The sequence below is a fragment of the Elephas maximus genome, chromosome 15, assembly GCF_024166365.1.
Source record: "Elephas maximus indicus isolate mEleMax1 chromosome 15, mEleMax1 primary haplotype, whole genome shotgun sequence".
Classification (NCBI taxonomy): domain Eukaryota; kingdom Metazoa; phylum Chordata; class Mammalia; order Proboscidea; family Elephantidae; genus Elephas; species Elephas maximus.
Window position 1 is genome coordinate 60,201,215 of NC_064833.1, and position 72,089 is coordinate 60,273,303.

The window sequence follows — 72,089 nt, forward strand, 5'->3', positions numbered from 1 at the left end:
ATAAGGTCACCTAGGGGGCCAGGAGTTGAATTTATGAACCCTCACCCATAATGCCCTCCCACATCAATATATCAGGTCTTCCCCACCTCTGCCTCCACACAGAAGTTACTTGGCATACTTCTGCTAATTGGATTGATAAAAAAAAAAAAAATGATAGCTAGATAAAATTAAACTCTTCTACCTGGACAGGCCAGGAGCTATGATAACGAACACTGCACAGGACTTGTAAGCCCTAAAACCATCTCAAGCGGTCTTCCTTGCATAGCATGAAATTGAATAAAAGGTCATGATCTAGACACATAAGCACTTTTAAACATTATGTCTTAAGTTATTTGCTTAGTTCTAATGAATGTTAATCTTCCTCTCTGTTTTATCTGGAGGTGTGGGAGGTTGTGCCCAGAGCCAACAGTGAGGCTTTGTGAGAACTCCTCCGTCAGCAATGCAGGCAGTGTTCTGCCTCATGGCCAGAGCTTGGGAGGCAGAGCTGGAGCGCAATCAGGACTGGCTTCTGTTTGGATCAGCCCATTTCTCAGCCTTGCTATCGGCCTACAGAGCAACTTTCCGCTGCTGTGGAGCCAGCCTGTACCCTGTTGGCTGGCTTATACCTGGTGTTGGGAATCCTCCATTCACCATCCAACTCTGTCATCATCACACCACTTTTACTATCCGACATGGCAAGCAGCCTTGGCCACCTCAGCACATTCCTGGAAGCAAAGAATAAGTATAAAAGATCATAAGGGATTTGTTTTTATAGCTCTCCAGCCCATCAAAAAACTGCTAGAGGCGCATTTGCACACAGGAAGAAAGAGATATAAAGTAAATGACCTTCTCTTTGGAATATAATGCGTTTGCGGTGTTGCAAAGATGATTAAGAAAGTAGCCAGACCCCTTGAAAGCTGATGCTTTTTGAAATAAAGAAGCTCCAAATGCAAAGTGTGCTGATGGCAGGATTAAGTTCTTCTTGCACTCCCGTGTGTAAATGATGCGGCATGTTTCCAGGGTAAGGCCTGAGCCGTACTCAGAAGCTGACAATACTGCCTGCCCATGATAATGTAATATATCCCGCCTCACCTCTTCCAACTCTCTCCAGACTTTGGAAAGAAAAGGATGCAGTTCTTTTCATCCATTAAGGATTATAGAAGCTGAAAGCTTGTTAACGGTGACAGTCATGCTGTATCCCCTCCCTCCTTTAAATCAGTAAAAGTCTAATCCAATGCCGAGGTGGGATGCAGACATTGTTAAAGGTATAAATTCATCTCTCAACACGGAAAGCCTTGCATGAAGTAACCCAGGGAATACCAACACGCATCCTAGGAAAAAGTAATTCTTTTAATAACAAAGTAATTACAGCTGAAGTGTGTCTCTCCAGTGTAATACCTAGACTCTCCCACAAATGTTAACTGTTCTGGCCTCTCCTAGCCAGCTTTCAGGTTCAGCCTCAGGCACTGGGCCTGGCTTCTCTGGCTCCCTTTCTCAAGGGAGGGTTCCTTCCATCCCACCTACCTAGTTGCCGAAATGCAGAGGGCAGAGGGAGAGCAGGCATGAGTATGCCGAAAAACTTCACAAATGATCCTGATACATACCTTCCTCCCTTCTTTTTCCTCATCCTTCTGTCTTCCACCTCCTCCTTCTCACTTATCCTCTTCCTTTCTGCCTCCTCCTGCTAACTCCTCCTCTTCCTCCTGCCTCTTCCTGCTAACTCCTCCTCTTCCTCCTGCCTCCTCCTGCTAACTCCTTCTCCCACTGGCATTTCCCTCAAAACTTATGCAGAATATTGATTACAATATTGGTGTTACAAAAATATTTCAGATAATTTTCGAGTTATTAATAAAAAGATACTGGCTTGTGAGCAAGGAGTAATCTTAATTTATTGATCCAGTTTCATAAGCAATCCTGTATGCTGGCTTCGGAATCAGCCTGAGTCCAAATTCTTCCCTCACTATTGCTAGTCACTGACCTTGGAACCTTCTATACGAGTTTACTCATGTATAAAATGAGAATAATTTGAGAATTAAGTGAAATAATGTGCTTAAATATCTTATTATGTATGGTACATAATAATTATTTGATAAATATTAGCTTTTTTTTATTATTAAAGAATTCCTGGGTGGTCAAATGGTTAACGCCCTCAGCTGCTAAACAAAAGGTTGGAAGTTCAAGTCCACCCAGAGGCACCAGAAAGCAAGCCCTGACCATCTACTTCCAAAATATCAGCCATTGAAAACCCTATGGAACATAGTTCTACTCTGACACACATGAGGGATGCTTGTTGGTGGGCTGCTGGGCTTTGGTTTTTTTAACTGGCTTATTATTACTAAATTCTAAACCAGTAATACTCTCCTACCAGCAATATCATAGGGCCAAAAAATTATTAATGATCACGAAATGCTCAACAAATTTTGAAAAGCTAACATTGAAATACAAGAAATGACCTCTCTAAAATAAATGTGTTAGGTAGCATATAACACAGCCTGACACAACAAAAACTTTTCTATGGCAGGATTTTATCCTTTGTATTAAACATGAAACTACCTAGTTAGCAGAATTAACAAAGGTCAGATTCAGGATATAACATCTGCAGCCTTGGCACTGTTACTTGAGACTCGTCCTAACAAACCAAGCTGTTCCTGTTTATGAAGCAGGGCTGAACCTGTTTTCTAGACCCTGGAAAAAAGTTGCTACAAACTGCAAAGTATTATTATTGACTAATAACAAGCATCCTCCCTTAAAATTCTGCTTGTTTTCCTAAACTACCCTGGCTACACAGACAGAAGCAGCCACTGCCTTTGTTGCCACTGCATAATTGATTGCTGCTTGAGATACTCTGAGATGTCTGTTGGGTTTTCTATTGTCTTTGTTGTTCTCATTCTTTTTTCACCCTGTTGAATCTTTAAAATGATTGACATGCAACCTTATTTTGTATTTCACTGTCTTAAGACCGAGAATCAACTCAGTTTGGAAAGCAAGTGTTGAGCTCAGCTTAAAGCAACACAGTGAGTGCCATGTAACCATTAGAGATGCAAAACTCAAGGAACCACCAGGTTGCTTCTACCACGAAGTTCTGTGGAGTGTAAGATTAATTATAGCCTCCTGTCCTTCCTACAGCATCCCTCCCTTCCTTCACCTTGACCGTGATTCCAGTTGCTAACACAAATCATTGATTTGGTCATTCTTCAGTATGAGGAAGAGTATCACAGAAGGCCTTTTTTTTTACCCTCTAGCATCCAAAACTCATTCCAATTAATATGTGAATATTTCTTTAGGACAGCCTCCTAACTCTTATGTCCCTTTTAGGTAACTCCCAACCCTGACTTCTTGCAGGAACAAAATTAACCAATTCCTTTCTGACCCTTTAGTATAGTTAGGGAGTCCCTGGGTCATATAAATGGTTAACATACTTGGCTGCTAACCAAAAGTTCGGCAGTTCCAGTCCATCCAGAGACACCTCGGAAGAAAGGGCTGGCAATCTACTTCTGAAAAATCAGCCACTGAAAACTCTAGGGACCCTAATTCTACTCTGACACACATGGGATCGTCATGAGTGGAAATACAGCAACTAATATTTATCCCATTGTGTAAATATTCAAAAATTTGTTTATTCATTTGACTCTTTGCAGAAGTTTGAAATATTTCAGGTTTGGGGCTGTTACAATGATATTGTTTTGAACATTCTTGAACGTCCTTTAGTATACATGTGCATTTATTTTTAGTATTTGCCTAGGAATATAATTGCTGCTAATAGAGTATGAATATGTTCAAATTTTGAAGATAATAGAGAATAGTTTTATAAAGAGGTTGCAGTGCACTAGCAATGCTCTGCATCCTTGTAACACTCCGTATAGTCAGCTATTTTGAATTCTAGCTAGATTTATATAAACGAAGATCATAGACAGGCACTCCAGGACTGGAGTGATCACCCTGTAATGATCGGGGACCCAGGTAAGTTTGACTAAGTTCTATTATTCTAAAACCTCTTTCACCTCATCGTCCAAGATGGCATCTAGAGCCTCAGCTGTCATGTCCACATTCCAGAAAATAGGAAGGAGGAAGGAGCCAAGGAGTTCATGTTTCAGACCATGAAATGTGACCTCTCAGAAGTTCTATTCCATATAACTTTTTTTTGAAATATAGATCATTAGCTAGAACTTAGCCACATTACCTCACTTATCTGCAAGGGAGGCTGAAAAATACAGTCTCTGTTCTGGGCATCTGTGTTTCTGGCTTAAAAAATACGTATATGTTTCCATTACGAAGTAAGAGGGAACAAACAGTCATTTGGGGCCCAGTAGCAGTGTCTGCCACACCCTCTAAGTTTTGTGTTTGGTAAGCATGAACACATTCTTCTTATAATTTCCTTCATGTCATTGATGCAAATGTTGAAGAGGACCTAAGCACAGGCACATTCAGGAAGTGAAAGGTCCTCCCGCGTCCAGTGGTGAAAAATGCCTTAACCGTATCACTCATTCAACAAGAATCACCTAAATATAGTAAGGCTGAGAGCGGGGGATTTAGGGTGTGGTTGGTAATATCAAAGCTTGCAACACAGCCTCCATAATTGAGGAAACTGAAGATCAAGAGAAATTCAGGTCCGTAGAATACTCATGCCCTTTCTTTTTTGGTCATTCTTTCCTCTTTAATACTTTGTACAATAGGTCTTATCTGATTTCTTTCTGTTAGATTAAGGTGGTTGGAATGAAACTCTTTCTAGCTTGTTATCTCTAACTTGTGTGTTCTGTATTTCAGATTTACAACTCTCTTTAAAACAAGAATATTCCTAGGAAAGCTTTAGGTACCAAATGGTGTAAAATGTTATCGACTTCACCTAAGGTTTGCTTGAGTCAGTGCTTCTCAAACATTAACGTGCATAAAGAATCACCTGTAGGGTCTTGTTAAAATGCTGATTTCTGATTTAGTAGGTATGAGGTGGGACCCGAGGGTCTGTGTTTCTAACAAGCTTCCAGGTGATGGCAATGTTGCTAGTCTTCAGATGACACTTTGAATACAAGACAATTAGACTACAAGCTCCATGAGATGATAGATTTTGTCTGTTGACTAACCACTGTCTTCCCCATCATTTAGCCTAGTACCTAGCACCATAAATAGTATCACAAATAACTGCTGAATAAATGAATAAATAAATAATATTATGTATGGCTCCATAAGATGACATAAGCAATGTATGTAAAGTTCAACTTAATTTATTTCTACTCATAATTACCATGTAATAAGCATCTACTTCATTCTAGGTATTATACTTTAATGCTATTGATCATTTAGTGCTCACAAAAATTCCATGAGTTATGTATCATTTCCATGTTGAAGATGAGGAAACTGAGAATCAGAGAAATTAATTTCCCCAAAATCCCAAAGTCAGAAAATAAAAAAGCAATAGAGCAGGGGGTTTAACATATCTGTGTAATTCTAAAGTCCACTATGGTCTACTGCCCATTGCATCAAGCTCCGTTGACAGACTATTTCCCATCCTCCTGCTTAAATTTGCAGATACAGCACCCCTTTATACAGCTCTCTAAAAGAGGGGAAAGGTGGCTGTAGCAAATCTGCCAGCCCCATGGCTTCCCCACCCCCACCCCCACCCCCGCCCCTAGAAGTTGTCCGCTTTCAAGTCAGCCTACCACACTAAGAAAAACAATGTATTAGGAAGCGTCTTAAATAACAAATACCCACTCTTAATGAGAAAAGATATAGGCAAAACATTGCCTTAGAACTGTGTTCTGGTTATCAAACTATCAGTTTTGTACAAAAGACAGAACTAACTTATATCTTCTCAGCCTCGACAGAAGGATTTGAGAATTGAAAATGACTTATAGATCTCATTATAGTAGAGAAAACGTTGTGTCCAGAACCAGAAGACCTCGTTTCTAATGAGGCTCCACCACTTACCAGCCCAATGGAGCAAGGTGCTTAGATTCTCCCTTGGATAAAATTATTTTAACAACAACAATAGTAGTTTACCAGCCAGTCTTACACATTAATTATAAAAATCAAACAAGTCAATGAATATAATAGTGTTTTGAAACACTCATTGAAAGCAGTAGTAAAAAGAACATGGACTTTGGAATTGGAAAAACCTGGATTCAAATCTCACTTCTGCTATTCCATTGCTACCTGTGAGAATTTATACATGTTATGTAAGCCCTCTGAGTCTCGGGTTGCTCATCTGTAAATGCGTTTGTAGTAGATTAGAAGTGGTCACATCACAAATTTTTTGCAGCTCCTCCAATCTAGAAATGGAATCTATTTCCACACTCCTTGAATACGGGCTAGGCTTGTGACTGGCTTTGACCAACTGAATGCAGAAAATGATGTGCAAGTTTTGAGTCTTTGTATCATGAAGCCATGCAACTTCCAGTCTTGTCCTCTTGGGGCGCTGCAGCCATGAGAATGAGCTCCAGCTAACTTGCTCAAGAAAAGAGACCATGTGGAGGGAGAAAAACCCTTCTACATCAACTAGCCCCAGTCTACCCTCCCATGGATGGCTACTATATGAGTGACCCCAAATCTGATCCGCAGAAGAAATGGCCAGCTGAGCTCAGAGCAAATTGCTGACCCGAAGAATTGGGAGTAAATAAAATGGTTTTGTTACAATCAATAACTGATAGAGTGTGCAATATTGACTCTGCAAGTTGTTATAAGGATTGGAAACAATGACTACAACACACCTAGTCCAGTGCCTGGCATACACTATGTACTCAATAAATGCTAAATGTATTAGTAGTTTTCAAAAAAATGTGTATTTTAGAAGTTGTGGGCAGTTAAAAGATAAATGCATTTTTATTTAGTCCAACATATATAGAAACTTCACTTAATAGAAGTTCACATTTAAATCTTAGATTGCCTAAAAATAATCAAATTCTTCATAGAAAAGCGACAAGTTAAATATTAGAATGCTTTGCAATCCCCTAGTCCAGTTCTTCATTCCAAATAATTTACTGTTGTCAAGAAATTATTGATACTGTTTTCAGAGTTTTCAAGGGAAATACTACAATATTTCCCTTTGTGGCCTTTTCCTCCATTAAGTTTAAGTTCTCTTTCTTTATGCCTAGACAAAGTCTGCACTAAAGAACATAGCTATCTGGCTGCCTGCTCAACCGAGACACAGAGCTTATTTCCACATTCCTATCACTACAGTGCAAACGCTTGAGCCCTTTCTGTGTGACTTGTGAATAAAGAGCTGATAGGCAAGTGTGATGAGTTGTGTCTTATCTCAGAGAAAGTTGCTCTCACAACTCTACGATATAGGCAAATGAGATATTTATAGACCTGTTTGGTTTTTATTTATTTTAACCTTACCTGTTACCTGTTGCCGTCGAGTTGATTCCGACTCATAGCGACCCTGAAGGACAGAGTAGAACTGCCCCATAGAGTTTCCAAGGAGTGCCTGGTGTATTTGAACTGCTGACCTTTTGGTTAGTAGCCGTAGCACTTAACCACTATGCCACCAGGGTTTCCTTAGCCCATTTTATACATGAGAAAATCGAGATCCAAAGAAATTAAATGATTTTTCTAAACACAGTAAGGGGTAGAGTTGGTATCCTAATTCTCCATAGGCAAATAACTATAAATTATTCTTTTGATTATTCCACACTAATTGTGATGAAGCAGAAGTATTAACTTGACCCAGACATTGTCAGCGAGGGTGTTATTAATCTAAGGGACAAAAATTGCTCCTTAGGGGCTGAAAAAGAAAAAAAAACTTAGATATTACAAGATTTTTTGTGGCCCTTCAAAGGACCATAGAACTTAAACAGGTATACAAAGTATGCTATCGTTAGGTGCCGTTGAGCCGATTTTTTGACTCATCACGACCCCGTGTGACAGGGTAGAACTGGCCTATAGGGTTTTCTAGGCTGTAATATCTATGAGAGCAGATCACCGGGTCTTTCTCCCATGGAGCAGGTAGATGGGTTTGAACTGCCAACCTTTCGGTTAGCAGGTGAGAGTTTAACCATTCTGCACCAAGGTTCCTTATACAGGCAATATTAAAATTTCATAGGGAGGGGGAAGATTATGGGAGGAAAAAGTGTCTAAAAAGACTCATAGCTCTTAGTTGTTGTCGGAGTCAATTCCAACTTATGGTGACTCCATTTGTGCAGGCTAGAGCTGCTCCATGGGGTTTTCAAGGCTGTGACCTTTTGGAAGCACACTGCCAGGCCTATCTTACCAGATGCCTCTGAGTGGGTTGGAATCACCAACATTTTGGCCAGGAGTTGAGCACTTAACCATTTATGCCACCCAGGGGGTCCCAAAAAGACTCCTTGGGGACTGATACTTAAAAGAAGTTGAGGAATACTGACAACCATTTCTGTCTCTCTCTCTCTTTCTCTCTCTCTCTCTCTGCCTGTCTTTCTTACGAAAATCTGCCTGTTAATGTCTTTAACCCCTTTGAAGATTCTCTGGTTCTTAGAAAAATTTTCATATTTGTCCAGATTAAGAAAAAAAACTAAGAATAAGTGATGTGAGGAACAAAGGAAAAGAATGTTTTCTAGACACAGAACTGGGAGAAGCGAGAAGTGCCAGGAGGCAGATCCTGAGTGAAACGCCAATAAAGCAAATGGCCTTTCTTCTGTCCTGGGTACTTGAAGTCCATCTCCTATATTGTAGCAGTTGTTTTCACCGTCTACCCCCATCTCTTCTCTCTCTTCCTTACTATTCTCCCAGAAAATCCCTACAATTCATTAAGATACAAGGTATTAAAATTCATGGACCTGAAGTTCCCAAACAAGGCTAATGGGCTCATTTAGAACCAAACAGCCTAAATCAAAGTGGACAACACGAAAAGCTGAGACAATAGGTAATCATGGTGGCATTGTGTCTTCAGATTCCATATCTAAAGTTCTCCAGGGTTACTCGATCCTAGCAGCTCTTCCTTGTCTTCTTGGAATGACTCCAGAATGACTTCCATTAAAACTTTTTTTTTGGTTGTTCAAGCTTTTTTTTAACTTGGGGCTATGTCCTTTGCAAACATAGGAATACTAAGAGAGGTAGAGACAGCTAACTGTTCTCTTAAAATTGTGTGCCGGTTCTTCCACAGTATACGTTGTCACCAGGAAACTGCAGCTCAGTCGGAAACTACATATCCAAAACTCAACACATCAAGACTGGGCCATTCTTACTCATGGAAATGAGTTGTCGAAGTAGCAGGTAGACACCAGATTGTAAAGGCCTTGAACTAAAACAAATTCTACGAATCTCAGGATTCCTGGTACCATACTCATTATATCACCTTTGAGGACAGAAAGAGCAGATCATTCTTTCTGAAAATTTTTCCTACTACTCATGACATGGGCACCAGGAGAAGCAAATGGCGGAACTCTACACATAATTGATGTTTGATATTGGGCTAGTTCCAAAGACAGTCAAATGGAACCTGAACTCATGGTTGATCAATGGCCTTTGCAGTAGCTTGACACAAAACTCTGCTTTTTGAGTTCTTCGAATGGGATAGTGGCTGACTAATCAAAACGAATCATCTCTCTTGGGATGGATGAATGAATAGAAAATGCTCACAGGGAAGGCAGATAACTTAAGTTATGGTTATATACAAAATACGGAGCCGTGGATGCACAATGGTTAAGCATTCAGTTGTTAACTGAAAGGTTGGCAGTTCCAACCCACCCAGCAGCTCAGCAGGAGAAAGACCTGGCGCTTTACTTCTGTAAAAATTACAGCCAAGAAAACTATGTCACATGGGGTCGCTATGAGTTGGAATCAACTCAAAGGCACCTAAGAGCAACATATCCAAAATAATGCAAAGTTATTGTTACAATTCTTTTCTTTTCTTTAATTGTTGCTTTAAGTGACAGTTTACAGTTGAAGTTAGTTTCTCATACAAAAATTTATACACACATTGTTATGTGACCCTAGTTGTTCTCCTTATAATGTGACAGCACACTTCTCCTTTCCACCCCGGAATTCTCATGTCCATTCATCCAGCTCCTGTCCCTTTTTGCCTTCTCATCTCCCCTAGGGACACCAACTGCCCATTGAGTCTCATGTATCTACTTGACCTAAGAAGCACTCTCTTCACAAGTATCATTTGATGTGTTATAGTCCAGCCTAATTTTTGTCTGAAGAGTTGGTTTGGGGAATGGTTTCAGTTCTGGGCTAACAGAAAGCCTAGGGGCCATGTCTTCTGGGGTTGCTTTAGTCTCAGTCAGACTGTTAAGTCTGGTCTTTTTACTAGAATTTGAGTTCCGCACCCCAATTTTGTCCTGCTCCATCAGGGATTCTTTGTTGTGTTCCCTGTCACAGCAGTCATTGGTGGTAGCCAGGCACCACCTAGTTCTTCTGGTCCCAGGCTGATGGAGTCTCTGGTTCATGTGGCCCTTTCTGTCTCTTGGGCTAATATTTTCCTTGTGTCTTTGGTGTTCTTCATTCTCCTTTGCTCCAGGTAGGTTGGGACCAATTGATGCTTCTTAGATGGCTGCCTGCTAGCTTTTAAGACCCCAGACACCACTCACCAAAGTGAGATGCAGAACATTTTCTTAATAAACTTGGTTATGCCAGTTGACGAAGAAGTCTTCTAAAACCATGGTCCACAGACCCCCACCCCTGCTACTCAGTCCCTTGAAGTATTTGGTTGTATTCAGGAAACTTCTTAGCTTTTGATTTAGTCCAGTTGTGCTGACTTCCCCTGTACTGTGTGTTGTCCTTCCCTTCACCTAAGATATTTCTTGTCTACTATCTAGTTAGTGAATACCATTCTCCATCCTTCCCCACCCTCGTAACCATCAAAGAATGTTTTCTTTTGTGTTTGAAGCTTTTTTTGAGTTCTTATAATAGTGATCGCATGCAATATTTGTCCTTTTGTGACTAATCTCACTCAGCATAATGCCTTCGAGGTTCATTCATGTTATGAGATGTTTCACAGATTCATCGTTATTCATCATTGCGTAGTATTCCATTGTGTGAATATACCATAATTTGTTTATCCATTCGCCCATTGATGGGCACCTAGGTTGTCTCCATCTTTTTGCTACTGCAAACAGTGTTGCAATGAACATGGATGTGTATATATCTACTCATGTGACAGTTCTTATTTCTCTAGGATGTATTCCAAGGAGTGGGATTGTTGGATCTTATGGTACTTCTATTTCTGGCTTTTTAATTAAGCACTAAATTGATTTCCAAAGTGGTTGTACCATTTTACATTCCTACCAGCAGTGTATAAGTATTCTAGTCTCTCCACAACCTCTCCAACATTTATTACTTTGTGTTTTTTTTAATTAATGCTAGCCTTTTGGGGATGAGATGATATTGCAGTTTTGATTTGCATTTCTCTAATGGCTAATGATCGTGAGCATTTCTTCACGTATCTGTTAGCCGCTGGAAAGTCTTCTTTGGTGAAGTGGCTATTCATATTCTTTGCCCACTTTTTAATTGGGGTATTTGCCTTTTTGTTGTTGAGATTTTGCTTTTTTTTTTTTTGTAGATTTTAGAGATCAGGTGCTGATCAGAATTATCGTAACCAAAAAATTTTTCCCAGTCTATAGGTTGTCTTTTTACTCTTTTGGCGAAGTCTTTTGTTGAGCATACGTGTTTGATTTGCAGGAGCTCCCAGTTGTCTAGTTTCTCTTCTGGTGTTTGTGCATCATTAGCAATGTTTGTATTCTGTTTATGCCACATATTATGGCTCCTAGCATTGTCCCTATTTTTTCTCCCATCATCTTTATCATTTTAGATTTTATATTTAAGTCTTTGATCCATTTGGAGTTAGTTTTTGTGCATGGAGTGAGATATGGATCTTGTTTCATTTTTTTTTTGCATATGGATATCAGTTATGGCAGCAGCATTTGTTAAAGAGACTGTCTTTTCCCCATTTAACGGACTTTGGGCCTTTGTCAAATGTCAGCTGCTCATAGGTGGATAAACTTACGTCTGAGTTCTCGATTCTGCTCCATTGGTCTATGTATCTGTTGTTGTACCAGTACCAGCCTGTTTTAACTACCGTGGCAGTACAATAGGTTCTAAAATCAAGTAGTGTGAGCCTCCCACTTTGTTCTTCTTTCTCAGTAATGTTTTACTTATCTGAGGCCTTTTCCCTCTCCAAATGAAGTCGGTGATTTGTTTTTCCGTATCGCTAAAAATGCCATTGGAATTTGAATCCAGATTGCAATGTATCTGTAGGTTGCTTTGTTGAGTCTTCCTATTCGTTAGGAAGGTATGTTTTGCCGCTTACTTAGGTCTTTTTTGGCTTCTTGCAACACTGTCTTTTAGTTTTCTTTGTATAGGTCTTTTACATCTCTGGTTAGATTTATTCCTAAGTATTTTATCTTTTTGGTGCCTATTGTAAATGGTATTGATTTGGTGAGTTCCTCTTTGAAGTTCTATTTGTTGGTGTAGAGGAATCCAGCTGATTTTTGTATGTTTATCTTGTATCCTGACACTTCGCTGAAATCTTTTATTAGTTCCAGTAGTTTTCTACTGTGTATAAGGTTTTCAGTGTATAAGATCATACCATCTGCAAACAGAGACACTTCGCTTCTTCCTTGCCAATTTGGATGCCCTTTATTTCTTTTTCTACCCTAACTGCTCTGGCTAGGACCTCCAGCACAATGTTGAATAAGAGTGGTAATAAAGGGCATTCTTGACTGGTTCTCATTACCAAGAGGAATGCTTTCAGACTCTCTCCATGTAGGGCAATGTTGGCTGTTGGCTTTATATAAATGCCCTTTATTATGTTGAGGAATTTCCCTTTTATTCCTATTTTGCTGAGAGTTTTTATTATGAATGGGTGTTAGACTTTGTTAGACTTTTCTGAATCAATTGATAAGATCATGCGGTTCTTATCTTTTGTTTTACTTATGAGATGAATTACGTTAATTTTTTTTCTAGTGTTGTACCATCCCTGCATACCTGGTATGAATCCTACTTGGTCATGGTGAATTATTTTTTTGATATGTTGTTGAATTATATTGGCTAGAATTTTGTTGAGGATTTTTGCGCCTGTGTTCATGAGGGATATTGGTCTGTAAGTTTCTTTTTTTGTGGTGCCTTTACCTGGTTTTGGTATCAGGGATATGCTAGCTTCATAGAATGAGTTTGGGAGTATTCTGTCCTTTTCTATGCTCTGAAATACCTTTAGTAGTAGTGGGGTTAACTTTTCTTTAAAAGTTTTGTAGAACTCTGCAGTGAAGCCATCTGGGCCAGGGCTTTTTTTTGTTGTTGGGAGTTTTTTTTTATTACCTTTTCAATTTCTTCTTTTGCTATGGGTTTATTTAGTTGTTCTACCTCTGTTTTTGTTAATTTAGGTAGGTAGTGTGTGTCTAGAAATTTGTCCATTTTCTCTAGGTTTTCCCATTTGTTAGAGTACAATTTTTCATAGTATTCTGTTATGTTTTTTTTTTTTAATTTCAGTTAGGTCTGTTTTGATATCTCCCATCTCATTTCTTATTTGGGTTATTTGCTTCCTCTCCTGTTTTTCTTTTGTTGGTTTGGTCAGTGGTTTATCAATTTTGTTGACCTTTCCAAAGAACCAGGTTTTGGTCTTGTTAACTCTTTCAATTGTTTTTCTATTTCATTTAATTCTGCTCTAATTTTTACTATGTGGTTTCTTCTGGTGCCTGAGGGCTTCTTTTACTGCTCTCTTTCTATTTGTTTGAGTTGTAGAGTTAATGTTTTGATTTTGGCCCTTTCTTCTTTTTGGATGTGTGTGTTTATTGCTATAAATTGACCTCTGAGCACTGCTTTTGCTGTGTCCCAAAGGTTCTGGTAGGATGTGTTTTCATTCTCATTTGATTCTGTGAATTTCTTTATTCTGTCCTTGATTTCTTCTATAACCCAGTAGTTTTTGAGCAAGGTCTGGTGCTCCAATCATTCGTAGGTTATCCCTTTTCTTCAGTTTCCATGTGTTTGATTTTTTTCCTTGCTTTTTCTGTTATTGATTTCTACTTTTATGGCTTTATGGTCAGAAAAGATGCTTTGTAATATTTTGATGCTTCGAATTCTGTTAAGGCTTGCTTTATGGCCTAATACATTGTCTATTCTAGAGACTGTTCCATGTGTGTTGGAAAAGAAAGTATATTTGGCTGCTGTTGGATGGAGTGTTCTATATATGTGTATGAGATCAAGTTGGTTGATTGTCCCCTTTAGATCCTCTGTGTCTTTATTGAGCTTCTTTCTGGACGTTCTGTCCTTCACCGAAAGTGGTGTGTTGAAGTCTCCTACTATTTTTGTGGAGCTATCTATCTCTCTTTTCAATGCTTAATCTATCTCTCTTTTCAGTGCTGTTAGAATTTGTTTTATGTATTTTGAAGCCCTGTCCTTGGGTGCATAAATATTTATTATGGTTATGTCCTCTTGGTGTATTGACCCTTTAATCATTATATAGCGTCCTTCCTTATCATTTGTGGTGGATTTTACTTTAAAGTTTATTTTGTCAGGGATTAATATTGCTCTTTTTTGATTGTTGTTTCCTCGATATATTTTTTTCCCTCCTTCAAGTTTTAGTTTGTTTGTGTCTTTGAGTCTAAGGTGTGTCTCTGGTAGGCAGCATATAGATGGATCATGTTTTTTTTAACCCATTCTGCCACTCTCTGTCTCTTTATTGGTGCATTTAATCCATTTACATTCAGCATAATTATTGATAGGTATGAGTTTAGTGCTGTCATTTTGATGTCTTTTTTTGTGTGTTGTTGAGAGTTTCTTTGTTCCACTGAATTTTCTTTGCTGAGTTTTTTTTTCTTTGTGTATTTTCTTTTCATCTTTTTCAGTGTTTTTGATTTTGTATTTGGTGAGTCTGTTTTTCCTTTTTTATTTTGATGTGTAGGGTTGTTAGTTTCCTCTGTGGTTACCTTAATATATTTCTAAGTTTAAGCCAAACTTTTATTTCTTCATATTGCCTTGACTTCCTCTCCATATGAAAGATCTATGACTACATTTTTTCAGTCCCTCTTTTTTGTTTTAATGTCATCTTTTACTTATTGACATCTCTGTTTTCCTATTTTCAGCATTTTAGCTTTGATTTATTTTTGTGACTTCCCTATCTGGGTTTATATCTGGTTGCTCTGTCCTGTGTTTTAGTCTTGGGTTGTTATCTGATGTTATTGATTTTGTAACCGGAGGATTCTCTTCAGTATTTCTTGTAATTTTTGGTTTGGTTTTTGCAAATCCCTAAACTTCTATTTATCTGGAAATGCCCTGACTTTGCCATCATATTTGAGAGACAGTTTTGTTGGATATATAATTCTTGGCTGGAAGTTTTTTTTTTTTTTTTTTTTCCTTCAAGGCTTTATATATGTCATTCCATTGCTTTCTTGCCTGTATGGTTTCTGCTGAGTAGTCTGAGCCTAGTCTTATTGACTCTCCTTTGTAGATGACTTTTCATTTATCCCTAGCTGCTCTTAAAATTCTCTATTTTTGCTTTTGGCAAGATTGATTATAATATGTCTTGTTCATTTTCTTTTGGGATCTACCTTGTGTAGGATTCGATGAGATTCTTGGATAGATGTCTTCTCATCTTTCATGATATCATGGAAGTTTTCTGCCAACAATTCTTCAACAGTTCTCTCTGTATATTCTGTTATGGAAACCCTGGAGGCATAGTGGTTAAGTGCTATGACTGCTTATCAAAAGGTTGGCAGTTCAGTTCCACCAGGTGCTTCTTGGAAATTCTATGGAGCAGTTCTACTCTGTCCTATTGGGTCACTATGATTTGGAAGCTACTTGATGGCAATGTGTTGTTTTTTTTTTTTTTTTTTTAATTCTGTTATCCCCCCGTTCTGTTTCCAATCACTCATAGATTATTCCTTTTGATAGAGTCACACATAATTCTTAGGGTTTCTTCATTTTTTAAAGTTCTTTTATCTGGTTTTTGCTCAAATAAGTTGGTGTCAAATGGTTTATCTTCAGTCCCACTAATTCTGCCTTCCATTGCCTCAATTCTGCTTCTATGACTTTCTATTAGGTTGTCTAACTCTGAAATTTTATTGTTAATCTTCTGAATTTCAGTTTGCTGCCTCCCTATAGATTCTTGCATCCTGTTAAATTTGTCATCGGACTCTTCTATAATCTTCTTAAGTTCCTCTATTGCTTCGTCTTTGTGTTCCTTGGCTTGTTCTGCATTTTGCCTGATCTCTTTCCTGATCTCTTGAAGAGTTCTGCATATTAATCTTTTGAATTCTACCTCCAGTACTTCCAGGAAGTTATCTTACTCTGGAAGATTTATTGATTCTTTGTCTTGGGAGCTTCCTGAAGCTATCATGGTCTGCTTCTTTATGTGATTTGATATTGACTTTGTCTCTGAGCCATCAATAAATCACATTTATTCATTTTATGTTTTTGCTTACTGTATCCTAGCTTCTTGTTTGGTTTTGATATGCCCATATAGACTGCTCGAGTGAGCTAGTTTGATTATTTTTGACTTTGAAGCTCTAACATTCTGTCACCAGGTGGTTAGAGCAGTTGCTAGGTATATGAGCCCAGGAGTCCATTAACTTTTCTTGTATGGATTCAGCTCAGGTGTCCAGATAGATGGTCACCAAGTGTGTGGTGCAGGCTTTTACTTACAGTCCTAGATGGGCAGGGGTGATTGGAGTAGGCACAGGTATCTGGCTGCAGTAGGGTTCACGTGCTGAGCAAGGCAAGGGGCTGATGGCTGCCCCTGAGTGTCTGGGAGGAAAATGTGTCCCTGTTCCCTAGAGCGTGCAGGTGGGTGGGTTTTGCATCCAGAGTATGGGCACCCAGTGCTGTTGGCTGTAAGGACTAGGAGGCACCATTTGTTCATGGACACACTGCTGCAGGTGGGTAGGTGGCAAGAGTGGAGCCACCAGTCCTGAGGTCCCTGATGTGGGTAGGTGAGGACCCTTCTTAATGGACAGAGCAGTGTCAAATGTCACAAAACTGCCACTCCACCATATAGCTGATATACTGATGTTAGGCTTCAGGTATATCCAAAAAAACCAAACCCACTGCCATCGAGTCAATTCTGACTCATAGCAACCCTATAGGACAGAGTAGAACTGCCCCATTCAGTTTCCAAGGAGCCCCTGGCAGATTTGAACTGCCAGCCTCTGGGTTACCAGCCATAGCACTTAACCACTGTGCCACCAGGGTTTCCCTCAGGTATATACCCTGTTTTGTTGTGCTAACAAGGGTCTAAAGTGTTAATATGAGCCCGCACAGGTCTAGGCAGGGGTGAAAGGCATTCAAAGTCCTTGGACCCCTTATACCTATGCCTAGGCAAAGCAACTATACCTCCCCTGAGTTCCTGGCTTAGAAGAGCTGACAAATTATTTTTTCCCATTTGTTAATTTGTTCCCTATCAAATGTGGGAGAATGCCTCAGGACACGTGAAGGGCTCTACTTCCGGCCCAGGGGAAGCAGCAATCAGCAATCATTGAAGCCAGCTCAGGACCTGGTGCAGAGCAGGGGGAAAGCAGGGAGAGAAGTTCTTCCTTAATGGGGTATATTTTGATCTGTGTCGTAGGCTAGATGCATGTACTTATGTTTTGCCGATTGAGGGCCGCTTCTTGCTGGTTCTGGACGGTTGAGCAGACTCTCCACATCTCAGTCTCTCCCAACATGGAAAATGTGTCCCAAACACCACTGCTTGCCTCACCGCTCTCATCATCCAATCTGGCCTGCAGGGTGCCGATTCCCACTGAGTCAGGTCTGGTAACTCCTCACTGCTTCTGAACTGTCTCTCCCTCCCTCTGCCACTCAGTCTGATTCCTCAACTTTGCCTTTGATGTTCAGGGCTCCTAGATTGTCATATATAATTGATTCACTTGTTTTTTCAGGTCTTTGTTGTAAGAGGGATGACTGGAAGTGTCTGACTATTCTGCCGTCTTGGCCTTGCCTCCTATTGTTACAATTCTTCATGAAATTTATGGAAGAGCCCAATTTTGGAAGCAACAGGATCTGAAGCAAATTTACAACAGCAGACGCAGGCAGCATCCCAGATTACCTTGTTTTATCTTGATTTTTTATGCTGAGTCTGCATTATCAGTGGTGATCTCAGTGTACCACTTCCATGCAAGCTTAGAAACAGACACATTGAACTTTTTATGCCATATTAAAAATTTAGTATTTTATCCTGAAAGTGCTGTTCCTACCACCAGGTAATAATCATATTATCAACTTCTAGGAAATATGAACAATATACTTTCAGTCCAGGCTTACTCAACCCCTAGTAAAGAGCCTTGAACTCAGTAACACTGAACAATTTTGCATTAAGTAAAAGGGAAGAAAAAATAGGTTAAAGGAAACTGAAAAGACTGTTTTATAACATATATAAAAGTAGTGTTATAAAATAGTACATCTTTCGACAGAACATTGATACTTGAGAAATTCTGTGGATAAACTTGATAAGGCTTGTGCCTTTGGTATTGCAACTCTGATTCCTGCTGTTGGCTAGCAAGTGGTTGTGGAGGTAGAGTAGATACCGTTAAGCTACTGCCAGTAAATGAGATAAAAATCAGATGGAAGAGTTGTGCACTGCAAGACACGAGTAGTTTTATTTATCAAGTAAATGCCTTATATCAACTTGGCAATCAAGATTTCACTGCCTGTTTTTCACAAGGTGCTATTTAGTATTTTACAACAAAAGTTCTATAGTCAATTATCCTTGGAAAATGTTAGTTTAAACTCAGTTGTTCAGGGTTATTAATTGCAGAATTTTTTTAGAATTTGCATTATGAATGTCTTAAGAAAGTGTCTTAAGCATACAGCATTATTTCCCTAACTTATTTGACCTTGTAACTTTATTTGAAGGAACATCTCAAATATAGCTCAGAATCACTAGTTTACTAGTTTTTGTGCTCTGGCACTGACCAAAGAACTCATTTTTAATTAAGTGTCTCAAAAATTTCTAAGAAAATTTAGCAAAAGCAATTATTTAGCAATTATTATAATTAGGTAGAAATTCTTTGCTGTTATTGTTGGTTGCCATGGAGTTGATTCCAATTCATGGTGACCCCGTGCGTGCAAAGGAGAACTGTGCTCCATAGGGCTTTTAAAGCTGTGACCTTATAGAAACAGGCTGCCAGGATTTATGTGCAAATTCTTGCTGAAAAGAAATTCTGCATCTGAATTTATCATGGAAACCTCAGCCAGAATGAAGAAAAGAACCATATTTACCAGAAGGAGCTGCATACCCCTCTCCTTGGGAATAGAGAGAGTTCCAAGGAACGTGGACTTCCCAGGCCTCCTGGTCATTCAAAAAAAAAGAACTGTTCATCTCAAGAAACAGACAAAAATTAGTTATTTTATGGCACAGCTACTTTGAAAATATATTTTCACTGCTTTTATATCCAAATAACTAAGCTACTTGTCTTAGGCTGGGTTCTCTAGAGAAGTAAAACCACTGAAGTGTTTAAATATATATACAGAGAGAGATTTATAATACGGAGGAGACCTGGTGGTGCAGTGGTTAAGTGTATGGCTGCTAACCAAAAGGTTGGCAGTTCAAATCCATTAGCTGCTCCTTGGAAACCCTATGGGGCAGTTTTACTCTGTCCTATAGGGTTGCTATGAGTCGGAATCAACTTGATGGCAATGGGTTTCGTTTTGGTTTTTGGTATATTCAGAAAATAGCTCACGCGGTTGTAGAGGCTGAAATGTCCCAATTCCATGGGTCAGACGGAAAGCTTTTCCTGATCCACATAGCCACAGGGGCTGATGATCCCAAGACTGGCAAGTTGAACATCAGGTCTCTGGCTCACAGATCCCAAGATCGGCAAACAAGATGGCAGGTAAGCTGCTAGCTCAAGTCCAGACAACCAGAGGTCAGACGAACAGGTACAAGCTGTGGGATCCAGAGCCAGCCAAAGCCCAAGAGCCTTGCCAGAAAGTTCAGCTATATAAGATGCAGGTTAGACTCCCAAGGAAACTCCCTTCCAACTGATTGGCTATTCACAGCAGATCCCACCATGGAGGTGATCGCATCATTATACGACTGCCAAACTGCGTTATAACTGTCAAAGCACTGAGAATTATGGCCCAGCCAAGATGACACACAACCTTAATGATCACACTGATGTTCCTTTTCATCTTGATGAGAATAACAATAACATTCTGTTTGAATTAGAATACCAGTGGATAGACGGCATTTTTTCTTCAAACATGGTCATTTTCTTTTAAAGAAAGACTTCATTAAAAGATGTGTATGGATCTGGTTGACTTGAAATACCAATTAAAAACTAAAAAGAACAGGTATTCTATCTATCTGCATAAAGATGTAACCTGCAAAATCTGCATAATGAGAGTATTAAAATGTGTTTCTTGTCATTGCTCCAACAACTCATAGCCTATTTTTAAAAAATTAAATCTCCACTAATGAACCTTACTGAGCTGGAGGATGTTCAATGCTAGCTGCTGCTGAGAACATGGAAGACCATACAGTCCGTCCTTTCACAGAGAGTCCAGGAGTTACAGTTTCTTGTAATTTTTGCTTGTTGGAAGAACTTGAAGAAGGACAAAAAGGAGTAAGTGATGTATGGTTAGCCTTGAAGATGATGAAGATATGACACTTACAAGGTAGACAGACATGATAATTGGGCCACCAAGGACAAATTATGAAAACAGAATATATAGCCTGAAAGTCGTATGTGGGTCTAAATACCCAGAAGCTCCTCCATCATATAGATTTATAACAAAAACTAAATATGAATGGAATAAATAATTCCAGGGGAATGGTGGATGCATGGAGCATATCAATGTCAGCAAAATGGCAAATTCATATAGCATTAAAGTTGCACTTCAAAAGCTAGGACCTCTAATGCTATCCAAAGAAAATATGAAGCTTCCACAACCACCAGAAAGCCAAACATACAACAATTAATATTAGTGAATCCTAAACTTGTCTTGAATTAAAAACCTTCTACTGATGTTACTGTCTTGATTAAGTATGCCAATGCAAAATACCTACACATTAAGTCAAAGAATTCCAGCTGCTAAACATGACCTGGACATTTGTAAGAATACACTCAATATTTGTACACCCGTTACGTTTTCAGGTCACAGGAGGAAAAATGCAGCACTTCTCTCTTCTCAAGGCACTGTCATTTAAACATCAACTTGAAGTACTGGAAATAGAATTCAAGTTTACAAAATGAAAGCTTGCTGGAGAAGTGTCAGGTTGCTGTGAAAGGATGTATGTTTCTGAAAACCAGTCTCCAGGAGGGAACCATCAAGGCCATGCTGTATCCATTTTGCTCAGTGAAAAAGCTGCAGTTTAAATTATTTTAAGTAGCAAGTACAATGAATATTTTGGCAGTTATGTTAATTTTTGAAGCGCTGTGGGTTCTGACTACTAGTAGTATGAAAAATATGTTCAGAGTTGTTTTTGATATCTTATTTATTAAAAAAAAAAGTAGGGGGAGTTGATGAAAATGAAAAAATAAATAAATAAAACTATGCATTACATTGGGCAAATCTGCTGCAAAACACCTCTTTAGCGTGTTGAAAAGCACAGATGTCACTTTGAGGACAAAGGTGCGCCTGACCCAAACTATGGCATTTTCATTGCCTTGAATGCAAGCAAAAGCTGAACAATGAATATGGAAGACTGAAGAAGAATTGCTGACTTTGAATTACAGTGTTGGTGAAGAAAATTGAATATACTATAGATTGCCAAAAGGATGAACGAATCTGTCTTGGAAGAAGTACAGCCAGGATGCTCCTCAGAAGCAAGGATGGCGAGACTTCATCACATACTTTGGACATGTTATCAGGAGGGACCAGTCCCTGGAATAGGATATCGTGTTGGGTAGACCCAACCCAGTGCTGTCGAGTCGATTCCGACTCATAGCAACCCCACAGGACAAAGTAGAACTGCCCCATAGAGTTTCCAAGGAGCGCCTGGTGGATTCGAACGGCTGACCCTTTGGTTAGCAGCTGTAGCTCTTAACCGCTGCACCACCAGGGTTTCCTATGTTGGGTAGAGGGTCAGCAAAAGAGAGAAAGACCCTCAAGAAAATGGATTGATACAGTGGTGCAACAATGGGCTCAAACATAGCAACAATTATGAGGATGCACAGGACCAGGCAGTGTTTCGTTCTGTTGTACGTAGGGTTGCTGTGAGTTGGAACTGACTCAATGGCACCTAAAAACAGCAAGAAATATTATGGTTTATATTTTCTTCAAAATCCCAGAGTTGATACATGAATTTATCCTAAGAAAAATAATAAGTACAAAGAGGAAGTAGGATACCTAGGAGTCAGGGGTGTGTGTCCAGGGTCTAGTTCTGCTACCAACCACTTCAGGCATCATTTCCTTAACATAAAATGAAAAGGTTAGAATTGATCATTCTAAGAATCCTTGAAGCTCTAAGAGGCCCTGATTTTAAAATAAATTTGTAATGTGTCAGCCCCTTCAGTTGAAACATAAATAAGTACAATTAGAGCGGGTTCTGATGGCTCACATGTTTTCCTATTCCAAGGCAACGCAAAGATTTCTGAAGGATTTTTCAAGGTGCTATTGCGCAGACCATCACTAAAAGCAGAAGCTGCCTGTTAATCTCATGTTGTAAGACTAGAGGAATCCCACGATGGTGCAAAGGGTTAAAGCACACACTGCTAACCAAAATGTTGCAGGTTCAAGTCCATCAAGAGGTGCCTTGGAAGAAAGGACTAGCCATCTACTTCTGAAAAACCAGCCATTGAAAACTTTTTAGAACTTCACAGTTCTACTCTGACACGTGTGGGGTCTCCGTGAGTCCGAATTGACTCCATAGCAACTGCTGGTAAGAATAAAGGTCCCTCGGGAGGCAAAGCAGGGGACAGAATCTGGAAGGAATGAGTTCTGCAGAGTTCAAAGTTGTGCGGATTTACTCCTGTGATGAACTATGAAAACGGTGTGGTGGGGGCCTCTGACCTCCTCTCACTTCACAGTGGGGAGACGGAATCAGCATCTGTATCAGCACAAAGCTTATTCCTGTGAAGCAGGGGTCAACATACCTCCGCTCTCCAACCTTTTTCCCGATTCTGACACCAGTCTTTCCTCCCATGGCACTCTACTTCGTTGCCGAGTTTGATAATTCATTGCAATGGCTACACAGAATTCACAAACAATACGATTATGGGGTTTATTAAGGAAGTAACAGGTTACAATTCAGGATCAGGAACAACTCAGGATACAACCCTTTGGTCAGGACAGCTTCTTGGCTGTGCCTACAGGCAGATCCGTCCCTGGCCCTCGGCCTCTCAGCCCTCGGCCCCTTGGCCCCTTGGACCTCTTGGCCTGGCCCAGATACTGCCCTGCTTGGGTAAGTGTTGCAAAACTTTTTAGCTCCACCAACAAGTGCTCAGAGCACCCCATTCCACCAGCAAACCTCCTGCCTGAAAACACTGAGCTTTCTTGTTCTGTGGCCTGAGAAGCCCACCACACCATCTCCTGGTTCTGCTACTGCCAGTTTTCTGCTGTGCTTGCCACAGCTTCTTGCTGTCTTGTGCCATGTCTGCTGTTACAGCTCTTTGTCTCCTGAATCTAAGACTTTCTCAGTGTGGGGGCCCTGGGTCCAAAGGATGCGCTCTGCTCCCTGCTCTTCTGCTTGGTAGTAGTGAGGTCCCCCCTTTCCACCTCTGGAATGGCTCATTTTAAGTCTAGTGGGATGACAAAACCGTCCAATTCCTTCATTGGGGTTCCATACACCTTACTTGCATGGTGCCATCCCCACAAGGTGCCACTCACCTTGTTTGCATTATCAGCAAGCTGTCCAATCCCCTTGGTGGGCCACAAGCATCTTATTTGTATAGACCCACCCAATCATTTGGTGGGATTTACAAGACCACAGTGAAAATGTAAAAGTGATCCATTGTACTGCACAAACCATTCACGCCCATCAAAGGTTTCCATTTTTGCTTTTCCTTTAGTTTATGACTTTTTCAGAAATTTCTATTCTGAGTTTGAATTACACATAAATGTGAGATAATCTGTGGGCTCAAGTAACATAAAATTTTGCATGGAAAGTCAAGATATTCAAGGACTTTTGTGGTATTTGTGTGAATGCTTATGACACCTAGTGGCCAAAAATTGGAAACAGAATATTCAAGGTTGAAGTAGGATGGGTTGAAGGAGTAAAGACTGTAGATAAAGAAGAACTGCTTTTTAGCAAAAACTGTATCCACAAAGGTATCTAGTTCTGGAATTCTTTATTTAAGAAGAAATAATTTGAAAAAATATGTATACAAGGGGTAACATAATTCTTAAAAAGAGAAAAAACTCTAAAAGATCTGGACATATGCCATCTGCAGAGAATGAGAAAGAGCTTTATCCATGAATAGTCTTCCCATCCAGCAGTAAGAAAAATAATCATGAGAGCAATTCTCTGATCTACCACAGCTCATTCCCAGCATGCGTGGATCCACACTGGTCGCTACGATGAGTGACCCGAGAAGACCAGCTGTGCCGACATCTCTTGATTCCCCATGTACAGGCATAGTTTTAGAGAACGCTCTCTGCAGTGGTGCCAGTACAACTAAGAAAGTACTGAAACTGTACGTGGGGTTTAATTTTAAAAGTGAACTCTCAATTATTCGTCATAAATCTAGTTTGCAAAATGTCCATCTCAGAAGGTATAGATATAGAACGTATAGATATAGATCTAGAGCTCCAGAGCTCCTTGTAAATAAAAAGTTGATTGCCTCATCCCTTAAAAATGATGAGTATCAAAAAGCTATATCTGCTTTGAACATTATGCTCTTTTAAGAATTAGCTTTATGGGATCAAACTGATAACAGCAAATTGGAAGATGAGGTAGGAAACTTAGAGAGCAGTGAGTTTATGTTCATGAGGAGGAACAACTCAGAAAAGGAGGGTGAGAATGGTTGCACAACTTGAAGAATGTAACCAATGTTCACTAAATGGTAAATATAGAAATTGTTGAAATGTAGAAACTGTTGAAATGTTGCATGTTTTGAGATCTGTATTCTCAGAAACAACAAAAAAATAATAAAATTTGGGGGAAAGAAAAGAAAAAATCTACTAAGATAAAAAGGGAAGAGGTGCGTATAGTTCAAATGGAATTGAAAGAATAATTAACTTGGAATGTATTGAAGTGGGTGGATGAGCACCATTGTGGTTACAAGTGATGATTCCTTTTGATTCTTCCCACAACTATTCAGGATATTAGGTCCATCCTAGGAACTCTATACAGAATCTATATCAGCTTTATCATCCACTTCCTTGCACATACTGAATATTCCGTCTTTTGAAGCAAAGCATAACCTACTGCTTAGACCTCTCCAATCTGAGGTATATTCCAGAACATCTGAGGTTCTTATCAACACTTCTCTTATAAGCAGGGCCCTAAAATTTCTGACTGCCAGGTCCTCCTTCCTACTCTGTCTTAGTCCAGAAGCTCGGCTCAAACCTGTTCTCCATGGATGACCCTGCTGGTATTTGAATACCGGTGGCATAGCTTCCAGCATCACAGCAACACACAAGCCCCCACAGTACGACAAACTGACAGACATGTGGGGATTTCCTTTTACTTGGATCCACAATCAACACCGATGGAAGCAGCAGTCAAGAAATCAAAAGATGCATTGCATTGGGTAAATCTGCTGCAAAGGACCTCTTCAAAGTGTTGAAGAGCAAAGATATCACATTGAAGACTAAGGTGTACCTGACCCAAGCCATGGTATTTTTAATCACATCATATGCATGTGAAAACTGGACAATGCATAAGGAAGACCGAAGAAGAATTGACACCTTTGAATTGTGCTGCTGGTGAAGAATATTGAATATACCATGGACTGCCAAAAGAACAAACAAATCTGTCTTAGAAGAAGTACTGCCAGAATGCACCTTAGAGTCAAGGATGGCAAAACTGTGTCTCACACACTTTGGACATGTTGTCAGGGGGGATCAGTCCCTGGAGAAGGACATCATGCTTGGCAGAGTACAGGGTCAGCGGAAAAGAGGAAGACCCTCAGTGAGGTGGATTGACACAGTGGCTGCAACAATGAGCTCAAGCATAACAATGATTGTAAGGATGACTCAGAACCGGGCATTGTTTCATTCTGTTGGGCATGGGGTCACTATGAGTCGGAACCAACTCGACAGCACCTAACAACAACAACAACAAAATTTCTGACATATAGGTCTTGCCTAAGAAGGTTGATTCCATTAATATATTCCGCTAGTTACTAATGTGTACATTTTAATTAGGTTGAAATTACTGGAGTTATTTATTATTCTGAATTACCTGTATCACTGTTCCTTTTCGTTATTGTAGATAGCCAAGAACTAGGAGGCTGTGTAATCCTTTCCAAACACTTAAAATGATCTGGAAATTGAACTGGCTCATTAAGAGTACATATATAACACATATTTCTATAACTTTGGGGCTGAAATAGTTTAAATTAGGTTAGCTGCTGTGCCAAAAAAGAAAAAAAGTAAAGAAAGAAATTAAGTTCTCAGACTCCAAATGCTTAGTAAAGAAGCTTTCAGGAACCAAGAGAGCCAAGAGAAGCCAAAATATTCTTTATACGTTAGTTTCTCTTGAGATCTTTCATGTTCTGAAAGTCAAAAGAAGGGGGCCTAGCAAAGGCTACACCATTAGCCATTTGTGTATCCGTGGAAACCCTGTGGAGCAGTTCTACTTAGTCCTATAAGGTTGCTATGAGTCAGAAACGACTTGATGGCAACGAGTTTGGTTTTGGGTAAGTCACGTAAACTTTGTAGGTCTTCCTTTGTTCATCTTACAAAATAAAAATATTGTACTAGATTTTTTCTGAGGTCCATTCCAGCTTTAGAATTTTATTTTTTAAATAGTTTATTGTGTTTACTTTTTCTTGTTTTATTTTCTCTTTAATTATGCTTAAGTTCCCAGTTCAATACCCTTTGAGATTTGAACCAAAAAGAGAATAGGAAAGTAGAGATGATTTCTGTTTTTCTGTTTTTTCTCTGCTATCAAAAAACAGACTGGAAGATTATCATAGGAGGGAAAGAATTACTGTTTTAAACAAAAATAAACAAATCATGAACTTAATTTAAACAAATAAACAAAAAACCCAAACCCATTGCCATCGAGTCGATTTCAACTCATAGCAACCCTATAAGACAGAGTAGAACTGTTCCATAAGGTTTCCAAGAAGAGGTCGGTGGATTCAAACTGCCAGCCTTTTGATTAGCTCTCAACCACTGTGCTACCAGGGCCCCAAACTTAATTTAGGCATGACAGATAGCATTAGTTTTATATGATGTGTACAGTAATTATTTTATGACAGTTTGAAGCATTATTGGTGTAGAAGTCCAAATTGATAATTTAGTGTTTTAAAAAGTGGGAAGGAGGTAGACTTAAGGATTTAAGAATTTTAAATTGTCTTTCAGCAATTTCTGTGTATTTCAGAGGGAATTCAAATATGGGGTTGAATTCTTTTTAAGATTCACTCCAGCTTTGAAAAATCTAAAATTTTATATTATCTTTCCTGGATTTTCTACTAAATGATCTTCCAGATCCCTCTAAGGCTTGAGATTATTTGATTCTCTGATTCCTATTTGCCTACCCGTGAGAACAGGAAGGACTGTAGTGAAGATAGAGAAGGTCAGGAGATTTTGGAACAAAGAAAATTTCCACTTTTTTTTTTTTATTGTTTTTAAATTTGCCTAGTGAGGAAACACTGAAGGGTAGGTGGCTTAGAAAAAGCAAGAAATAAGAAATGGGAACGTAGGCAGACTAGTAGTTGTAGACACATGCCTGAAAAAAACTAGTGTGCTGGTTTTGTCTTTTTTTTTTTTTTTTTTGCACTCTAGAAGAAATGCAGCTTTTTGCACTCTAGCGTCTCTGGCGCATTCAAGAGACTCATTCATTTGGCATTCTTTTTTGAGTACAATTTGCAAGTGGGTGGGTGTGGGCTTGTATATTTACAGTAGCACTTCTCAGGAAGTGCTAAAGTAAATCCTGTGGCTGAGAAGATCCTTGTACTTGAGAATCATAGACTGTTTCCATTTCTGTGTTGTTTATTTAACTTACAAACTGAAGCGTGAGAGCACACAATTCAGAGAATACCTGCTACTTAATGACCAAACCAAATCAAACCTGCTTCCGAGTTGATTCTGACTCACAGGGACACTGTAGGACAGAGGACACTGCCTCCTAGGGTTTCCAAGGCTGTAAATCTTTATAGAAGTTGATTGCCTCATCTTCCTCCCACGGGGTAGCTGGTGGGTTCTAACTGCCAATCTTTTGGTTAGTGGCCAAGAGCTTTAATCACTGTGCCACCAGGGCTCCTTTGCTACTCTGTACCAGTGGACATTTACCATGTAAGAGTGTCAAAGAGGAACAAACAAAGCTATGGGGTCTAATCTGCTGGTCTTCCTTTCCCAAATAATACGTTTCCTGCAGAACTAGATTGAAAAATCCACAAGCTCATCTAATGTTTCAGAGCTATGTCTTCCTTAAGTAATAAAAATATTTTTAAAGGGGATGAAAATAATAGAGGAGGAAAAACTTAGGACACACAGCAATTAATGAACCATTATCTTCCATTTTTAATTAAGTTCCAATTACATTAGCCTGCCTTTGTTGAGGCTTATTTCAGGACCTAGTTTAATATACCTGATGACAGGAATTTTGGAGTTTAAAGAAATCTAAACCATATACAGTGAAACCTGAGAAAGGCAGAATTCAATGGAACTGTCTCGTGTTTCCATGTCTTGCAAGTTTTCCACCTTTGACAGGGTGCACTTTTCTATCATTCATTTTAGTGGAAAATATTTGAGTTTTCCTTCTCTGACAGGTTTCTGCTCTACACAGTTTCTGGCTTTCTCAGGTTTTACTGTATATTATTTATGCAGCCTTGGTGGTGTGATGGTTAAGCACTCAGCTGCTAACTGAAAGGCTGGTGGTTTGAACCCACCCAGCCACTCTGCAGGAGAAAGACCTGACGATCTGCTCCTCTAAAGATTACGCCCAAGAAAACTCTATGGGGCAGTTCTACTCTGTCACCTGGGGTCACTCTGAGTCAAAATTGACTCCATGGCACTTAACAATGACATACTGTAATATATGAATTCTGTTCAAAAGCATTCTTGTGTTGTTTCAAAAACAGTTCTATTTCCATGTCAGGCCATCCTGTCATAAAGTTACTGAAGGTCAGGAGCGTTTCTAACCAAATGGGAGTTGGTTCAAATAAATATCAGTCTATTACAATCATTTCATGCATACCACATCCATCACCTCATTTGCTCCACTCATCTTCTCAGCCAGCAGAAACCTCCCATGCCAGACCATGTGCTATTGTCAAACTCATGAAACCACCAAACCCATCATATATCACAACCCTGAGCCAACTGGACCCTGTGTCTTCTGCCACCGTAATGAGTTGTATGAGACACTGAGATAATAGCTTTGTATACATAATTTCATTTAATCCTTTAGAAAATGATGCCCTTGTTGTTAGGTGCTATTGAGTTGATTTTAAACTCATAGTGACCCCAGGTGACAGAGTAGAACTGCCCCATAGGGTTTTTCAGGCTATAATCTTCTTTTTTTTTTCAATCTTTACAGGAGCATCACCAAGTCTTTCCTTTGGTGTTGCTGGGTGGATTCAAAACGCCAACCTTTCAGCTAGCAGCCAAGCAATTAACAATTCTGCCACCAGGGCTCCTAAAAAACAACACCAAAACAAAAGAAAACAAAAACACTGACAGCTTTTTCTTAATTCAGTTGATGGCAAAATCTAATCTTACCTAAGCTTGTTTGGCAGCAAAGCCTGAGCTAAACTGATACGAGGCCATGTCTAGTCTATTTATCCCACTTAGTGTGAATATTCACGTATTTTACTAAAGTTATGTTAATGCACTTGATTGCAGTTCTCTTTGGGTAAGGTGCATAATATTAATTTCCTAAAATCCCAAACAAATTCTGAATTCTAAAGTATATCTGGCCCTGGGCGGAGCCAACGCGACACTATAGACAGAATCATCATGCTGTCCTTCTGCAGCTAAGACCTGAAAAACTAAGTAAAGCAGATATAAATATCAATCCTGGAATCCTAAGCACCAAATGAAGGTATGAAGAACTCGATCGAGCACCAAATGGAACAAGAAAAACAGAGAAAACAGAGAAAGAAGAGAGCTACAAAGTGGAGGTCCCCTACCAGCTAACAGGGCTGGATTCACCAAAGAACACAGACAGTGAGTATGGGAAGGCAACTCATGGAGCTTCCAGCAGGAGACAGAGCAACTGGTAACCAGGGATGCACACTGTTCCACCCTGCATCCTTCTTCAAGGCCTCCACTGCTCTCCAATAGTTCATGGTTGCTTGACCGGAGAGACACTAGCCCACTGCCACTGTGTGAGGCCTCCTGGGTCTGCACTGCCATCACCCACTGGCTCCCTCAGTGCCATTTTATTTATTTTTGTTTGTTTTTGTTTTTTGCTTTGTTTTGTTTCTTCTCCCTCCCTTCTTTCCTTTCCTTTTCTTTCCCCCATCTACCCTGCTCTATACCACCTCCCCCTCCCCGCAGGCTCAACTGGACAGCCTCTGGCACACAGCTTCCCCATGTCTGTGCTGCCCCCATAGGTTAGTTCCCTAAGTGCCATATTTTTAATTTTTTCTTTATTTTTCCCCTTCTCCTTTTCCTTCTTCCTTCCACCTAGGCCCTGAGCTGCTTCCTCCCCTTCCTTATGAGCCATGACACACCACCTGGCAAGAGAGACATCAGTTCATGGTAACACCAGTTCTACCCTGCCCCCAATGGTTGGCTCTCCCACCACCATATTTTTGTTGTTGTGTTTGTTCTTATTTGATTATTTCTTCTCTCTTTTCTCCATCTTTCCTTTCTTTGCTCCCACCCACCGATCCTTGTGCACCACCCACACCCATTCCTGATAGGCCAAGCCACACCACTCGGCTAGAAAGAGACCAACACATGGCCTCACTGGGTCTGCCTCCCCCCTCCCAAATCCTACCGCACCAATATTTTATTTACTTTTTAAAATTAAAAAAAATTTTTTTTACTTCATTTTTTGCTTTTTTAATTCCTGAATATCCCAGAGACAGCAGACAATATCAAAATGTATTAAAAAAAAAAAAATTAGGAGAAGATGGCTCCATAAAGCAAAAAAAATAAAAGACCAGATGACCTTCTGTCAGAACAAAAGGCACTGGAACCATCTGATTGGGAATTCAAAACTCTAATATTCAGGGTTCTCTAATAGATGAAGGAAAATGCAGACAAAACTAAGGAAAAAAATAGACAAAATCATGGAAAATATAGACAAAATAAGGGGAAAGACACACAAAACAATGGAAGAATTTAGAAAATAATACAGGAACGAAATGTCAAAATAAAAATTAAAAACTAGAAATCTTAAAAAACAGCAACTAGAAATCCAAAAGATAAACAACAAGGTTTCAAAAATGGACAGTGCAATAGAAGATTATAGAAGCAAATTTGAAACAATGGAAGACAAGATCAGCAAAATTGAAGACATCCTTGGATACCACTTTGTGGAAAAATAGAAAAGAATGCAGGAAAATGAAGGAACCCTGCAAACAATGTGGGATACAATCAAAAGCAAAAAATCTGCATGTGATTGGAGTTACAGAACAGGGGGAGAATATGGAAAACACAGAGAACCTTCGAAGATTTGCTGACAGAACATTTCCCAAATAACATGACAGACAAAAAGCCAAACATCCAAGAAACTCAAAGAAGCCCATATAGGATGCACCCCAAAATAAAAACACCAAGACATCATAATCACACTGGCTAAAACCAAAGACAAAGAAAGAATCTTCAAACAGCTCAAGAAAAACAAAAGCCACGTACGAAGGGGAAACAATAAGACTAAACTCTGATTACATGACAGAAACCATGTAGTCAAGAAGGCAATGGGATGACATATATAAAATCTTTTTTCTTTTTATCAACTAATTTTTCATTAAACAGTTAGTACACATGTTGTTTCATGACATTGGTTAACAACTCCACAACATGTCAACACTATCCCTTCTCAACCTTGAGTTCCCTATTACCAGGTTTCCTGTTCCTTCCTGCCTTCTCGTCCTTGCCCCAGGGCTGGTGTGCCCCTTTAGTCTCGTTTTGTTTTTTGGGCCTGTCTAATCTTTGGCTAAAGAGTAAACCTCAGGAGTGACGTCATCACTGAGCGGCAAGGGTGTCCAGGGGCCATACTCTCAAGGTTTCTCCAGTCTCTGTCAGGCCAGGAAGTCTAGTCTTTCTTTCTGAGTTAGAATTTTGTTCTACATTTTTCTCCAGCTCTGTCTGGGATCTTGTATTGTGATCCCTGTCAAAGCAGTCAGTGGTGGTAGCCAGACACCATCTAGTTGCACTGGACTCAGTCTGGTGGAGGCCGTGATAAGATGTGGTCCATTAGTTCTTTGGACTAATCTTTCCCTTGTATCTTTAGTTTTCTTCATTCTTCCTTGCTCCCGAAGGAGTAAGACCAGTGGAGTATCCTAGATTGCCGCTCACAGGCTTTTAAGACCCCAGATGCTACTCACCAAAGTAGAATGTGGAACATTTTCTTTATAAACTATGTCATGCCAATTGAGCTAGATGTTCCCAAGACCATGATCCCCACAGCTCTCAACACAGCAATTTGGTCCCTCAGGGAGTTTGGATGTGCTATGGAGCTTTCGTGACCTTGCCTTATATAAGTTGTGCTGGCTTCCCCAGTATTGTGTACTGTCTTACCCTTCACCAAAGTTACCACTTATCAATTGTCTATTTAGTGTTTTTCCATCCCCAGCCCTTCCCTCCCTCATAACCATCAAAGATTGTTTCTTTCTGTGTGTAAAACTTTTCAGTACAGTAGTGGTCTCATACAATATTTGTCCTTTTGTGACTGACTTATTTCACTCAGTATAATGCCCTCCAGATTCATCAATGTTATGAGATACTTCACAGAGTCATCGTTGTTCTTCGTCATTGTGTAATACTCCATTGTGTGCAAGTACCACAGTTTGTTTATCCAATCATTTGTTGATGGGCATCTAGGTTGTTTCCATCTTTTTTGCTATTGTGAACAAAGGTGCAAGGAACATGGATGTGCATATGTCTATTCGTGTGATGGCTCTTATTTCTCTAGGATATATTCCTAGGATTGTGATTGCTGGATCATATGGTATTTCTATTTCTAGCTTTCTAAGGAATTGCTCTATTGTTTTCCAAAATGGTTGTATCACTTTGCATTCCCCTCAACAGTGCATAGGAGTTCTGATCTCCCCTCAGCTTTCCAACATTTGTTGTTTCCTGTTTTATTGATTTGTGCCAATAATGCCATGGTGAGATGGTATCTCATTGTGGTTTTGATTTGCTTTTCTCTAATGGCTAGTGATCATGAGCATTTCCCCTTGTGTCTGCTGGCCACTGGAATGTCTTCTTTGATGATGTATCTGTTCATTTCCTTTGCCCATTTTTTAATGGATTATTTGTCTTTTTGTTGTAGAGGTGTTGGATTTTCTTGTAGATAGATTTTAGACATTAGACCTTTGATTTGTAATAGGCAAATTTTTTTTCCCAGTCTGTACGTCCTCTTTTTGCTCTTTTGATGAAGTCTTCTGATGAGCATAAGTGTTTAATTTTCAGAAGATACCAGTTACTTAGCTTATCTTTTGGAGTTTATGTGTTATTGATTGTAGTTGTATCCTGTTAATGCCATGTATTACTGTCTCTAGTGTTGATCCTATTTTTTCTTCTATGAACTTCATAGTTTTTGGCTTTATATTTAGGTTTTTAATCTATTTTGAATTACTTTTTGTATATGGTGTGAGGTATGGGTCCTGTTTCATTTTTTTTGCAGGTGGACATCCAGTTTTGCCAGCACCATTTCTTAAAAAGACTGTCTTTTCCCCCATTTGATGGACTTTGGAGCCTTGTCGAAGATCAGGTGACCATAGGTGAATAGATTTACATCTGGGTTCTCAATTCTGTTCCATTAGTCAACGTATCTGTCATTGTACCAGTATGAGGCTTTTTTGACTCCTGTAGTTGTATAGTAGGTTCTGAGGTCAGATAATGTGAGTCCTTCTACTTTATTTCTTCTTCAGTAGTGCTTTACTTATCCAGGACTTCTTCCCTTTCCAAATAAAGTTAATGATAAGTTTTTCCCTCTCTTTAAAGAATATTGTTGGTATTTGGATCAGAATTGCTTTGTATTTGTAAATCACTTTGGGTAGAATTGTCATTTTCACAATGTTGAGTATACCTATCTGTGAGCATGGTATGTTTTCCCATTTATGTAGATCTCTTTTGATTTCTTGCAGTAGAGTTTTGTAGTTTTTTTTGTGTAGGTCTTTTACATCCATGCTTGGGTTTATTTCTAAGTCTTTTATTTTTTTAAGGGCTATTATAAATGGTATTGCTTTCCTGATTTCCTTTTCATCATTCTCTTTATTGGTGTATGTTTATCTATTTTTTGTATGTTTATCTTGTATCCTGCAACTCAGCTGAATCTATTAGTTCCTGTAGTTTTCTAGTGGAGCCTTTTGGGTTTTCTATGTGTGGTATCATATCTTCTGCAAATAGGGACAGTTTAACTTCTTCATTACCAATTTGGGTGCCTGTTATTTCTTCTTCTTGCCTTATTGCTCTGGCTAGGACTTTCAGGACAATGTTAAATAGGAGTGGTGATAAAGAGCATCCTTGTCTTGTTTCTGTTCTCAAGGAGAATGTTTTCAGCCTCTCTGTTAAGATGATTTTGGCCATTGGTTTTGCATAGATGCCCTTTATTATCTTGAGAAATTTCCCTTCTATACTTATTTTATTGAGAGCTTTTATCAAGAATGGGTGTTGGACTTTGTCAAATGCCTTTTCTACATCAATTGAGATTATCGTGTGATTCCTTTCATATATGTGGTGGATTACATTGATTGATTTACTAATGCTGAACCATCCTTGCATACCTGGTATGAATCCTACTTGGTCATGGTGTATTATTTTTTTTGATATGATGCTGAATTCTATTGGCTAGAATTTTGAGAATTTTTGCATCTATATTCATGAGAGATATTGGTCTGTAACTTTCTTTTTTGTGGTGCCTTTGGTATTGGTATCAGGGTTATGCTGGCTTCATAGAATGAATTTGGAAGTATTTCTTCCTTTTCTATGTTCTGAAATAGTTTGAGTAGTGCTTGTGCAAGCTCTTCTCTGAATGTTTGGTAGAATTCTCCAGTGAAGCCATCCGGGCCAGGCCTTTTTCTTTTTGTTGGGAGTTTTTTTTTTTTTTAATTACATTTTTGATCTCTTCTCTTGTTATGGGTCTGTTCAGATTTTCAACATCATTTTGTGTTAGTTTGAGTAGGTAGTGTGTTTCTAGAAATGTGTCCATTTCCTCCAGACTTTCAAATTTGTTGGAGTATAGTTTTTCATAATACTGTTATGATCCTTTTTATTTCAGCTGGGTTCTGTTGTAATGTCTCCCATTTCATTTCTTATTTGAGTTATTTGTGTCCTCTCCTTCTTTCTTTTTTTTTTTTGATCAGTTCGGCCAGTGGTTTGTCAATTTCATTGATTCTTCCAAAGAACCAACTTTTGATTTTGTTGATTCTTTCTATTGTTTTTCTATTCTCCTTTTCATTTATTTCTACTCTGATCTTTATTATTTTCTTTCTTCTGGTGGCTGTAGGCTTATTTTGCTGTTTTCTTTCTATTTGTTCAAGTTGTGTAGCTAATGTTTTGATTTTGTCACTTTCTTCTTTTTTGAAGCGTTCATCTATTGCTATAAATTGGCCTCTGAGGACTGTCTTTGTTGTGTCACAAAGGTTTTTGGTATGATGTGTTTTCATTCTCATTTGAGTCTAGGAATTTTTTGATTCCATCTTTGATTTCTTCTATTACCCGGTGGCTTTTAAGCAAGGTGTTATTCAGTTTCCATGGAATTGATTTTTTTTTTTTTCCTTGCTCTTCATGTTGTTAATTTCTATTTTGATGGCACTGTTGTCAGAGAAGATACTTTGTATTGTTTCAATGTTTTGGATTTTGTTAAGGATTGCTCTGTGGCCTAAGATGTAGTCTATTCTGGAGAATGTTGCATGTGCATTGGAATAGAACATGTACTTTGCAGCTGTTGGGTGGAGTGTCCTATATATTTCTATGAGGTCAGGTTGGCTAATTGTGACCTTTAGCTCTTCTGCATCTTTGTTGAGTTTCTTTCTAGATGTTCTGTCCTTTACCAAGAGTGGTGTGTTGAAGTCTCCTACTATTATTTCTCTTCTCGGTGCTGTTGGAGTTTGTTTTATATATTTTGGAGCCCTGTCATTGGGTGAATAGAGTTTATTACAGTTAAGTCTTCATGATGGATCATCCCTTATCATTACATAGTGCCTTCCTTTTTCTTTATGGTGGATTTTGTTTTAAAGTCTATTTTATTTGAGACTAGTATTGCCATTCCTGCTATTTTTTTTGGTAGTTATTTGCTTGATATATTTTTTCCATACTTTGATTTTTAATAAACTTATGTCTTTGTTTCTAAGGTGTGTCTCTTGTAGACAGCATATTGATAGATCCTGTTTTTTTTTTTTTTTTAATCTCTGTCTCTTTATGGGTACAAATAGGCCATTTACAGTCAGTGTAATTATTGACAGGTGTGAGTTTACTGCTGTCAGCTTGTAGTTTTTTTGTTTTTTTTTTTGTGGTGCTGATATTTTCTTTATTCCTCTTACTCTCCTGTGCTGAGTTACTTTTGTTTGTGGATTTCTTTTTCATTTCTTTTGTTTTTGTAGATTTTGTTTTTATTGAGACTTTGTTTTTCTCCTTTATTTTGATGAGTAGGTTTGTTAACTTTCTTTGGGGTTACCTTGAACTTTACCCTTATCTTCCTAGGTTTGAACAGTCTATTATTACTTGGTATTGCCCTGCCTTCCTCTCCATTTGAAAGTTCTATACCTACACTGTTTATTCCCTCTTTTATTTTTCTGATGTTGTTTACAGATTAACCTCTTTGGTTCCCTGTTGCAATTCTTTTGGTTTTGGATAGTCCTTGAGAGTTCATTTCCTAGGTTGGTATCTGGCTGGTACAACCTTGCGTCCTAGAGTCAGGCTGTGATTTGATGTTGTTTGTTCTCAGACTAAAAGACTCCCTTTAACAATTCTTGTAAGTTTGATTTGGTTTTTACATATTCCCTTAATTTCTATTTATCTGGAATTATCCTAATTTCACCATCATATTTGAACAAGAGTTTTGCAGAAATATTATTCTTGGTTGGATATATTTTCTCTCAAGGTTTTATATATATCATCCCATTGCCTTCTTGCCTGTGTGGTTTCTGCCTAGTAATCAGAGTTTAATCTTATTGTTTCTCCTGTGCATGTGACTTTTTGTTTTTCTCGAGCTGTTCTCAGGATTTTTTCTTTGTCTTTGGTTTTAGAGAGTGTGATTATGATATGCCTTGGTGATTTTCTTTTGGGGGTCTATCCTACGTGGGCTTCATTGAGCTTCTTGGATGGTCAGCTTTTCATCTTTCATGGTATTAGGGAAGTTTTCTGTCAGCAATTCTCCAATGATCCTCTGTGTGTTTTCCATCTTCTCTCCCTGTTCTGAAACCCCAATCACTCTCAAATTTTTGCTTTTGATTGTATCCCACATAATTCTCAGGTTTTCTTTGTTCTTTTTTCTGATTTTTTCTCAAAGAGAGTTGTGTCCAAGTATTTGTTCTCAATTTTGCTGATCCTGTCTTCCATCATTTCAAACCTACTCCTCATTTCTATGACACTGTCCATTTCTGAAATCTTGTTGTTTATCTTTTGGATTTCTAATTGTTGTTGTTTTTGTATGATTTTTAGTTGTGAATTTCTTTTTGGCGTTTCTTTCCTGTATTTCTTTCCTGAATTGTTCCCTTTTTGTCTGTATTTTCCATGAATTTGTCTGCCTTTTCCATAAATTTGTCTATTTTTTCCTCATCTTTGTCTGCTTTTTGCTTCAACTCTCGAATAGCTCTGAATATTAGAGATTTGAATGCCCTGTCAGGTAGTCCTAGTCCCGTTTTTTCTACTGGAAAGTCATCTGGTGTTTTGTTTTGCATGCGTGCTGGAACCATCCTGCCCTTTTTTAAATGTGTTTTGATATTGTCTGCTGTCTTTGTGGCATTCAGTAGTTATCTTCTTCGTTTATTAATTGTACATCTACTTGTTTCATCCTGCCTTTTTGTTTTATTTGGTTTTATCTGAGCAGGCAGGCTGTCCCTTCTTTGTTGTTTGCTTGTCTGTGGTCATGATATTTTTTATGTCCTTCTCTAATGGGCAGGGCCAGTCACTCAGCTATGGTGCAGCAGGGAAAGTCAAGCTGAAGGGGAGGGACTGGGATAGGTTGCTTGTGGCACATACTAGGGCCAACAGGGCAGACCGGAAACTGGTTCTGGGCAGGTTTCAGTAGGCCATGCCTGTACTGCTCAGGGATGTGATGTTCAGCACATGTTACAGGTAGGCGGGGCGGGGGGGGTGTTGTGATGTGTGGAGCTAATATGGGTATGGGAAAGAGGAGAGAGGGGGAAAGAAACAGGAGCCAAAAACAAACAAAAAAAGAGTGCTAAGGGAGGTTGCCATTGGAGTGGAGAGATGAGAAAGCGAGAAATTGGGAAAAGCAAAAAGAAAAAAATAACTAGATAAAAATTAAAAAAAAAAAAAAGAAGAAGAAAGGGAAAGCCCCTGGGGATCCCACCAGTGCAGCTGCAAAGACCGGAGAAGTGGCCTGCTAGATGGAGGTATAGATGTCACACAGGACCAGATATTCAGGAGACAGGAAAAGAAGGTAAGTATAGAGAGATGAGAACTGAGAAATGAAGAAAGACAGAAAAGGAGAAAGAAAAAATGCCCCCAGGAGCTACTCAGACTGGGGAAGTGGATCTTAAGCTGGGCAGTGCAGTCTGGCTAGAATGGGATCCCAAGCCATGAAAAGAAAAAGAAAACAAACAAACAGAACAAAACAAAGCAAAAAAAAAAAAAAAAAAGCCCCAGGGATCCCACCAGCATGGTATTGCAGGCCAGGGTAGTGCTTCACAGCCTTTCAAGAAGAAGCAAAGATAGCACATGGAGCCAGGTGTTCAAGAGAAAGGAGGGGGAGGTGGTGGGAGGCACAGGAGAAACTAAAAGAAATGGAAAAAAGAAACATCACAACCAAAATGTCACTCACAGGGCTGGCCGGCATGGGCAGGGAAAATCCAAGCAGTCTGGGCCAAAGCAGCTACCTTCTGGTCAAGAGTCTGTGGCCAGCGAGAAGCAGAGGAGGCCAAAGGGGGGAGGGAATAAAGGTGGGGGTTAGAAAAATGTATATCACTTGTTACTGGGTTCTCTGTCTCCTGCTGGGAAGTTCGAGAAGCTGCTTTCCCACACTCCCTGTCTGCCTATCTCTGATGTGGGCAGGGTGTCTCTAAGCAGCATGGATGCTGAGCTTCCCAACCAGCCATGGCACCACTGCCAGCCAGAAAGCACGGAGGTAGAGCAGCAGGGAGAGAATAGGGGGTGGGAAAGCACTTATCGCTGGTTACGGTGTGTTCTGTCTCCTGCTGGGAGCTCTGTGAAGCTACTTTTTCATGCTCCCTGTCCATTGATCTCCAACAGGAGTCTGAGCTGGAGAATCCATGCTTCATTAGCTGATAGGGGACCTCTCCTCACTGTCTGCTCCTGTCAGTTTCTTATTGCATTCAATGTTTGGCTAAGTTCCTTATTTCTTCATTTGATACTTTGGGTTCCAGGAATGATGTGTGTCTTTGTTTTACTTAGTTTTTCAGGTCTTTGAATAACCCTAACAAGAAACGAAATGGGGGACATTATAACAGACCCAACTGAAGTAAAAAGGATCATAACAGAGCAGTATGAAAAATTATACTCCAACAAACTTGAAAACCTAGAGGAAATGGACACATTTCTAAACTAACACAAACTGAGGTCAAAAATATGAACAGACCCATAATAAGAGAAGAGATTGAAAAGGTAATAAAAACAAAAACTCCCAACAACAACAACAAAAAAGCCCTGGCCCAGATGGCTTCGCTGGAGAATTTTACTAAACATTCAGAGAAGAGCTTGCACCAGGACTACTCAAACTATTTCAGAACATAAAAAAGGAAGGGATACTTCCAAATTCATTCTATGAAGCCAGCATAACTCTGATACCAAAACCAGGCAAAGACAATAGAAAAAAAGAAAATTACAGACCAATATCTCTCATGAACATAGATGCAAAAATTCTCAACAAAATTCTAGCCAATAGGATTCAGCATTATATCAAAAATATAGTACACCACGACCAAGCGGAATTCATATCAGGTAGGCAAGGATGGTTCAACATTAGAAAATCAATCAACGTAAATCACCACATAAAACAAAAGAATCACATGGCCATCTTCATCAATGCAAAAAAGTTATTTGAGAAAGTCCAACACACATTCCTGAAAAAAACTCTCAATAAAATAGGCAAAGAAGGGAAATTTCTCATCATAATAAAAGGCATCTATACAAAATGAACAGCCAACATCATTCTTTTTTTTAATTGTTTTTTAAGTGAAAGTTTACAAATCAAGTCAGCCTCTCATATATAAACTTATACACACTTTGCTATGTACTCCTAGCTGCTCTCCCCCTAATGAGACAGCACACTCTCCTCTCTACACTGTATTCCCTGTGACCAATCAACCAGCTCCTATCCTCCTCTGCTTTCTCATCTTGCCTCCAGATACAACATCATTCTTAACAGAGAGAGGCTGAAAACATTCTCCCTGAGAACAGGAACAAGACAAGAATGCCCCTTATAACCACTCGTATTTAACATTGTGCTGGACGTTCTAACTAGAGCAATAAGGCAAGAAAAAGAAATAAAGAGCATCCAAATTGGTAGCAAAGAAGTAAAACTGTCCCAATTTGCAGATAATATACTATACATAGAGAACTCAAAGGACTCCACAAAAAAAAAAAAAAAACCACTGGAACTAATAGAAAGATTCAGCAGAGTAGCAGGATACAAAATAATACTACAAAGATCAATTGGATTCCTATACACCAGTTAAAGAGAACCATGAAAAGGAAATCAGGAAAGCAACACCAGTTTACAATAGCCCCTAAAAAAATAAAATGGTTAGGAAAATATCTAACCAGGAATGTAAAAGACCTATACAAAAAAAACTACAAAACGCTACCCCAAGAAACCAAACGAGACCTACATAAATGGAAAAACATACCACGCTCATGGATAGGTAGACTCAACGTTGTGAAAATCTCAATTCTACCCAAAGCAATCTACAAATACAATGCAATTTAATCCAAATACTACCAGCACTCTTTAACAAAATGGAAAAACTAATCATTAATTTTATATGGAAAGGAAAGAGGCCCCAGGTAAGTAAAACACTATTGAAGAAAAAGAATAAAGTAGGAAGACTCGCAGTACCAGACCTCAGAAACTACTATACAGCCAAGGTAATCAAAACAGCCTGGTACTGGTACAACGATAGACATGTTGACAAATGGAACAGAATCATGAACCCAGATGTAAATCCATCCACCTATGGTCACCTGATCTTCAACGAAGGCCCAAAGTCCATCAAATCGGGAAAAGACAGTCTTTTTAACAAATGGTGCTGGCAAAACTGGATGGCTATCTGCAAAAAAAGAAACGGTACCTATACTTCACACCACACACAAAAAGTAATTCACAATGGATCAAAGACCTAAATATAAAACCAAAACCTATAAAGATCATGCAAAAAAATAGGGTCAACACTGGAGGGCCTAATACATGGCATAAATAGGATACAAACCATAACTAACAACACACAAGCACCAGGAGATAAGCTAGATAACTGTGATCTTCTAAAAATTAAACATTTATGCTCATCAAAAGACGTCACCAGAAAAGTAAAAAGAGAAAATACAGACTGGGAAAAAATTTTTGGTTATTAAAAATCAGACAAAGCTCTCATCTCTAAAATCTATAGGAAAATCCAACACCTCTACAACAGAAAGACAAATAATCCACTAAAAAATGGGCAAAGGAAATGAACAGACACTTCAGGAAAGAAGACATTGAGGCAGCTAACAGATACATGAGGAAATGCTTGAGATCATTTGCCATTAGAGAAATGCAAATCAAAACTACAATGAGATACCATCTCATCTTGACATTACTGGTATGAATCAAAACAACAGAAAATAACAAATATTGGAGAGGCTGTGGGGAGCCTGGAACTCTTATGCACTGCGGTTGGAATGTAAAATGGTGCAACCATTTTGGAAAACAATATGGCAATTCCTTAGAAAGCTAGAAATAGAAATACCATGTGATCCAGCAATTCTACTCCTAGGAATATATCCTAGAGAAATAAGAGCCACCCCACAAATAGACATATGCACACCCATGTTCACTGCAGCATTATTCACAATAGCAAACAGATGGAAACAACATAAGTGCCCATCAACAGAAAAATGGATAAACAAACTATGGTATGTACACACTACAGAATAAAGAATAAAGGACAATGAAGAATCTGTAAAACATTTCACAGCATGGATGAACCTGGGGGGCACTATGCTGAATGTAATAAGTCAGTCACGAAAGGACAAATACTGTATGAGACCCCTATTATAAAAACTCATGAAAATGTTTCCATACAGGAAGAAACAATCTTTTTTTTTTTAGGAAGGGAAAGGGTGGAGAAGGAAAAACGCTAACTAGACAATAGATAAGTGGTAACTTTGGTAAAGTTGCTTAAGAGAGTACACAATTCTTGGAAAGTAAGCACTACTTGAGCATGGCAGGGTCATGGAAGCTTCATAGACACATCCAAACTCCATGAGGGATGGAATTACTGGGCTGAGGGCTGGGGACAATGGTCTCAGGGGACATCTAACTCAATTGGCATAACATAGTTTATGAAGAAAACGTTCTACATCCTGCTTTGGTGAGTAGCATCTGGAGTCTTAAAAGCTTGTGAGCAGCCATCTAAAATATTCCACTGGTCCCACCCCATCTGGAGCAAGGGAGAATGAAGAAAACTAATGACACAAAGGAAAGATTTATTCAAAGGACTAATGGACCACAACTACCACAGCCTCCACCAGACTGAATCCAGCAAAACTAGATGGTGCCCAGCTACTGCCACTGACTGCTCTGACAGGGATCACAATAGAGAGTCATGGACAGAGCAACGGGAAAATATAAAACAAAACTCTAGCTCATAATTAAAGACCAGACTTACTGGTCTGACAGAGACTGAAGAAGCCCCAAGAGTATGGCCCCTGGACACACTCTTAACTCAGTACTGAAGCTACTCCTGAGGTTCACCCTTCAACCAAAGATTAGAAAGGCCCATAAAACAAAACAAGACTAAATGGACAGCTCAGGGGCAGGGTTGAGAAGGAAGGAGGGGGCAGGAAAGCTGGTAACGGGGAACCTAAGGTCAACAGGGGAGAGCGTTGACACATCGTGGGGTTGACAACCAATGTCACAAACAATATATGCATTAATTGTTTAATGAGAAACTAATTTGCTCCGTAAACCTTCATCTAAAGTACAGTAATAAAAAAAAGAAAAAGAAACTAATCCATAGGACGAAGAGCCCACACGAAACACAGCCTCTTCTGACCTGAAACCAGAAGAACTAGATGATAGCCAGCTACCAGTATCGACCTTCTGACCTGGGACACAGTAGAAGGTCCCAGGTAGAATGGAAGAAAAATGTAGAACAAAACTTAAATTCCTAAAAAAGTCCAGACCTATAGAGACTAGAGGAACCCTTGAAACTATCACCCTAAGATATTCTTTGAATTTGGAACTGAAGCTATTTCTGGAGATCACCTTTCAGCCAATAATATATTGGCTTATAAAATGAAGAATATCACCCACGAGTAATGTGCTTCCTAAAGCAATTAACTATATGAGACCAAACCATCAACCTTTATGCAAAAACAAAGGGAAGAAGGCAAGGAAGGGCAGGGAAGCTAGATCCATGGGAAGAGAACAAACAAAATGGAAATAATGAAAATGATGACACGTTGCAAAAAATTGTAACCAATGTCGCAGAACAATTTTCATAAAAATTGTTAAATGGAAACCTAATTTGCTGTGTAAACTTTCACCTGAAACATGGTAAAATATTTTTTAAAAATAAAAAAATATGTATATATATTTGGCCCCAAGGGATTGGGATATAAGTGTCTACCCTCTGCTATGACTCTGCCTGTGTTTTGCTCTCTGGTGACTTCCCAGTGGACTTGGATGAAATCTGTACTCCCTCCCATGGCTCTAAGTCCTTGCAGGACTAGTCTCTCCTCCTGGATCCATACCAAGTTCTTCCCAGCCACAGGACATTTGCACTTGTTAGTCTTCTTGCTGAAAATGCTCTTGTCCCACTCCTCACATGCCTGGCTCCTTTTCTTCCTTCAGGTTTCAGTTTCAATCTCTCCTCCCAGAGAGGCCATCCCTGACTGACCCACTATTGGTTCTCACTCTTAGTCTCTGTTAGAGTGTGCTTAGTTCCTTCACAGCAATTATAACAGTACGTGATTTTTATTTTAGTTGTTTGTTTATTGTCTGGCTCTCCTTCCAAGCTCTAAGCACCATGAAATCAAGGACTTTTTACCTTTGTTTGATTTTGTATCTCCAGCCATTAGCACTATGCCTGGCACATTGTAGGAGCCCAACAAATACTTACTGAATTGAATGAATGAATGAATGAATGGACAAATGAAATATATGAGTGAATCCATTCCAGATATACTGACATTAGGGTACAGCTTAAACACCTCATCAGCTAACTGAGCAAATGTAATAAAGGAGAAATGATTTGTTATATGCAATATTTAATTTGTGTGTGTCTTTGTTCTTGATATAAAGCTTTCCTCTTAGGTCAAGAAATAATGGCTGCATGAACTATTTATAAACTCTAGGTATAATGAAATAAGAGACAGGGACAGAGATAATATAATTCCCTGTTGACAAATGCTCCAGTGATATTTTATGAAATTATCTTTTAGACTTATTGCCTTCAGTAACTTGTTGCCTTATTTGGGTTTGGTGCTTTATCTCTCACATTAGTGTGTGTCTTTATGTCCCTCAGTACATGGAATTGCAAAAGCACGTTTTCCTCTTCAACTGCCCAAACATAAAGAATCAACACTGATTTAAATTTTCTGGGATCCCAGAACTACCACCTATTGTCAGAATAAAGAATTTAAATTTTCATCAGAACCTTCTGTTGGTATGCTGAAGTATTTCAATTTAAGATTAAAACATTTTGAGATTATCTCATTTCTGTCATGAGGCTTCTCCAAGGTTTCTGGGTGTGGCACACAACTTGTGAAGGGATGAATTATACAGATCCACCTCCAGCACTGGCCATTTTCCATAAATCTGCCTGTTTCAGAAAAAGTGGCTTTTTTTTTTTCTTTGCAATGTTTCTGCCCTGTGTAGCTAAGGGAGGAAGCTGAGTTTGGTGGTTAGTGCAATAGACTGAGTCAGCAAGCCTAGTTTCTATATTTGGCTGTGAGACTTGCTAAAAATCTTTGTCAAATCAAGTCTGTCTAACTTATGAAAGAAGTCTTTGTTTTCTTACATGCAACTTTTCTATACTTCTTTGTGATCAGTTATCTCCATTGCTACTGTTATAAAACTCTGAAACATACGCCTGGAATTTCCTTCCCTTGTATTTCTTTTAGCAATGTTCAGGTGGGAGAGGCAATAAGGCACTAAATTAACCAAGCAAAAAAAAAAAAAACCCTCTAAAACAAACACCAGGGCCTTGGTGGTGTAGCCCCACCGGCTATGGATGTAGCGACTCTGGCAGGGCCAGACATGCACACTGGAATGAGAACTGAGGTCCCCGTTATGCCCAGAGATCCTGCGTAAAGTCCAGCAAATGAAAAAGAGCAAAATTGTTCCATCGTAAATAAAATATTGGTCCTTTAACTTTTCCATTCAGGTTGACTCTTGAACAAACAATTACCCTCAACTGGATATTTAATTGTAAAAAAGAAAATCTTTGCCTCCTGCTGAAATAGTTAAATTGCATGTGGGGAAAAATATTTTGTGAGATAGAAGTTTCCTTTATCACGTACCTACTAAATTCTACAACTTTGTGAGTCAGCGTTACCTGCAGTTACAAGGCAGGCTGAAAAAATTCTTTGGGGACCTAACTCAAGAGAAAGAATTTTTTCAATAATTGAAAAATCATTTTATTAATGTGTAAGAATGTTTACTAAATTATCATTAATAATGTTGAGTTTTTTCAAAAATGTAAACATTAATAGGAAGTTGATAAAATATTAGAATTAAAGTTGAATATTACGAAGTAAAAAAACCAATATGGACCTGTATTTATTGATATGAAAGGGTATTCATATCTTATATATTTGAGTTTTAAAAAAACAAGTAATGCCAATAAACACCGTGTGTTCTAAAACACAATGCTGTCCAGTCAGTTCTGACTCATTCGACCCTATAGGGCGTAGCAGAATTGCCCCATGAGTTTCCAGGGCTGTAATCCTTACTGAAACAGACTGCTACATTTTCCTCCCTCGGAGCAGCTGGTGGGTTCGAACTGTTACCCTTTTGGTTACCAGTCTGCTTAGCCACTGTGCCACCAGGGCTCTCTGTGTGCTTTAGTTCTATCTATAAAACATTTTGGGTATATATATATGCATATAAATGCATAAAGAATTGCCTGACTGCATCATAACCAAATATTGCCATTGATTAGCTATGGAAGTGAGACTTCCAGGGATATTTATTTTCTTCTTTGTACTTTTTTATAGCATTTTATAAGAACAGAGATAATTATTTATCATTAAAAATAAACAATTCAAATAGTAATGCAAACATTATTTGCATTAAAATATTTTCACATTTTTTATATTGCAGATAATCAAATAAATAGGAAATTAAACATCACCACAATCCCAAGAATATTACCACTCTTAACATTCTTCTATATTTTTTAGGCACAGATGCATAGATTACTACATAAATGGGACAGTAGTGTACATAAAAATTTGTAGCCAGTTTTTTTTTTTTCCCCCACTTTACAACGCATTATGAAACTTTTTCCAAAGGGTTAATTGTCTTGATTTTTCAGTGGCTGCTTTGTATTTCCCTGTATGGATGTATCACAATTATTTAACCAAGCTGCTATTGCTGGACAGTTACATGCTTTCCAGTTCTCTGCTAGTGTAAATAGCACTGTAATGAATATTCTTATAACTAAATTTCTGATCACTAACAACTGTTTTTCTAAGACAGTAGAAGATGGAGTCAGCCCATCTACCATCTGGCAAAGGCCCAATTGTTTCCTATGTTGACAAAAGCCCAGCTCAGCCTCTCAGACTCTTCTTCCGTATCTGCAAACAAACACTCTAGGGTAGAAATGCCCCTGTCAGTTGGGCTTACCTCTCTGGATTCCCAGATCAAGGCCAAGGAATTTCTCACTATTTTATTAGCTTTTTTATCACTTTCAGGAAATTTAAAAAATACATTTGGTCTGTTTTTTTCAGTTGTCCATAGTAAGGGTTATTCCACATGATCAGTTTTCCATCACTGGAAGAGAAGCTAGAGTATTTTTTCAAAAGTCATCTGTTATTTCCTAATTGAACTTTTCCTGTGGTTTCTCATAGCCCCTAAAAAAAGAATTAAAAAAAACCAGTTGCCGTCAAGTGGATCCTGACTCGTGGCCACACCTTGTGTCTCAGAATAGAACTGTGCAACATGGAGTTTTCAATGGCTGATTTTTCATTTTTAAGCCACCCGGCCTTTCTTCTGAGGTGCCTCTGGGTGGAATCCAACCTCCATCCTCTCATTATCAGCCAAGAGCGTTTACCATTTGCACCACGCAGGCACTCGATAGCCTTTAACCTGTAAATCAAATCCATTACTGTCGAGTCAATTCCAACTCAATGCAACACCGAACGACAGAGTAGAACTGCCCCATGGGATTTCCAAGGAGCAGCTGGTAGATGAACTGCTGACCTTTTGGTTAGCAGCTGAGCTCTTAACCACTGCACCACCACCTTTAGATAAACCCAGATCCTTCACTAGCAGCTACAAGGTCCCACATCCTCTGTTCCCTACTCAAATATCAGATTAAATCTTGTCCCACAGTGTTCCCTTTTCAATAAGCTTCTGTCACTCTGTGACTCTGTCCTCACCTCAGGGCTTTTATATTTGTGAGTCCTTCTGCCTGGAACGCCATTTCTCCAGCAGTCCACTTGCCTAACTTCTGTTCATTAGTCAGATCTCAGCTCAAACTTTACCTTCTCAGAGAGCCCTTCTTTAAGCACCCTGTATCAACTAGCTTCAACCCTGCTTACTCTTTGTTGCGTTACTTGGCTTTATTTTTTCTCACACACTTACCACTCAATGACATTTCTTTTAATAGTGTATATACTCTCTCCTTAGGCTAGAACGTAAACTCCATGAAAAAGGATCCTGCTCTCTATTGTTTTCCAGATCGTGTGTTGCCAGCACCTTAAAAAAGCATTTTTAAGATGCTTTCTTTCTCATTTCAGAAATTTTCAATGTGTGCAGTGTGGGAGGAGGAGATGGACTTGATTATAAGTGAGTGTTCACATAAGATCTGGTGACAGAGCCTGGTGGACCAGATGTCATAAGACTCCAGTGATTTTTCCAGTCGCTTGGTGACCAGTGAGGAGTCATACACCCTGCCTTTCACAATATTGCAAAAGTGTGTCACTCAGCTATTTTAACCAATTCAACAGCTTCATCAGTTCTTCCTACTTATCCACACCACCCATGACACAAAAAATGGCAGTGGATTCTAACACAGCAACACTAAAAAAGGGAACAATGACTATAGGAAAGCCAAGAAAAGCTATAATTATTCTCACAGACTTGAAAGTGAATTTAAAAAACAACAGACATTAATAATTATTGATTAGTAAGCAGCAAGAATTGAGTAATAACCTAAATTGAGTTGGCAGCTTTAAAATCTAGATGCTAGAAAGACGGTTCTCAACCTTTTTTATGCTCACTGCCTAATTTCAAAGTCCAATATTTAAGAAAACACCTGAAGAGATTGAAAGACCCCCCAAAGCACTAAATAAGTTAGCAATAAATGCAACATAATCAGGACAGGAGTATAACAATGCCTCCTATTGTTTACAAGGTTTCAAAGTCATGATTCACCACTATCATTCATCCTTCAGTGAACAGACTATTTGAATACAACAGTCGACTGCCCTCACAGTGCTCAAGGGCATAGCCCAGAAGTCAGCCCTTTCCTGTAAATTTTTCTTTAGAGATGTTTTGACTTATGCTAAAATGTCTTTCTTGTAGCAAATTGTATCGACTCCACATCTTGTTCCACAAACAACCCAGGTCAAGTTCTGTTTGACAAACACCGTCTGTTAGCAGAATATATACTCAGTTGTAGTGAAAGAAATTTTACACGTTCATCAAAATTGGGAAGTCTACTTCCTGGTAGAGCAAAGTGGCATGACATACCAGTTAGGAAACAAGGCCGAATTCCTTACTTGCTATTTCAAACATTTCAATCCTACAGTCATCAAGCATACTATGTGTGGGTTAAGTAAAGGACCTGATTAAGTTGAACCATTTGTATAAAGGTATGAAATACGGTTTAAAGAATAGATTGAAGCAAAATCGTAAAGGATCTTACATAATATTAAAATGTGTTAAATATCAAGAAATTGTTACTTTATTAATAAATGTGTTTATTCAGCAAATATTTATCAAAAATCTTCTGTGTGGCATAGTGGTTAAGAGCCACAGCTGCTAACCAAAAGGTCAGGAGTTCAAATCCACCAGGCACTCCTTGGAAACCCTACGGGGCAGTTCTACTCTGTCCTATAGGGTCACTATGAGTCAGAATCGACTGGATGGCAGTGGGTTTGGTTTTTTCGGTTTATCTTCTGTGTGACAGTGTCTCTTGTAATTTGAATGGTAGAGATAGAGCACTGTAAAAACAAGCTGTTTTCTTCAAGGAGCTGATTTTTCAGTGTGGGAGGCAGACTATAGAAAAAAACGTTAATTTTTTAAAAATCCCCATGTTAATATGCAGTCAATGGGGAAAAATAAAACAGGGTAGAGAAATTGAGAATATGATGAAAGTGTGGTAGCTAGTACACATAGTGTGGTCTGGGTATGACTCACCGCTGTGGTAACATGTGAGAAGTGAGAAAGCGTGGGCTGAAAATTCCCAGGGGAAGATTGCTCCAGGCAGCGGTGGTAACAGGTGCAAAGGCAGAAGGGTACTTGTGTCAACAATGGCCCGTGTGGTTGAAGGGGCATGTTTGAGGGGGTGTTGGGAAGTGGGGGACAAAGGCCAAGTTCAGGGAGGACCTTGTGGACCACTGTAAAGACTTAGGCTTCTAGGTGAGATGGGAAGCCAATAGAGGGTTCTCAGCAGAGGAGTGACATACTCTAACCTGTGTTAAATGGTAGCACTGGGAGGATAAATTACACAGAGAGGCCGGGGGAAAGATGACGATGGTGTTTGAACCAGAGTGCTCTCTGTGGGGAGGTGAGAAGTAATCAGATTCTAGATATATTTTGAAGGTGAAGCTGAAATAGTTTGTTAATGGATTAGATATGGGATGGGAAAGAAAGATCAAAATGAAAGATGACTCCAGGGCTCTTAGCCTGGAAACTGGAATAGACATTCCCATTGACCAAGATGGGAAATACTACAGGAGAAGCAGGTTTGAAATCAAAAACAAGAAATTTGATTGGGGGATACATTAGGTTAGAGCTCTGTGCTGTTCAAATCAGCAGCCACCAGCCACGTGCGGGTACCTAAATTGTAATTAGTTATGTCTCAATGCTAAACATCCCATGATGCTTGCCATAGTATAGCACAATGAAAAGTTGTCAACCCAAATGTCAACAGCTCTCCCATGTAAGAATCATGGGGCCACTGTCCCTCAAACCAATACTCCACAGTCCATCAACAGGCATTAGGACATGGTGGTTAGTACCACAGGTTGTAGGGTCATATGAACTTGTGCTCCAATCTGTTCTCTGACTTGTAGTAGCCATGTGGCTTGGACCTGTTACCTAGACACTGAGTCTGCTCATCTAGACATGAAGAAATCATAATACAAATTACCGAGGGTGGTTGTGAGAATTACAAAAACACTTGAAGTCCTTTGCCCAGTGTTTGGTTCAGGGAGAATGCCAAATAAATGTACACTATTATTAGAAGTGGAAAAGGGGAACGAGGGAGGAAACCTAGCATGGAGACTAAAATGAGTAAGGTGGGAATTCAAATAAAAAGGACATCTAGAGCAGCTCTGTCCAGTAAAAAATATAATGCAAGCCTCGTGTGCCTTTAAATTGTCCACAGCTACATTAAAACAGTTAAGTAGGTGACATGATTTTTAAATATTTACGTAACCAAAAATATCCCAAAATATTACTTTAACCTGTAGCCATTATAAAAAATATGGATGAGGTATTTCACTTTTTTTCCTACACTTTGAAGACTGACGTGTATTTTACACTCACAGCATGTCTCAATCAGACTAGCCAGACTTCAGTTGCCCTAAGAGCTGCAAAGGACTTGGGGCGACCTACTGGATGGCACGGGGCTACAGTGTCAGTCAGGCCAAACGTTCATTGATTGCTTAGCTTTGGGTAATTCTCACAGAGAAGATTTTTATCAGCTAACATCTCTGGAGAGCGGTTCCAGAAAAGTCTCCATTAGAGAGACTTTAGAATCAGAATCTTTAAACAAGCTGCAAAGACTCAGTGATGCTGAAAGACTGAGCACGGTCCTTTGAGCTCACTCACCTAGATGTGTGTTCACAAGCCAGCTCTAACACTTCCTACGTCCTTGACAGGTTAGCTAGTCAGAACTGTTTTCTTATTCGTAGTGCGGATAATGGTACCAGGCCTTCTAAGTATTGCTCTGGGGACCATGGACGCAAAACTTTAGCATACTGCCTAAGAACTATTTCTCTAAGTGTGAATTGCTGATATTTGTATTTTGGCCCAAGAAATAGAGGTTTATTAGAATTTGTTATTCTTTATACAGCATATTAGACATATACGTATATACACACACAAGAAGTATTAATTGAGCTGTATTGTTTTTATTAATGAGTACTTAGTGTTCTTCTAAAGCTGGAGTGCTCCTCCCCACACTGAGGGCATTGATTTGTCTGTTGTGATCAAATACACCTCAACCTCTAGAACAGTGCCTGGCACATGGTAGGTCCTCAATAACATCATTAAATGAATTTTTGGTTGCAGAATTCCTGAATGATAGTCATAAGGGCAGCATTAAAACATGATTTCGTCAATGATGGTGATCCAGCTTTTGTTAATTATTTAAATTATAAACAGTTTACACTGTTACCCTCTAATTTGAACAGTCTCTGCCAGAAATTTAAGATTCTCGAGTCGATGCAAAGTTCAAATAGTGTCAACAAGCTTTAATCATTGGTACCTTATCTGCCTTGGAAGTAACTTCACACGCAAATTACCAGAATATGTCAACATAGCCTGTTCTAGACTATCCCAGAGCTTTACTCAACTCCTTATTATTAAACTCATCACTAATTCCTATAAAGTTAAAGAATAAACACAACACTAGTATTAGCATAAACACGTTTATTTACTAACCAAAGGGATGATCCTAATTAAACCAACACTTCAAAACAGTATGTAAAATGTTTGTGATAGGAATAACTAAACACAGTAAAGAAAAAAAAAAGCAGCAGTATGGAGATTTGCTCATTGAACTGAGCTTGTTCATTCTCACAGCTAATTCCTGTCCAAAGTGATGATAGAATTTTTATTCTACTTTTTCATATATCCGAGTACAGGTGACATCGTTGATAGTACACACCTAGAAGAAAAAATACTAATAGTTAGGTTAGCCTTGCACACCACAGCAACTGTGGTAGTAAAATGTTAGGGTCAGAATCTTTAAAACCTTGTAATCTCCTTCGTATATGCAAAAAATTTGTTTTAGGACTCTGAGTTTGAGAGAAGCTAGAACCTGTTGTATTGGTGCTAGTATTCTGTCAAGATGGTCCCTGACTAATGGTGACCCCACGCACAATGGAACAAAATGCTGCCCAGTCCTGCGCCACCCACATGACTATCGTGACCCATGGGGTTTTCACTGACGGATTTTCAGAAACAGATTGCCAAGCCTTTCTTCCTAATCCATCTTAGTCTGGAAGATTTGCTGAAAACCGAGTCAGCATCATAGCAACACACAAGCCTCCACTGACTGAAGGGTGGCAACTGCAGTGAGGTGCACTGACCAGGAGTTGAACCCCGGTCTTCCGCATGGAAGGTGAGAATTCTACCACTGAGCCATCACTGCCCCTATAAAGTACTGAGTACAATATCAAATTATCCATTTGGTCCTTGGCAAATATTATTACCTATTTTAAAGAGACAGAAAATGCATGCCCAACAGGGGAGTTTCGTGGCTTGCCCAAGATTATAGTATAAAGTAACAGCAAAGACTAAACTTAGCTCCAGGTACATTCCCTGTCCCATCATGTCACTTCCCTGTCCCCACAAGTGATTTTAATAATTAATGTTCTAGTATTTAAGTTATTATTTTGCATGTTTTCTTCCCAAACCTAGTTCTCCTGTTTATGATCAGTGATATAGAACAGTGACGTGAACTATGTAGGCAAAGAAGTAGCCCAATAAGGCACAGGAAGTTTGGTACTTACCACCACTAATTTCCCGTCTTCCAGTTTTCTTGTTATTGTGCTTTCCTTCCCATCCCACTCCTGGTGTTGAACCAAAACACCGTCTGTAAAGTTGCAGACAGTCTGCAAAAATAAAGTACACCTTTTAATTCTTCCAGAGTACACTGCCCAAAGAGTTTCCTTGAATTATAACTTCCTTAATCGACATTTTTTCACCTTCTACTTTCTGGGTCTACTTTATTGACCCATACTGATCTTCTTCATATAGTTCATGCGTTTCAATCCAGAAACACACAAAAGATGCTCATTTTTTCTTCTCTCCTGTTCTTAAGCTATTTCTACAAAATAAACTAAGTTATGAAGCTGGTACTTTTGCCCATTTGTCAAAATGCAAATCATAAAATAATTTGAGACTTTTTCACTAAGTTCTTACCTGTAAACAGTAAGAGTTTTATTATCATAGCGTATCATTCTAGAAGCTTCTATGATTTTATAAAATAAGTTATGACTGACCTGAGTTTTTCTGCCATCAGCTGTAGTTTCTTCAAACTTTTCTCCAAGGTTACAACAAAACTGTGTTGTTTTCAAAGTGCTCTCAGTTTTTATAGTGAGGTTTTTGCCATCACAAGTGATGATACAATCTGGCTTGGCCATCGCGCCCATTTTTCGCAAAGCCATTCCCACTCCTGTAGAATGTTATAACGTGTTAAATAACAGGAAGACCAAAGTTACAGTTTATATAATTAAAGCAGCCACCAACTGTAATTATTATGCTTGGCATATTTTCACCTGGAGTCCTAGTGGAGCAACAGTTAAGAGCTTGGCTGCTAACCAAAAGGTTGGCAGTTTGAATCCTTGGAAACCCTATGGGCAGTTCTACTCTGTCCTATAGGGTCACTATGAGTTAAAATCCACTTGATGGCAAGGGGTTATTTTCAGTTACTCACTTTAACGGTTAACTACTGGAAACATGTAACCAGGCTCACCACGTGCCAGCACTTTACATGTATAAATTCATGTAATCCTAGCAACAACCCTGTAAGGTGGATATCACTGTCTCCACTAAACTGATGGATATGTGAGGTTAAAGCCACCTGCCCAAGGTTATTCAGCTAGGAAGTGATGCAACTAGGAAGCAAACAGTGCAGGCGCTCTGGCTCCAACTCTCAGCTCTGGGTCTCCAAGCTGTGATAAGTTAGAGAATAAATATAGACGTCTAAAATTTATTTACTCAAAGCAGCTGATGGAAGGTGGCGATAAGGCATTCAAAACCACAAACTCAGAGGCTTGCTCCGTGTTTTTCCATACATTAGATTCTGCCAACCATTGTATGCTACAACTCATAACCTGGCACATAAAAGGCCATTGATAAATACTTGGTTAGTGAGGCATACAAAACAGAAATCAATTCTGAGTTATTCAAATAGCACAATATTTCAGGAGTTAACACAATCCTGGTGGTAAGAAATGAAAACAACCTTACCATCAAAAACAGAAAACATTTCATAGCTGTATAACTTAATTACTAAATTAATAATTTATTTTATATCTTGTATAATTTCTTTCAGTATTAGCACTTAGAAGAAACCTTGGCGCTAGGCCAACTCCCTATTTCATAGATGAGAAGACTACAACCTGAGCTGATAACTGGCTTGAAGACAATCACTCAGCCAGATTTTAAACTTTCCCTTAGAGCCCTCTCTTTTTGCCAGCTGAGGTTTGGTACCTGGTGTTGTCAGCTGAGTGATTACTTACTCTCACTTTGGGCAAATGGGCTCTGTTCTTCCCTGACCAAAAAACAAAACCCGCTGCCGGGGAGTGAATTCCAACTCATAGCGCCCCTATAGGACAGAGTAGAACTGCCCCATAGGGTTTCCAAGGAGTGGTGGTGGATTCGAACTGCTGACCTTTTTGGTTAGTAGCCTGAGCTCTTAACCACTGTGCCACCATCTCAAATTGAGATTTTACAACCTTCATGACCCCAGAATCTTAGAAACAAGTCATCCCACACATTTACTTTCAATGGTCTCTACTTTCAAAGGTTCTCTACTTGGACCTCACACTCATGCCCAGATACAAATGTTTTATTTCTTAGATATAAAATGTGATAAAATTTTTCCCAGTCATCTTGATCTATGTTTACAATGAAAAAACAAAAGAAAAAACTGCCTTCTTGTTTTGTCAACAGCACGATAAATACACTCAAGATTCAACACAGAACCAGCCTCAACTCTAGTTGGATAAAGATTAGAGAAGGAGTATTTCTATGGTATATCAGGCTCTATGTTTCCTAATAGCAGGTCTTCCTAGTGACTCCTGCATCAGAGAGCACTCATGTTAACACCTGGGTGGGATAGCAGCTTCTGGAAGCACCCTCATAGTCTCAGCAGTCTAGGGCTGGAAGACCACTTCTAGATGGCATCTACTCTATGAGACTTCGCCCCACTTTCTGGTGGCCTGTGACAAAGTTTCATTTTTGTTTGCCATCTACCCAGTATCTCAGCCAGCATTCATTCATTGTAATTGGCTTAGGAAAGGACAGTAATAGAAAATCAAGCACTATTTTGAGTTAAGAAGGCAAATTTGAAGCTTCCTACAGAGATTCTCCCTGGAAGGCTTCAAGGAGACAAGTGTTTTGGGCAGGACCAAGCCCATCTTGTATGCGGTTAACAGTATAAACAGTTTACACAGTAACCTTTCATTAAATGAAAGAGGTTGCAAGAGCTGCCAGGTTTTCCAACAAAGCACACTACCTCCTTGCCCCTCATCCTCAAGATGCAGAGGCCAGGGCAGCGAAGACCACCCATTCCCAGGCACACGCGGCCTCACTGCGCGTCCCACAGCCACCGCCCTCTGCGGCGCCAGCGACAGGCGGAACCCACGGATCAGCGCTGCCAGTGCCACACCTCTCAGCGCAGCTCAGGGGCCAGGAGGCGAGGATGCGCCGGCTCTCCACGCGGAGCTGTGCCAACCCAAAAGGCCTCGCTCACTCGGTGAATTAGGGCAGGGGACTTGGGGGGTCGGGGGGGTGGGGTGGGGAGAGAACAGAATTAAAGCTGAAGCTGCAGCCTCCTTTAGATCCTCTACAGGGCTTCTGCGGGAAACCACAGACTTCCCGGGAGCCCTGGCACCGCGTCCCGGTGGAGAATAGGGAGGGGGCCCGCGCGCCATCGAGGAACAAAAGATGCGGTAGTCTGAGGGCAGGGCGGGATGGGGGAGTGGGTGCTGATACGATTCGGCGGGTGGGAGGGACAGGATGCTGGCGGGGGATGGTGACTGAGGACGGGGGTAAGAAAAAAGAGGGAAAGTTAAGGAGGCTGCCTGGAGAAGGTGGAAAGAAGTGAAGCTTGGGGGAGCGGTGTGAGCGCCCTAAAGGACACGATGCTGAGCCAGGAGGCCGCGGCGGATGACGAGCCGAAAGGAGGAGGAGAAAAAAGGGTTAGGGGGACCCCGAAGCGGAGTATCTCCGGGATCCTGCGGCAGGCGGAAGGCGCGCACGCCGCACTCTGCTGGCTGCTTTCGCGCTCGGTGCAGCGAGCGGCCAGGCTGACGCTGCGTGGTGGTGGCAGGGTGGGGCACACAGCCACGGAACGCTCACCGGGCGGACGGACATATGGACACACACACGCCACGTCGCCGGCGCTGCCGGCCGAGTGCCTCACCTAATTCCTTCATGTATTCATCAAAACCTTTGCTGTCTACCAGGCGCCATCTTCCTACCAGCTGCTGAACGGTGGCCATGGTGGGCGCGGACAGGCGACAGTTCTGAGTAGGCAGAGAGGGTCCGGCCCGGGAGCGTGGAGTGCGGGTGCCCGGCGCCACGGCCGCTTTATGAAGGCAGCGCGCGCCGGGCGGCCCCGGGCGGCCAATGGGAGGCGCGTCTCGCCGCCCGCGCCCCGCCCCTGGCGCGCCCCCGGGCCTGCCTCCGGGAGACCGGAGGTGCCGACCGGCTCCACCTGCCCGGGGACCGAGGGCTCCGAGGCGCCACCTGCAAGCGAGGACTTGCCTGGCGCGCCCCAAGCGTCCCCGGACGCCAGCCCCTGCACGTTCCAGCGCCCCCGCACACCCAGGAAGCCAAAGGGGGCACCCAAGAGGCACCCCACCTCTCCCTTTTCCTCTTGGGCCGGGTCGTTTTACCGCTGAGCCGCCAAAGAATCTATTATCCCTGACGGGGCAGGGCAGCAGGAATTAATTGACCGACTGATTGATAAGCTGCCTTGCCTCCCTAATCGCTGCCCTTTGTTGGCGGACCCAGAAACCAGGCAAACCCGCATCTCACACCCTCCTGAGAATCTGTTCTCCCCGCTTTCAGGCCTCCCGGAACCTGCTCCCGACCCAATTAGGGCCTCATGGTGGTTGTAAATGTGAGTTTGAAGTAGGCGATTTTATCAGAAGGTGCAGGGTAGGGTGCCATGTCTCAGGAAGTTCTGTTTCTAAGGGAAAACTCTATAGGAAAATCAAGAATGTTTTATTTGTTTATGTTCTCCGGAGAGTGAACCCTTCACAGTCTCTTCCCATCCTCTCAATATCAAGTCCGGAATATTTAAACTCCAGATCGTTTAATCATAATAATACCCTGTACTTGTGTGTAGAACGTGATACTTTTCAAAGTATCACCTCCACAGGGACCTGGTGCTCTCAGGTCCCTGTGGAGGTGAGATTGAGTGAGGTCAGAATATTGGCACCCAGAAAGGAGGGCACTTTGGTGGAGATAATGCCCATTCATTGAGTGCCTGCTCCCCTTGATGGCAACAGGTTTGGACTTTGTTTGTTTTGTTTCCTATGTGCTAGAGGGCAGTAATGGTTCAGGGGTAGAAATCTTGCCTTCCTTGGGGGATACCCGGATTCCAGTCCCAGCCAGTGCATCCCATGCACAGCCACCACCCCTCCCTCAGTGGAGGCTTGTGTGTTGCTATGATGCTGAACAGGTTTCAGTGGCGCTCCCAGACTAAGGAAGAAAGGCCTGGCTATCCACTTCGGAAAACGAGCCAGTGAAAACCCTGTGGATCACAATAGTCTCATCCCGTTGTGCATGGGGTCCCCTGAGCACTTCATATCCATTAGCTCTTTCAGCTTACCAGTTGCCGTTGAGTCTGCTCCAACTCAGGGTAGAACTGTGCACCACAGGGTTTTCAATAGCTGATTTTTCAGAAGTAGATCACAGGCCTTTCTTCCAAGCCAACTCTGGGTGGACTCAAACTGCCAACCTTTTGGTTAAACAGTTTGCACCACCCAGGAACTCCCTGTGAGCTCCAATCGCCACTAAACTTTGATAGTTTCCGGTGTTTCAAGAGGAAAATCAGGTGGGGAAAGGTCACACAATATAGATCCAGAATCTCCATCCAGGTTCTTCTCAGTCAAGACCTTGTGAAAAACCACTACACCTCCCTACCTCTCTCTCACTGTACTCAGTAGAGCTGAGTGTTGAGGTCACAGCCCCCTAAACCATACCAAGACACTAGCTCCTGTTTTATCTTTAACACTAGAGAAAACTATGGTTGGTTTGCCATCCCCCAGCATGCCTCATGGCATTTCCTACCCTGAAGCGCATCCCTTTCTTTCAACTCCTGACCCTAATTTTAGGGTCTTCCCAGTCTTCCTTGTGGTATCATTTTAATACTGAATGACTTAGGTCATAGAGTTGTGCCATTCAGGGCCTGAGCATCCCACACCTGAGGCTCTGCTGCTCAGGAAAAGCTCACGTCCTGAGGGAAGCTGAGCGCCCTTTTCTCTGATCTTGATCAGGGATGCAAGTGCTTCCAGATACCCAAAGCACCCCACCAGCCCCGCGTCCTGGAGAGGCAGCTCTTGCTGTGAGGCCTTGGGTTCTTCATGTGCTGTGTGGAAGATGGGAATAAAGCCAGGTCCCCAGTACTGGAATATTAATTTTTACATTATCCTAGTCTACCATGTTACTGAAATATCAAAAGGAGAATGGCAGTATACTAGATACTTAGGTACTTAAGAAATAGTTTTTAAACCCGAGCTGGGGAGGTACCTAAAACTTTACTTTTAAACATGCTGTAGGATGTGATGAGTGGAAATAATCCTTTTATGGCTAAAACACACCAAGAAACAAAACAGCAAGACATGGGCCAAAATACCTGTTACTGCCTCACTGCAGCAAAGTGTGGGGCGTGGTGATGACTCTGCTGCTGTGGGCCACACACTTAATCTCCTCTGTCCTCAGATGCCTCGTCTTTACAAGAAGTAGGATGGGAGTAGATGATTTCTAATGCCCTTCCAGGCCATAATATTCAGATTTCCTTCCCCTCTGCAGAATAATGATAATGGATTTCAAACTCTAAAAGACATTAATTACTCCCGTAACCTGCTAAGTAAGGTCTTATTCTAGGTGACTTAAGATGAACTCAGGGGGAGGTGTAAAAACCCCCAAAATGTAAAAACATCTGATTGAAGTCTTGTATGAGTTTCTGGGATTGTTGAGTATTTCTTCTTTGGAAAAAGTGAGAATTATCAGTGATTGCTATTAATTACATTACAAACAAGGGACAAGAGTCTTATCCTAACCTATCCTTGCAAATATTAGCTACTGTGCTGGCCATTCTTGTTAGTAACGGCACAGAGGCAATATAGGTGTCACAATATGTCTTCATGCTGAAAAATGATAGCACTTACATTATTCTGATGGATGAAAATGACTGAAGAATCGAGAAATACTAGCAACTCTTCCACAGTGGCTGCAACAATGGGCTCAAAGCGTAACAATGACTGTGAGGATAGCACAGGACCAGGCGGTGTTTCATTTTGTTGTACATAGGATCTCCATGAGTCAGAACCGACTTGACAACACCTAACAACAACAACTTCCACAGTAGTCCTAGAAGACTATCTTTTGTAAGCCAGATGCGATTTTACTTAATCTTTCTGAGCCTTGAATCTATGAAATTAAGGAGATGAGAATTAGACTAAGTGATTTCTTACGTCCCTTTCAGCTATGAAGTACTCTGGAGTAGTAGTGCATGTCCCTGAAAGATGTACTCAGATTATTCTATTTCCACCTAGTGGCTAAAATGTAATATTTCTGTAAGGTTTTATTTGATAAACATTAATAGATGGCTTCTCAGCTTCACATCTCACAATCACACACATAGCTTTGGAGTGTCTGTGTAAGTTTACTTCCCAGTTATAGTTTCGGCAGATAAATGTGCCTATGACAGAGTCGATTACAGTATACTATCATTTCCTCAGGACAGAAAGCATTGGTGGCCTAGAAGCATGTAGCTGGTAGAGAGAAAGTGAGAGAACCACATTAAAGAAATCATTGCAGAAATACACAAAGTAATCAATCCATGTTCAAACAATTGAGTCTTGCCAAAGTACATGACTAAATTCAACAAAAAAAAAGGTGGGGGGAAGCAATGTCATTATTATAAAGGGGATTTCTCAGTTTTAATGTGCAAACAAATCACCTAGGATCTTCTTAAATTGCAAATGCTGATTCAGTAGATCAGGTTAGAGCCCAAGGTCATGCATTTCTATCAATTTCCCAGGTGCTGCCAGTGCTGCTGGTCTGGGGACCATGCTTTGAGTAGCAAGGCTCTAAAGTATACAAGAATCTGTGCATGGCTTTGCCACATCGAGGTGACTTTCGCTTCACTGTATAAGTATTTTCTGATTACGTCCCTCTCACAATTTATTGACATGACAGAAAATTGTAAGCCTCGTTCTGGAAACTACCTTACTCACCTTTTTGGATTTTTTCCCTAATTGGTCTATAGCAGCCATTTTTCTCTTTGCTTTCCAGAAAGCATTGTAGGAGGATTTACAAGACAAATGGAGGTGAGGAGGGCAAAGAATATGTTTATTTAAACCTAGGCTCTTCCTTAAATTTTATAATTATTTTTACCCTCTTTCTGTCTTGTCTTACTCTAAACATGCCTTACGTATCTAGCTTCTAACTAAATCTTTATTAAGAAAATCCCATTTAGAATTACTGCCGAAAAAAAATCCTAATAAGTAAGCAGAGGACAGACCTGCGTCTTGTGAGTTGTCTGTAGTAGCAAAACATTCCCACATGAGAATAAGGTCAGGGAGCCACACAGCCTAAGGCACACCCTGAAGATTAAGTCCTAAATCCTTCAATACATCCATGATAACAAGGAATTGCATATAGCTACCATCCACCATTGGAAGTTTTTTTGTCTTGTTTTTTGCTGGCAATAAGATTATTTCTAATGAAAGCATTTATAAAGCTGTAGTTATTTTATTAACTTTATCCTTTTGCTTAAAGCCGTTTGATTCTTACACAACATGACTATGGCCAACCATTCAAACTTTCTAATTGCCTAAATAATCCATCATAAGCATTGCCTTGTTAAAGTAACTAGACTAAAAGGCTAGCTAGAGAGAAAAAGACGTTGCATAAGTTCAGTAATAAAAGGTGATTCGTTTCAAAGTAAAGCAGAGAATAGAACGACTCATTCGATAAGGAAACTCTCAGTGTAAGATTACTAAATTTCTCTTTCCTACATAGATCTTACCTAGTGTTCTGACTTATGTATTATTGGAAATTACATTTTATATAGCTCATGGCAATGGACTGAAAAAATCCGTAGTTTATGCTAACATTTTTGCACCTCCTTTAGGCAGTGTTCAAAGTGTTCCAGGTTTAGTAACACAACACCAAAGAGGCAGCTTGAAATAGTGCAGGAGGAGGCCTGCAAAGTCACCTCAATAAACACAAGATCTTAGTAAAAATGGTAAGCTTACCAGGCAAACACAACTTCAAAACAAATCTCCCAGAAACTCGGACTTCCCCATTCCCACCTCCAACCAAACTGCCACCCCTAAGCCTTCTTATATAGAAAGTCTGGGCCTTGTACAGCTCAAAACACACAGACACATCCATAAAGGTACCTTTGCCCCTTAAAAATTGCAAAAGCAAAAACAAACAAAACCTCCAAATAAGATTTTTGCACTGAAGAGACCAAATTCTTTTCTTGCAGATACCTTCTCTCATTTTTCAGTTCTACCTTCCATGTGGCATTCTGTGTGTCTTAGTCATCTCGTGCTGCTGTAACTGAAATACCACAGGTGGATGGCATTAACAAAAAGAAATTTATTCTTTCACAGTTTAGAGGCTACAAGTGCAAATTCAAGAGGAGTTTCTCTGCACAGAAACCCAGGGTCTAAAGGACGTGCTCTGCTCTGTTGATGCTTTCTTGATGGTATGAGATTCCCATGTCTCTCTGCTCACTTCTGTCTTTTATATCTCAAAAGAAATTGGCTTAAGACATTATCCTAGCTCGTAGAGCTCATCAGTATAACTGCCACCAATCCATCTCGTTACATCATAGTGATAGGGTTTACAACACATAGGGAAATCACATCAGATGACAATGTGGTAGACAATCATACAATACTGGAAATCATGACCTAGTCAACAGATATTTTTTGGGGACACTAATTCAATCCATGACATTATGATTTGCTATTCCCCCCCTCAAATGCTCATACCATTTGATATTTTCTCATTTAGCCACAAGAATTAATCATTCTTCAAATCAAATCTACAAAACCATGAGATTGTTTGCTTCTGAGATATTTATCCTGATGGCTCAGCCCATCTCTTCCTTTTGCCTAAATTAGCTTTTCAGAAGAGTCATCCAGCACTTAATACCTACCTGAACCTCAGCAAAGATCCTTTCTTGATGCTATCTCTGACCCTCTTAACTTGGCAGTGGGAAGAACTACTCCATAATTCTCAGAGAGCTGCAAAAACAACATCTAAGCTACTCTATGACTCCTCAGGCAGCCAGAAAGAGGCAGGGCTGATACCTTTTTTCACTCACCAATAGGATACTTTGTTCCCCTGATCACTTTTGCATTGGCCAAACTTAAACACATAAATTCAACAGTGTGCAGTGAAAGATATATTTTACTTTCTCACGCATTTTTCCGTGCTCTCCTGCCACTCTTGTTTCTGAATTCCTTCTTTCTACATTAACTAATGTTGTTGTTAGGTGCTGTCGAGTCAATTCTGACTCATAGAAACTCCATATGACAGAGTAGAACTGCCCCATAGGCTTTTCTAGACTGTAATCTTTATGGGTGCAGATGGCCATGTCTTTTCTCCCACAGAGCCTTTCAGTTAGCAGCCAAGCACTTAAACATTGCAATACCAGGGATCCTTAGCATGAACTAACAGTCACTCAAATAATTGATTCACTGCCAATAATGAGAAACTAATTTGAGCTTCCAATGAACCGCATACTGTTTTCTAGGTTGGCTAAACTCTGCAATTCCATGCAGGACCTGGGAGTCTAGGTCATTGTTGCCACTGAGAAAGGCAACCATGATCTTAGTTTGGGTATATTTTTAGAAGATTTGGATAAATAATTTTTGTGCCACAAATCTCAAATCTTGTCACCGATTTCTCTGCCTCAAAATACAGAGTTAATCCCCTTCAGGTCCTCAGGCATTCAGGTTCTTTTGAGTACTAAAATACAGAACATCCCACTGAATTTCCCTTTTCAATATGGAGGACTACAGACAGGAGATCCCCAAATTACGAAGGCCCTGGGGTTCTAGATATGGATCTGAAATCCCTACTTCTTACTTCAGATTTAAGCCTGAAGTTCTTTGACCTGTCACTCACTGGTCACGGCATCAGCTGGGCCAGCAGTGATGTTACTACGTCCTCAGTCACCACTCATTCTTGGCCATTAATGATATTGAAACAAACAGCAATGCCCAGAAAGGAAAACTAGGTAAGTTGTATAAGATTACATAGCGAGCGGCGAGAGAGCTGGGATATGAATCCAGACAGACTGACTCCGTAGACTATGTTTTAGGTGCTACTAAACCAAGCAGGATAAAGCCCCACTGAATGGACTTAGGAAGCAAGAACAGGCAGATATGGCCTTGAGAAATGATATTCCGTTACAAAATGAGCCTCTCTCAAAATGACCACAATCTATATCTTTGTGCTATAGGTATTGCCTGAGCTGCAAACCTCCATCTTCCCGGTATGGATATTTTCATTTGGATGTTCGTTAACTCAGCTCCACTGTTTTATTGACTGTGTCAACATATCAATAAAATTGACTTAAAGGATTGGAATCATTCCCTCCTGTTCTTTCTTCTTCTATACCATATATCAGATTTACCTTTTGGAATGAGGACCAAGTCTGGCTCATCTTTGAAACACACACCCCATGTCATAATCCATGGGAACTTTGCCTGAGGTATGCCAAGATATGAGGATTCTGCTCTTTAGGCGGAACATGGCAGCTGGGGTCTTTGAGGTCAGGCTTGAAATCAAGGGGATGGTAGCATCATGATTCTGCTTGGTTCTTCTGATTTGGATTAGGACCCTAGAAACAGAATGGGGACAGGGCCTTCAGGAAGAGGGACTGGCAAGGCCTAGGCTGATGGTCAGATTCCAAGAGTAACACAAAAATTATCATGAGCCCTTCACCCTTCCCCAGATAATATGTTTTATTAATAATATTAATTCTAGACTTTGCTATCAGGGCAAAGCTGGGGCTGCTAATGGACTTCCTGCCCTGGTAGGTTAGCAGGTCTGAGTGCAGTGTTGTTTGCCTAGTACAAGATAAGGCGACCATGAGTCCTGGTTTGCCTGAGACAAGTCTGGGTTGTGTTCGTCCTGGTGTAACTAAGAAAAGTGCCTTCTTTCACTCTCCAGTGTGTCTCAAATTGTATGATGTCGGATGTGGAATTGTTGAATTAAATTCTCACCTGTCAGGCAGCTCCAAAGCCAAAATTTTAATGAAGACATTAACATGACACTCCAGTATCATGTAATGTGGAACCCGAGGGAAGAAATAGAGGGTCCATGTTCACAAGACATTATATAAATGTGTGTAGACAGCTCAACTTCCCCACAAATGAAGGGCAAGCAAAACTGTCTGCACATGATGTATTCCTCTGATTCAAGTTTGCCCACATTTTAGATCACCTGAAAGTTACGTGGAATTGGAATTATGTGCTGGGAAGGCGTGGAGGGCACATGATAATTTTTGTATTACTCTTGGAATCTGACCGTCAGCCTAGGCCTTGCCAGTTCTGCTTCCTGAAGGCCCTGTCCCCCATTCTCTTAATAAGGTTCTGCTCCAAATCAGAAGAACTGACCAGAATCATGATACTAAATCCCCATGATCTCAAGCCTGGCGTCAAAGACACCAGCTGTCAATAAGTTTGGTATCTGTGCCTATGCCAGATTAAGAAGCTGCATTTCATTTTTTTTTTTCAATTTATTAAGCATCTATTCTGTTTTTGATCATCACATTCTGAAAATTCTCAAGTATCAAATGCCTTGGAAAATATCAGATAAATAGAACCCCCCGGATTTCCCATTATTCATTTTATCTTTAAAGTACGTACCGAGTAAGTTTACCGAGCAGACACCTTAGGAAATTTCTTTGAACGTGGTACTATGCTTGCAATTGCATCTGGAAACTCTAGGATTTAGGATTAAAAAATATATATATATTTTTTAAACACCTCTCTTCATTTGTAGGAACCAGATGGGCATACAAAACAGGTACATTCTGCTTAAAACAAATGTGCCAAATGATGCAATGTCACCCGAGGTAAACCTTGCTCAGATTTGAAAGATCTCGTCTGAGAAATACTGGGTTAGAGATGGTGAAGCAGCTCACGTCACTACCCATCTCTCCCTGTGTTTTGGAGCTGGTTCTTTGCCATGAACCTGGGAATAAGCTGACACTTGGCTATCCCTGAGGTTGTGGTGTGTGCTGAGGTATATGGCTTGTGTAATAAAATTTGTCAGTGTACAAGTCAGAACAGGAGTTCTCTACCACCCCCAGCAGCTTGCTAAGGACCAGAAGATCCTGCTATGTTCCTTTTATGATATCACCGACACCCACTTTTGAGAGCTGAGACTCGAAAGCAAAGTTTAATGATTTCTACCACACATGGTCTGGTGGCCTTGTTTTTCAATAGAAATTATGTTTGGTTCCCGGGGAAAGAAACTAGGCCATTTATGGCAGGTTTTATTATATTTGCTGCAAGGTATAAAACATTATCACTTCTGCCACTCTATTAGCATATAAAGTAATAAAACTCTAGTTAGCCAAGAAAGACAGAGGTATTACAATGAACCCTCTGAGAAGCCACAGACTCAAATCAGTCTTGCAAGAAAACCCTTAAACTAAAATGTATCCTCCTGGAATTCTCTTTTGTTCTTTTCTACTATCCCCAGCTAGGACCAGCTTCTAGAAACAGGAAAGAATATTGTCTTATGCTGGGTTCTCCAGAGAAGCAAAACCAGTAAAGTGTATAAATATATACATAGAGATTTATATCAAGGAAATGACTCTTGTAGTTGTAGAGGCTAGAACGTCCCAAGTCCATGGGTCAGAATAGAGGCTCCTTCTGATGCACATAGCCAGAGTGGCTGGTGAACCCAGATTAGTGGATCAGAGAGCAGGGTTGTCCAAAGGCTGTGAAGATAGGCGAATTCCAAAGATTGACAGGCAAAACTGCAGGTAAACTGCTAGCTCAAATCCCAAGAAGGAGAGGTCAGATGAACAGGCGCCAGCTGCAGGATCCAGAACGAGCCAAAGCCCACAACCCTTGCCAGAATATCCCCTTATATTCAGTGCAGGCCATAAGCCCAAGGAAACTCCCTTTCAACTGATTGACTACTCACAGCAGATCCCATCATGGAGGTGATCACATAATATAAAATCTCATCATGAAAATGATCACACCATCATACAACTATCAAACCACTGAGAATCATGGCCCAGCCAAGCAAGTATATTCTAGAATGTTACTATATGAAAGAGATAAATAACTACAAAGATTCCCCCCCCCTCCCCGCCATTGAATATCTTTTCTTTGTACTGTATTTTTACATTTTGGTTGACATAATCAATTCTAAGATACATTTCCAGAAAAAAAAATGTTAGGCATCATGATGGAAGAGAAAACCATAGCTGCCTAATATCCCATTTGAAAGCAAGTGGGGACATACATTGTAACTGGGAGCAAAATAAAAACCCCTTCAACATTCAGCAGACCCTTCATTTAGCATTTTCCAATAAATATGAACAATGACACTAAATCTTGTGAAAAATTCAACAGCTTTCCTCGTGCTTTATACTTCACTGAGGTGGTATAGCAGAACCCCCAGATTTTGCAGGTAAAGCCTCTAGTTCTTTCATATATTGGCTCATCTTTCATAATTCAAATTCTTGAGGCCTCAGTGCTATATGGAAACCTAAACATCAGCTAGTCCAAGTCACTATCCCACATTCAGAAGTAAAACTTGATGGCTGATGTACAAACCCAGGTCATACAATTTCTAATTGTATATTTTGGCAATAATCCCTGGTCAGGCCTGATCCATGACCCAGTTAACTGTCACTTGAGCAGATATATTATTACCAGATCCTTTGAAGTTATACAGTTTCAGTGCTAAATATAGATTAGCAACTTGGACTCAGAATTAAGAGAGAATCTTAAAATCTCAGAGTTTAAAGAAATTAGATGTCTTCTACTTCAACTCTAACTCATGTAAGATTCCTTCTACAAAAGGCTTGACATAACAAATCCAGTCTCTACTCAAATTCTTCTGTGGGCCTCATGTCCTTTCCCAGCAACACTTTCCATGTTTTAATAGCTCTGATTGGTAGAAAGCCATTATTTCTAATGTGCTGAAATCTGCTTCCAGTAATTTCTAGTTTTGGGTCTTAGTTTAGTCCTCTAGAAGAACATAGAATGTCTGCTTAATTATTCAGCCATGGTGGTCCTATAAGTATTTGCTGACAGATATTTCGTCCACACAAAAATTACCTGGGCACTCAAATATATGCAAATACACACAATCATAACATATATTTTATAGAATTTTATTTATTGTCTCTGTATATATATGTTTGTTGTGTGTGAGTACATATGTGTGTGAATAAAAAATACACACATATATATGTATACATACAGAGAGAGAGAAGGGACATGGTGGCACAGTGGTTAAGCACTTGACTGTTAACCAAAAAGTCGGCAGTTCGAAGCCACTAGCCACTGTTTGGGAGAAAGATGTGGCAATCTGCTTCCGAAAAGTTCTTCTTTGTCCTACAAGGTTGCTATGAGTCAGAATTGACTCGATGGCAATGGAAGGTATAAATATATATAGAGAGAGAGAGAGAATGATATCAATTACAGCAAAAAATAACAGTGAAAAAGAACAAGAATTTCAGTGACATTTTCAATTTAGAATTAGAGGCTATGAAGGATCAAATAATAATGACAAACTTGTTTAATGGAACCATATTACAAACATTTTGAAGAAGAATCATTTCCACTGTACTAAACATAATTATTTGTATAATCCAACTGCAATTGTTGCCTAAAGGACGTTTTGGGGTCAGCAAAAATCTAATCTCAAATTATAGGTTTATCAAGAATGCCACATACATTCTGTGTTTAAGTATTTAAAAAATACTTTATGGAAACAGAAATGAAAATGAAAGAATTAACCTAAAAATTAAATTATTTCTATTAATTCATATTTAGCTTATGAAAATAATAGTTAATAATGATGGTTATAGTAATACTAGTGATGGATTTCAGCTAGCTGTGGAAAATTAACACTATGATTAGTTATGCTATTGTTTGGCCTCCACCCTCTTCTCTTCCTCAGAAAGACTATATGTCATTATAATAATGTATGTTTTATAGATATTCTATATTACATACAAAGTATATATAATTTGCTCACTATTTAAACTGTAGGTGCCTTAGAGAAATGTCATAAGGCACATTGTGGCCCCAATTCTTTGTCATGACTTAAATGGAGAAAGATTATCCTGAAAAAAATTAAAAATTGAATTAGATGGCAGCTTTTGGCTCTACCACAACTCACAACTCTAGGCTTCAATGTGTTAAAATTAGCCAAGCAAAGAAATACTAGCATCATTCATTCAACAATAACTTTATTAAACATTCACTATAAAGACCCAGGAATATTATCCATTATAATACTAGAAGATGAGCCCCCTAGTTTAGAAGGTACTCAAAATACACAGTGACCAAAACAATGAACTTGAGCATACCAGCAATGGTGAAGATGGCACAGGACCTGGCAATGACTGGTTCTATTATACATTGGGTAACCATGAGCCAGAGCTGACTAGAGGGCAGATAACAACAAAAACAACATAAAGGCACAATGGTATAATTGAAAGAGCAGTGGCCTGGGACATAGGAGACTCTAGTTCTAGACATGAATTTTGCCACAAAATAACTGTATAAACTTAGTTGTTTTTTAATTTCTCATCTGTAAAAAGAGAACAGAGAAAACTAAAATTTTCTGTGAAAGCTCTTTGAAAAAGGACTCCAGTACCAAATAAATTAGGGCAATGGCACATACCATGATTTCTACTGGGCATTCTCAGCTGGTATTAATGTATTAGTCCAAAAAAAAAAACTCCAAATGCATTGCCTCCAGTCGATTCCGACTCATAGCTACCCTATAGCACAGAGTAGAACTGCCCCATCGGGTTTCCACGGAGCTCCTGGGGGATTCCAACCGCCAACCTTTTGGTTAGTAGCGGTAACTCTTAACGACTACGCCACCAGGGTTTCCAAAGTATTAGTACTTCTGAGAAATCTTGAAGTTAAAAAATATATTTAGCTTTTTAAAATCAGTATTTCTACAAATGGGATGATTGCAAAAGTGTCCTGTTTGTTTGACACCACACTATTAACATCCTTGGAATGTTCTGAGGAATAACCTTTAAAAAATGCTAAAGACAACCTTCCAGCCTTAAAATGATGATTCTATCATCAAGACACTCTTCTGTGGAAATGAAAAAGCATAATACAGAAAAAGTCACTGACCCCAAGGAACTTACTCTTTATTCATGGAGGAAATTGAGGCATGAAAACTTAGCCCAAAATAAAAGTGTTGCGATGAGTCAGAATTGACTATACGGCAACGGGTTTTGGGTTTTTTGTTTTGTTTTGTTTAGACATATGCTGGAGCCCTGGTGGCACAGAGGTTAAGAGTTCCGCTGCTAACCTAAAAGTGAAGAGTTTGAATCCACCAGCACTCCTTGGAAACCCTATGGTGCAGTTATACTCTCTGTCCTATAGGGTTGCTATGAGTTGCAATGGACTCCATGGCAATGGTAAATGCAGGAGCTCTGGTGACACAGTGGTTAAGCACTCAGCTGCTAACCAAAAGGTCAGGGGTTTGAAATCACCCAGCCACTCCCTGGGAGAAAAGACCTGGTGATCTGATCCCATAAAGACTACAGCCTAGTAAACCCTATGGTACAGTCCTACTCTGTCACATAGTGTCACTATGAGTCAGAATAACCTCAGTGGCAATGGGGATGGCGAATGTATTTTATAAATTAATTAAGTTGACTGATGTCCTTGAAAGCAAATGTCAAGAAGGCAGAATCAGTAGATTTGAAGTACGTATATTGAGCCACCAGGAGTTTGAGAATGGATTTCATGATGAAAGAAACTCTGGGTACTAGAAATGCCATGGAAAATTAAGTCTCTATTTATTATTCAGAGATTACATCACCTTTTCTTCTTCACCTCCCTAACGTACATGAGGTAAGGAGGGGAGGTTCTCTTTGAAAGCTTACAAGTTTAACTTGCTTGTTCACTTTCTTCTTGACATCAGCAAGAAGAAAAAATATAGATATGTTAATTACAAATAAACTCATGACTATCATTGCCTTTTAGTTTTCACACCATTATCAAACCCTCACTGAACATTTCAAAGTTAAAGTAATAGATCTATTTCATTTTGCATACTTATTTCTGGGATTATTCCTGACACCAGGAATGACTTAAGGTAAATTACAATGTCCCACAGCTTTTATTTTCTAATAAGAAACTTTTATAAAGGCTTTGACCCATTTAAAAGAAATGAATCAGGTGTTTTAGGCATCTTTTGCCAATTCAGTTAATGTCACTTCAGGAATGGCGTATTGTAGACATTTTGGTATCTTCACAACTCCTATACAATTAACTGCGATTAGCAGATACATTAAGAACACCCCCGTTTTTCATTTTTGCTGTGACCAGGCTTAATGTGCCTCCATCTTCCTATATGGCTTGGTATTGCTCTTTCAGACCAATGAGTCACCAGCAATACTAGGATGATTTTAAAGTGGCTACTCAGACATGAGATCGTCGTGCTAGTGCCCTGTCATATCTTATTAAACTATCTCAGTTCACAGCTTGGTTCAGAAAACACTTCCAGCTAGGGAGTTAACACTTGTAGCTAAGGAGTAGCTCACAATGACAAGAGTCAAGAAGACAGCTGGGTTCATTCTGACTCACAGAGTCACACTGGGTAGAACCTTGAACATCCCTATACTGAACTAGGATAGCTGTGACGATTCCTTCTAGCTACCAACCTTGCAGAAATAGTAATAAACATCAAAATTGAGGATTAAAATGTAGACTAGGAACCTTCATTCACAGCTTGCAGAATTGTCCATTGATACAAACATTTCAGAAATCTGTTCAACATCATCTACTTA

General features: G+C 39.8%; 1 protein-coding gene and 1 pseudogene across 1 annotated transcript; one reads left to right on the forward strand and one right to left on the reverse strand.

The window, feature by feature from the left end:
• The first annotated feature begins 20,408 nt into the window (after positions 1–20,408).
• Positions 20,409–20,800, forward strand: LOC126058796 (ubiquitin-conjugating enzyme E2 variant 2-like; annotated as a pseudogene).
• Positions 20,801–52,503: 31,703 nt separating this feature from the next.
• FABP5 (fatty acid binding protein 5) lies at positions 52,504–57,382 on the reverse strand. Its single transcript, XM_049853848.1, has 4 exons — positions 57,231–57,382; positions 54,082–54,254; positions 53,590–53,691; positions 52,504–52,742 (listed from the first exon to the last, which is right to left on the reverse strand). The coding sequence occupies exons 1-4, from the start codon at positions 57,307–57,309 to the stop codon at positions 52,689–52,691; spliced, it is 408 nt and encodes a 135-aa protein (XP_049709805.1). The 5' UTR covers positions 57,310–57,382; the 3' UTR covers positions 52,504–52,688.
• Between the last annotated feature and the right edge of the window lie 14,707 nt (positions 57,383–72,089).

Excerpts from the sequence above, each read along its gene's own strand:
- FABP5 (XM_049853848.1), bottom strand. The coding sequence starts at position 57,309 with ATGGCCACCGTTCAGCAGCTGGTAGGAAGATGGCGCCTGGTAGACAGC. Across the intron at positions 54,255-57,230 it reads TGAATACATGAAGGAATTAG|GAGTGGGAATGGCTTTGCGA; the intron begins GTGAGGCACTCG and ends AACATTCTACAG. Across the intron at positions 52,743-53,589 it reads AAGACGGGAAATTAGTGGTG|GTGTGTACTATCAACGATGT; the intron begins GTAAGTACCAAA and ends TTTTTCTTCTAG.